The sequence below is a fragment of the Salvia splendens genome, chromosome 13 (genome assembly GCF_004379255.2).
Source record: "Salvia splendens isolate huo1 chromosome 13, SspV2, whole genome shotgun sequence".
Lineage (NCBI taxonomy): Eukaryota > Viridiplantae > Streptophyta > Magnoliopsida > Lamiales > Lamiaceae > Salvia > Salvia splendens.
The window spans coordinates 26658447-26719394 of NC_056044.1; the positions used below are offsets into that span (position 1 = coordinate 26658447).

Here is a 60948-nt window from a genome sequence, read left to right on the forward strand (position 1 = left end):
TTAAAGTTGCGTGGGGGTCATAGATGACCTATCAGCCATATTGAGTTGGGCCAAAAGGGCCCACAACGAGTTGTTCAGGGGTGGAGTGTCACGACCGACCATACTAGGGGTGTTACAAACGAGGCGATCGTGACCAAGGGACAAACATTAAGAATAACATTTAAGGATAACAGTTCATAAGAAATGCTCAATTAGCTTAAAAGAATAGTATAGCAGCGGAAATAAGGTTTCAAAGAGAGTCAAGGATGACGCCTATGTATGAAGACACAACGCATCCAAATTCCCTATGCCGACTCAACATCCACCGCAACATCCCGCTCAACCTGCACATATGGAAAACACATGCAGGGCTGAGTACTTGTTGTACTCAATGGGCTCATGCCAAAAACATTTTCATAAAAACAGTTATGTCATCCATACCAGTGATCTCGAGTTTTATGTAGTTAAGAAATATCACGAGAACACAAAAATATTTCAAAGTCTGGCCAGACAATCAATCTCCCCACTTTCTCATCAATCATTCAATCACATTCTCTTTCCATAGTGCGACGAAAGTGTGGCCACACTATTCGCCCACGAGACCGGCCGACTAGCAAGGACGGCTCACGATCCCACTTGTGTACACAGCCTGATAGGGTTTGCGGCCCTACTCAGACCCGAATTCGTTTCATTCATTCATTACAGCCATATAGCCTAACGGAGCAAGCTCAGACGAACTAGGCATCAGGCAACAATCTCATAAACAAAACATCATAGCATGACATAACACTTTAAACCACCCTTATTTCTCCATAATCATACTTTGAAAAAGCGTAAAAGAGTTTAGTAAAAGAAAGTCCACCTCGTTCTCTTAGCAATTCACACCCCAACTTAGCAACTCTCGATCCTCGAGTTCACGAGTACACAACACCCTTGTCAATGACAACACAAGTCAGCCTCACACAACATCATCTTACCATGCATGTCCTATCGCTTCTCTCTCATCGTTTTCCTCAATTTCCCAAACCCAACATACGTCACAAAGGTGTAAGACACGCGTAACACATTTCAACTGATCACAAGTGATTTCAACATTTAAACACGTTTCTTGGACATACATGCATCATATAACACTTTTAAATCTTGAAACTAGGTGTCATTTTAATAAGGCAGAAAACTGGCAGAATTGCGCGACCGTTTTGTAAAAATTACTATAAAATCACCCAACCTCAAAAGATGCTAAATTTTTGGTCACAATACAGAGGACACATTCACGTTCATCCATGAAAATTTTCATATCGAAATCACGCCATTTAGTCAGTCATTTCACATATTGAACTCTCTGGTCAGAACATATAATTTCTGACAGTATTGCGCAGTAAAATTCAAAATTTCACCAAAAATTCATCCTTCCTCATATGACGCTAAAATTTGGTCACAACACATTAGATACATTCAAGTTCACCCAGTTAAAATTTCACACTGAAATCATATCATTTGGTCAGTCAAAATATTTATGCAACTCTCTGATCGGAACATAAAATTCTAGCAGCACTGCGCAGTTTATTTGAAAAATTCACCGTAAATTCATACAATGTCTAATAAGGCTGAAATTTTCACAAGACTCAGAAGACACTTCAAATTTTCATCTAGTTCAAGAATCACATTGATCGGAGGTCATTTGGTCGGTCAAACAGATTTCGAAACATTCTGGCCGAGAACACATGTTACTGGCAGAATTTCGCAGTCAACTTCAAACATTTTTCAAAAATTCATTTTTCGACAAAAAGGGCTGAAATTTATACGAGACACAGAAAACAACTTGAAGTTTACTCAGTAAAAATTTCATAGACAAATTCGTTCGTTTGATGGGTCAAATACAGATCATAAGTCACTGGTCGTGCATCACAGATTTCTGGTTCAAGTTCGAAAATAGGGTTTTTAAAACTTCCACAACACAAACACCGATTTTTCATGCTCGATAACACATAATCATGCTTACACGTTCCTCATACACATATTTGCACATAAACTCATATTATTCACCAAATATTTCAATCCAACACACATGATTTCAATCAACAGCGCAAAATCAAACAAGTTCTTACGAAACACACTTTCCCTCCGTTAAACTTGCGATCTATCAAATCTACACCCTCTACATGCATGTAGGACTCAAGAACATGGTCAAAACGGGTAGGATGATAGAAAGTGAACAATATACCTTCTTGAATCAAGAAAAACGAACGGTAGAAACAAACGTTGACACGATTCGTCCCTCTCCCTTCACCGCTGCCACGAATCCGCCGTCGCGGATCCGCCGCCATCGGCTCCTCCTCTCTCTTCTCTCTCTCGGATTCTCGATTTCGAAAGAAATGAAATGAAATGAAAGGAGGTTGTATTTATAGAAAATATTTTCATAAAAGACAAAAATTCACGTCTTTTCGTTTCGATGTGACGCGTAATTAATGCAGCGTTGAAAAACGTGCCTGATGTGACGCGATTCTTATCCAATTGGAAAACGTGCCTGATGTGACGCGATTCTTATCCAACTTTTCGTCTCGATTTGTTGTCGAAAGTGTATTTGATACGTGGTTTATTCTTTCGTGTAGGTAACGATTTAACGGGTCGTTACATTCTACCCACCTTAACAGAAATTTCGTCCCGAAATTTGATCGTCTTACATAAACAACTCGGGGTACTTTTCTTTAATTCCATCTTCTAACTCCCACGTGGCTTCCTTGGAACCATGGTGTTTCCAACACTTTCACGAATGCTATCGACTTGTTTCGCAACTCTTGTATCTTCCGATCTAGGATTGCCTCTGACCTTTCCTCATAGCTCATGTCGGGGTTTAGGATCACTTTTTCTTGACGAATCACATGCTTGGGGTCAAACACGTACATTCCCAAACTGGGAGGTAACGCCAAACTGTACGCTACAGGACCTACTTCATCGATAAACTCGTACGGTCCTACAAAGCGCGATTTCAACTTGCCCTACATTCCAAACCTCACAACTTCTTTCGTCGGGGATACTTTTAAGAACACTTTGTCACCAACGTCGAATTTGATTTCCGTTCGACGCACGTCAGCATACGACTTTTGCCTATCTTGAGCTTCCTTGATCCTTGCGCGGATTTGATGCACAATTTCGGTCATTTCCTTTATAGCGTTGGGTCTTAACATCTTCCTCTCGCCAACTTCATCCCAATATAGTGGGGATTGACACTTCCTGCTATATAAAGCTTCATACGGAGCCATATCGATCGTCGCTTGGTAGCTATTGTTGTAGGCGAATTCAACCAACGGCAGAACAGTTTCCCAACTTTTCCCTCAATCTAAGACATCGGCTCGTAGCATATCTTCAAGCTTTTGAATCGTCCTCTCTGACTGTCCATCCGATTGCGGGTGATAAGCAGTTCTGAAGTTCAATTGCGTGCCCAAATCTCGTTGCAAACTCATCCAAAACTTTGTTGTGAACTTCGTATCGCGGTCGGACACAAAAGTCTTTGGCACTCCATGCAAACGTACAATCTCACTCACGTACATTTTAGCTAATTTTTCCGATCCATAGGAAATCTTTAATCGGTAAGAAGTGCGCGCTTTTAGTCAGTCGATCGATAATCACCCAAATCGCAGTGTTGCCCTTATGTGACTTTTGCAAACTCATCACGAAGTCCATGGCTATATGCTCCCACTTCCATTCGGGAATTTCGAGTGGTTGCAACTTCTCATATGGCCGCTGGTGTAAGGCATTCACTTGTTGGCACGCTAGACATCGTTCCACATGTGACGCTACGTCTCCTTTCATCCCATTCCACCAAAAACGTTGCTTCAAATCTCGATACATCTTCGTACTTCCTAGGTGAACAGTATAAGGCGTATCGTGCACTTCACTTATAATCTCATCTTTTAGCGCCTCATCGCTCGGCACACACAATCGTCCATCGTACGTCAAAACATTATCCGCCTCATCATGATAATGATCGAGCTTCTCGGCTCTCACCTTCACACGTAATTCTTCCAACTTCTCATCACGTCGTTGGGCTTCTATGAGCTTGGTTCTCAAATCTGACTCAATCACTAGCGTCGCTATTCTTTCTCCTACTGTCTTGGGCGCTTTTACTATTTCCAACTGCATCTTATCGAACTCACGGATAAATGCTTCCTCCTGAGTTAGCAACAAAGCCAATTGAGGCTGGTCCTTCTTACTCAAAGCATTTGCCACTACGTTCGCCATGCCCGGATGATAGTGAATACCACGTCATAGTCTTTCACGACTTCTAACCAACGTCATTGTCGCTTGTTTAGCTCCTTCTGCTCGAGTACTTGAGACTCTTATGATCCTTATAAATCTCACATCACACTCCATAGAGATGGTGTCTCCAAATTTTCAGTGCGTGCACTACTGCTGCTAGTTCCAAATCATGAGTCGGAAAATTCAGCTCATTCGGTCTCAACTGTCGGGAAGCATATGCTATCACCTTCCCATCTTGCAGTAACACGCATCCAAGTCCTACTTTTGATGTATCAGTAGAGACGGCGAAGTCCTTGTTGGCTGCCGGCACCGTTAGAACAAGTGTTGTGGTCAACTTTTATTTCAATCGTTGGAAACTCGCCTCGCATTCCGGCGTCCAAACCTCTTTGATTCCTTTCTTCAACAATTGTGTCATTGGTCTCGCGATTTTAGAGAATCCCTCGATGAAGCATCGGTAGTATCCCGCCAATCCCAAGAAACTGCGGATTTCACTCGGCGTTTTCTGCGATTTCAAATTTTGCATAGTCTAAACCTTTGCGGGGTCTACTTGAATCTCATTTGCCGTCACGATATGACCAAGAAAGTTCACTCGAGTCAACTAAAATTCATATTTACTAAACTTGCCATAAAGCTTCTCCCTTCGTAACGTTTCCAACACAGTTTGCAGATGCCCTCCATGTTCCTCCTCGTTCTTCGAGTATACTAAAACATCGTCGAAGAAGACTAACACGAACTTGTCAAGATACTCGTGGAAAACTCGGTTCATCAAGTCCATGAAGACGGCCGGGGCGTTGGTCAGCCTAAATGGCATCACTACGAATTCATAATGGCCATAACGAGTGCGAAAAGCAGTTTTAAGTACATCCTCTCGTCGGACCTTTAGTTGATGATATCCCGACCTCAAGTCCATTTTTTTTTTGAAAATATGCCCGCTCCTCGAAGTTGGTCAAACAAATAATCAATCCTCGGCAGTGGGTACTTATTCTTCAGGTCATCTTGTCGAGCTCACGGTAATCGATGCACATTCTCACCGTTTCATCCTTTTTTCTTTACGAACAACACCGGCGCTCCCCACGGTGTCACACTAGGTCGGATAAAACCTAAGTCTAACAATTTTGCAACTGAATCTTCAACTCTGCCAACTCTTTAGGGGCCATTCGGTATGACGCCTTCGATACTGGCGCAGGCCCTGGTTCCAAATCAATAGTGAACTCTAATTGTCTGTCGGTTGGCGGTCCAGACAAAGCTTCTGTAAAACACATCGAGAAAATCTAGTACTACTGCCACTTCTTCCACTCTCAATTCATTCCTTTCCTCTCCGTTCAAGTACACAAGATACGCCGGACGCCCTTTCCTTATCATCATGGTTGCTTGCAATGCGGAGATTATAGAGGTTTGTCGATTTAAAGAAATCCCTTACAAAAAAATAGTCGGCTCGTCGCCAGGGGTTTGAAAAGAAATTTGCCTCTGGCTGGTGCATCACTTTTACGCATGTCTGAGTATAGAAACTTATTCCCCCGTGTGCATTCGAAAAGCTCAACCCCTCCCTTTTCTCCAAGTCTAGTATCAAGAACTCGAAAATTGATCATGCAGTCTTACTTGGATATGAACTGAATTCAAAATTGTAGCAACACTGCTGAAGGTGTCTTAATCAGAAAGGTTGTAGAATTAATCAAGAAAACAAGAACAACACTTCTAGTTCGACTCTTTTAGATCTCATCACCAACTTGCAGAAATTGGTTTGAAAAAGTAAGGCAGGGTCTAAGTTTCATTGATCTTGATCATGTTCATTCTGGAAATTAAGGTTTCAAATAAACTCATAAAGGTTGAGACTTTACTTCTGACGAGAGCTCGAAAGAATATGAGATAGGCCTTGAAAACAGGATGAAACTGAATCAGGTCTCAAATTACATAGTAGGCTGCCAAATAAGATATTTCAATTGTCAAATCAAATTTGCAAAATCAATGAATGATGGTTCACACATGTCATGACACGAGATGATCAATCGTGGGAGGATTTAGAAGCATAGATAAATGTCATGAGGTAGCACTGATCATGGTTCGACGACATCATGTTATTGAATAATGATGCCACATCAATGGATTCACAGGGTTGCAACCAACGTGAAGTGAACTTTTTTTAGGAAGATCGGCTAGATCAACCACGTTAAGGAAAAAGAGACACAATAGCCTTAACTTGGTGTTGCAGAAAAAAAATCATTGAGCATGAAACAATATGTGTAGTGAAACTGAGCTAAAAAAAATTTCACTTCTGCAAGGAAGAACTTGCCGCATGCATAGTTACGAAATAAAAAGGTGTACAAAAGTTCCAAGAAGAATATTCCATCCTTTGAAGAAACATGTTTGGGAATGGGATCGTACTGAAAGTCATAACTGCAAACAACTTTAGAAATGAAGCTCAAAGGCGGAAGTTCATAAAGTCAAAATATTGTCCTTACAAAAGATGAATCAAAGAAGACTACTAATCAAGATGTCCAAAGTTACAAAGACAAGCACAAATTTTCAAGAACTGAAAAATGAGTCATGACATGACATAGGAAAAAGAAATAATGAGCATTACTTGCAAGGTTTGAGTCAAACAGAGTCTTAAATTGAACAGGGCTCCCCGTTAATCGAAAGAACGTAGAAAGAATTTCTTAGGATCCAAGTAAGTACTGCTGATTAAAATCATTCATTATAGCCACGAGGGTCACACTCTCTCGTTCATCTTTCTGAGGCCGAACATGGTAACATCGTTCTACGAAATTGCGGATTCCAAGTTGAGATTCATCGTGTCGTTACAACTAATAACAGTAGTCGAAAGCCATATCTTCATATATTCCTTGCGCGTGATAATCGTCATTTTCTTAAAACGTTGTAGTTATACTCGCGCTCTCAACATGCTATAACGGTCGTTTTCGCCGAATCGCCACTTTTGACCGAAGATCGGATTTATCTACTAGATCGCAGGTATGATCTCTACATCCGTTGTAGGATCATTTCGCATCTCTTCTTGCCTCGAACATTTTCTCGTTTGGAACATCTCTTCAATTTGCACTTCTTCTTTTCTTAAACTCTTTATCATATGCTACGTCCTTTCGCATTCTTCTTGTTCTCGTCATTCAGGGAAAAACGATTCTGAATTTGTAATCATTCGATAAAGTTCGAGTTCACACCACATATTTCCATTTGTCCTATCACTCGGAAAAGTGATATTGCAGTTGTCAACAACTAAATTCGATATTATTCAATCTAACATACTTCTTAGGCACTCTATGTTCGCATACAAAGTTCATAGCGTCATTCCAAGAAATAGAAAAATTTCATGGTCCACTGGTCTCCATCCTCTATCTCGATACTCTAGTCTCATATCTCGATAATTTGGAAATTTCGCCCCACTTTTCATTCTCGTTCGTTTTCATTGCTCGGGAAAACAATAGGTGAGTTTTCAAATTAGAACTACGGTCCGCGTGGTCAACTAGGTCTACATCTTCGGCACTCTAAGTTCACGACACATTTCATCATCTCGTAGATAGCAAAATATCACAACAAGTACTATAACACACGACATTTTCACATCTCAAAGCAAAACACTTTCACACTTCTCATTATTATTTAAAACTTTTGAAATAAAATTTTCTTCAGACTCTCACACTTTCATCAAAATTTTCACATCTCACTTTCAACTTTAGAGTAAAAGTTTTGACTCAAAACTCAAAACATACTTGAACATCCACTTTCATCACTCGTATAAAACACTCCATAGAATAACGCTTCATACTTCGCACCTCATAACATATATAACATCACACTTCCATAGCTAAATTTTCCAATCGAAAAGGAATTTTTTTTTATAATTTTTTTTTTTTTTCAAATTTTTTTTTTTATTTTTTATTTTTAACAACTTTCCATAACATAAACATTTTTTCCTCAATCAAACTCTACTAGACAACGAGTCATTAATATTACAAAACATCAACCACAAAATCCTTTTTCCATTTTTTTTTTCTACATATCAAACCATGCAAATCTTTCAAAACTTATAACACATTTGTATTCCAAACAAAACACTCATGCACTTCACATATATGTTTGAAACAACATTCTTAGATTACTCATTTATTTTCTAAAAATTTTAACATTCTCAAAACAACTCATCAACTTTCGTCATTCATGTAAAACACTCCATCATCCTATGTTGACATGCTCACGTCGTAGTACTTTCACACATATAAAACATACTTAGTCATCATACTAGTCTTGCTCATGCTCCATATAATCACATCATAACAATATCATGATCAACATACCACACGTGCTTAAATTTTCATGTCAATCGTACTCATATTCCACATAATCATATCATCAAAATTCAGCTTCACGTATAACATTCATTCACATGCGTACACTTGCCAAAACATCCTCATCATATCATCATCAATTTCATACATCTATCTCACATTCTTTCAACAACTTAAAACATACCTCACTTTCTTTGGTTGAGCGTGATGCTTTGGATGTTGAGCCTTCATGACACTCCAGTTTAAGGTTTACTATTCTAGACTTAAGGTGAAAGAAGACTCTCGGACCAGAGCGAAAGAACGAAGCTCTGATACCACTCTGTCACGACCGACCATACTAGGGGTGTTACAAACGAGGCGATCGTGACCAAGGGACAAACATTAAGAATAACATTTAAGGATAACAGTTCATAAGAAATGCTCAATTAGCTTAAAAGAATAGTATTTTAGTTCAAAAATATATATAGCAGCGGAAATAAGGTTTCAAAGAGAGTCAAGGATGACGCCTATGTATGAAGACACAACGCATCCAAATTCCCTATGCCGACTCAACATCCACCGTAACATCCCGCTCAACCTGCACATATGGAAAACACATGCAGGGCTGAGTACTTGTTGTACTCAATGGGCTCATGCCAAAAACATTTTCATAAAAACAGTTATGTCATCCATACCAGTGATCTCGAGTTTTATGTAGTTAAGAAATATCACGAGAACACAAAAATATTTCAAAGTCTGGCCAGACAATCAATCTCCCCACTTTCTCATCAATCATTCAATCACATTCTCTTTCCATAGTGCGACGAAAGTGTGGCCACACTATTCGCCCACGAGACCGGCCGACTAGCAAGGACGGCTCACGATCCCACTTGTGTACACAGCCTGATAGGGTTTGCGGCCCTACTCAGACCCGAATTCGTTTCATTCATTCATTACAGCCATATAGCCTAACGGAGCAAGCTCAGACGAACTAGGCATCAGGCAACAATCTCATAAACAAAACATCATAGCATGACATAACACTTTAAACCACCCTTATTTCTCCATAATCATACTTTGAAAAAGCGTAAAAGAGTTTAGTAAAAGAAAGTCCACCTCGTTCTCTTAGCAATTCACACCCCAACTTAGCAACTCTCGATCCTCGAGTTCACGAGTACACAACACCCTTGTCAATGACAACACAAGTCAGCCTCACACAACATCATCTTACCATGCATGTCCTATCGCTTCTCTCTCATCGTTTTCCTCAATTTCCCAAACCCAACATACGTCACAAAGGTGTAAGACACGCGTAACACATTTCAACTGATCACAAGTGATTTCAACATTTAAACACGTTTCTTGGACATACATGCATCATATAACACTTTTAAATCTTGAAACTAGGTGTCATTTTAATAAGGCAGAAAACTGGCAGAATTGCGCGACCGTTTTGTAAAAATTACTATAAAATCACCCAACCTCAAAAGATGCTAAATTTTTGGTCACAATACAGAGGACACATTCACGTTCATCCATGAAAATTTTCATATCGAAATCACGCCATTTAGTCAGTCATTTCACATATTGAACTCTCTGGTCAGAACATATAATTTCTGACAGTATTGCGCAGTAAACTTAAAAAATTCACCAAAAATTCATCCTTCCTCATATGACGCTAAAATTTGGTCACAACACATTAGATACATTCAAGTTCACCCAGTTAAAATTTCACACTGAAATCATATCATTTGGTCAGTCAAAATATTTATGCAACTCTCTGATCGGAACATAAAATTCTAGCAGCACTGCGCAGTTTATTTGAAAAATTCACCGTAAATTCATACGATGTCCAATAAGGCTGAAATTTTCACAAGACTCAGAAGACACTTCAAATTTTCATCTAGTTCAAGAATCACATCGATCGGAGGTCATTTGGTCGGTCAAACAGATTTCGAAACATTCTGGCCGAGAACACATGTTACTGGCAGAATTTCGCAGTCAACTTCAAACATTTTTCAAAAATTCATTTTTCGACAAAAAGTTCTGAAATTTATACGAGACACAGAAAACAACTTGAAGTTTACTCAGTAAAAATTTCATAGACAAATTCGTTCGTTTGATGGGTCAAATACAGATCATAAGTCACTGGTCGTGCATCACAGATTTCTGGTTCAAGTTCGAAAATAGGGTTTTTAAAACTTCCACAACACAAACACCGATTTTTCATGCTCGATAACACATAATCATGCTTACACGTTCCTCATACACATATTTGCACATAAACTCATATTATTCACCAAATATTTCAATCCAACACACATGATTTCAATCAACAGCGTAAAATCAAACAAGTTCTTACGAAACACACTTTCCCTCCGTTAAACTTGCGATCTATCAAACCTACACCCTCTACATGCATGTAGGACTCAAGAACATGGTCAAAACGGGTAGGATGATAGAAAGTGAACAATATACCTTCTTGAATCAAGAAAAACGAACGGTAGAAACAAACGTTGACACGATTCGTCCCTCTCCCTTCACCGCTGGCACGAATCCGCCGTCGCGGATCCGCCGCCATCGGCTCCTCCTCTCTCTTCTCTCTCTCGGATTCTCGATTTCGAAAGAAATGAAATGAAATGAAAGGAGGTTGTATTTATAGAAAATATTTTCATAAAAGACAAAAATTCACGTCTTTTCGTTTCGATGTGACGCGTAATTAATGCAGCGTTGAAAAACGTGCCTGATGTGACGCGATTCTTATCCAATTGGAAAACGTGCCTGATGTGACGCGATTCTTATCCAACTTTTCGTCTCGATTTGTTGTCGAAAGTGTATTTGATACGTGGTTTATTCTTTCGTGTAGGTAACGATTTAACGGGTCGTTACATGGAGGTAGCCACCCCGGAACGCCCGAATCTTGGGTGAGAGGAGGGGCCGAATAGTCCGTTTCCGGACTAGGAAACGGTTGTGAACCGAACCATTCGGAGTTCCAACCGTGGGAGCTGCTTGGGTTATCGTCGTGACCGGACATAGTGGTGTTGTAGGGTGTGAGAGAATGAAGATGAAAATGGATATGAGAGATTGAAGATGAGAATGGAGATGAGAGAATGATGATGAGAATTGTGTAGTTTGATGTGAATTTTTGGGAGTGAAATTGGGGGTATTTATAGATGAAAGTGTGTATTTTTGGGGTAAAAAAAATTAAAAAAAATTAAAAAGTGGGAAAAAACGGTTATAAACGGATATAATTTTTTTGGGAGGTGAAATTTTTTTTTTATTTTTTATCGATTTTTTAATTAAAAACCGATTTTTTTAAAAAAAATAATAATTTAAACACAACGGCTATGCCGTTGACGAATGAGGGCGTGCCACGTCAGCTGCTCGCTGGCAGGCGCTGCTCGATGCATCGAGCAGCGCCGTGCCAGCGGCGCGAGCGTAGCGGCGGCGGGTGGCGTCCGTGCCAGCGGCGCGGACCGCCGTGGCGACGGACGCCACCGTTGTGGATGCTCTAACCCTTTATGTCAATTGTTCTCTTTAGATCGAATATTGGTCACTTAATGTCAATTGTTCACTTTGGAGTAATTAATTGGGCAACTTAATGATATTAACCAAAATAAAATGCTACTAATAAATAGTTATAGGAAACAAAATCCGAGTAATAAATAATTTGAAAAAGTGAAGCAGCTCATAGCCTCATTCTAAAACAGCAGAATTATTTAAAGATAATAATAACCTTTTTGTTTGCAATTTACAAGAGGGTGTAATTATCTAAATAAGACAATAGGAACCATATTGTTCTTTTGTGCAAGGTTGAGAACAAATTGTCGGTTAAGAAATAATATTTTTTTAATAATTAATTCGATTGTTCGAACGGATTGTCAAAAAAATAATATATTATGACTTTCCTCACTTTCATATAAGTGAAAATTTTAAAGTCTTTATAATCAAATAAATTTAATGATGACACTCTTAATCACAAAATGAACTGATTATAGATGTTGTAAAGAATGATTAGCTTGTATAGACTGCATCGGTACTTAGTATTTAACAGACATATACTGTGTTATTAAAAGTTAAAATACAACTCTCTATATAGAAAAACTAAGAAATTGGTGCATCTAGTTCAATAGGTTTTTCTTAGAATATAAGACCCCTCTACATACTTCCCTTTTTTTTCTTCCCAATGATTTTCCATTGTTATAATTATTGAACTTCTTAACTAATTATACAAAACTTGTGTAATTATGAGTACAGAATATACTATAAAAGATCCCCAAATAAATTAAAAACAAGAACATATGCCCCCGTAACAAACATCATTTACCAATTTATAAATAAATGATTGATCAAACAACCACTCTTCTTTCATTGACTATACTCAACTCTCACTTTAAAAAACCAAATGTACATCATTAATATATAAATATATGATTAAAGTCTCCATACCTGTCGGTCATATTTGCTGAGATAGTTTTTTTTTTAAGAAAAAGGATTAATATATCCTCATAAATCGGATTTATTGCAGGAAAGAAAAATGTCTGACCAAGTACATTATTAGTTTAGAACACTTAATTAATTCTTATCAAATGTAACTTGATTAAGAACACTTTATTCGTATCAATTGTATTTTTTTTGCTTGCGTAGGTAAAATGCCTTCTATAATACAACCCAAATTAAAGTAGGATGATTTAAAAGTTGTAATGTGCGTGATGATGTCAAAAGATTTTCCAATTAGGAGAGAAGTCACTATTAAATGTGAATGTCGCACCAACCAAACGCATCTACTTACACGGACCAAAACACAGCAATAATTAGCATAGAAGTAAGAAACAATTATGCTCCTATCTTAGGACTTGTTATTGCAGAGATAAAATATTATGGTTATAGTTACAAGAACCTAATCACTTTTGTCTGTATATACATGTACACTCTTAATAAAATTGATTTTAAAAATAAAAACCCAAATAATATTGTATGTAGTTTACTTAACATACCAATAAATAAGTTATACTAGTACTCCATTAATTTCGTGACAATATTAGCAATTTGATTGGTAATATAAGCACAATAGACCAGTATCTTTTAGAGGTTTGACAAAACTCATGGAAATAAGATGATTCAAACTTTCATTTATGATATATTGATTGAAAACAAAACATCTTAGTAAGTGAGCTATACTTCTTTATGATCTGATCAGAGACGATCTGATCAGAGACGAACGCACATGTAGTATATTTTTTGTATTTATATAATATTATTGAATTTTCAGTTGTTTATAAAGATTTTGTACAAAAGCTCCTGTTAGAAAAATATACTATGTATTAAAATTATTGTTCGAAATTTAGAATATATAGCCCATACCAGTACAATAAGCTTTTACTTTTAATTCCACTACTATTATTAGATTCATATATTTTTTAAAAGAGGGAACATCATTTTAGGTACACGAACTTTGCCAAAGTATCATTTTAGGTCCGTGAACTTTGAAAATATCATTTTAGGTACACGAACTTTGAGTTAGTATCATTTGAGGTCCTTTTTACTATTTCCATATTTTTTTGGACGAAAATACTCTCAATACAATTCATTTATTCCTAATACAATTCATTTATACTCATTTTTCCTACTAAATGTTATTTTTTTGGCACCATTATTTTTTCTTTTCGTTCTTCTCACAATATATTTATAAATGTTATTCATTCATGAAGTATACTCAGTTATTTAATTGATCTCTATGTGTCAAATTTATATATTACAGTAAAAATTAATTAAGAACATCAATCATGCAATTAATATACAAAATGTTTTACAGAAAGGTATGCATAATTACGTTATGTGAGGTAGTAATTATGAAAATATAAGTACAATATTATACAGCAGTTTATTGCGTGGGAATTACAGAAAAATGAGTTTGTGACAAGTATGGAGTTTATGGATTAATATTACAGCAATTTATTGCGTGGAATTGCAGCAATTTATTTATATAAGCAGAAGATTCGTACACCGAAATATGTAGAAATTACACCATGAATTGACATATAGATTAATTTTGGTATTATCGAATTGTGATGAAGAAAATATACGGATTGTGAGGAAAAATGAGTATAAATGAATTGTATTAGGAATAAATGAATTGTATTGAGGGTATTTTCGTCCAAAAAAATTGGAAATAGTAAAAAGAACCTCAAATGATACTAACTCAAAGTTCGTGTACCTAAAATGATATTTTCAAAGTTCACGGACCTAAAATGATATTTTGGCAAAGTTCGTGTACCTAAAATGATGTTCCCTCTTTTTAAAAAATTGATAAATCCATTAAATATTGGTTGATTTAACCCAAAATAAATGGCTGGTAGTATGTCCAAATATATCAATTTGAATCCGTTGACATTTTACGTGATCATTAATTAATTAAAAGACCAAAGTTATACGCACTGCTGTTACTCTGTAGACGTAAATGAACATGTTTTATTCCTTTACCATTTAAACATGATATATTTTCGTCACTAGTAGTATAAATTAAGTTTTTCATTCCATCTCAAAACTTTGCGAATAAAACTAAAAAATATTTTCGCGAACTCAAATAATAATACGCATATAACTACTTAACATTTTGTACCAATGATCTACACTTCATATTTTAAAGGCGTTATTCATAAAATAAAATTTTATTGAAAATAATAAAATAATTGTATTGAATTAAAAAGAATATGACACAAATATTTAAGGTGAAGTAACGTATGAACTAAAGATAGTTGATTAAGTTTTCTATTTTAGGTTAATCTCTTTCAATGCCACTGAAAAAATAAAAAACAATTTTCTAGTATAGCAAAACAGAACATTTTAATTATTAAGTTGTCGTCAATTGCCTAAATTAGTTATTCTTTCCAAATACACTTATTATTCATTCCTTTCTATTTCCATGGAAAAATGGTGCACTTTTCTCTCAGTTCCTTATCAATTAAATAGCGTAAGTGAAACATCATAAGGGCATCCGTAATGGGGAGGACGATAGGCCGCCCGATGCCTCGGGCACGCCATCATCCGCCCACTGTGGGTGCTTGGCCGATGCCGGATGCATCGTCCGCGCCCTATAGATCGTCCGCGGACAATAGGGTATCGTCCGCCCATTGTGGGCGACGCGGACGATGCAACGCGTTTTCATTTTTTTTTCGAATTTTTGTCTATTTGAACCTCGTTTGTCATTCTATTTTTCATACGAACATTTCTCTCATCTCTCACATTCCATACGAATATTTCGATAATCTCTCACAAACAAAAATGAACCACGACGACGACTGGAGTACCTCGGAGGGCGTTAGTCGGACCTTGACGCAAGCCTTATTCGATGCCAATTTTAATTCGTATTGTAATGTATTAATTTTAAATGAAATGAAGGTTTTTTTTAAATTTTTGTAGTTATTTAAATATTCAAATAAAGAAAATGCTTAGGGCGGTCTTTAGGGTGGCTTATAGGGCGACCACTGCAGTTGGAATGGTAGGAGGATAAAATGCTGACATTGCGGTGCATAAGGCGGGCTTTAGGGCATCCCATAGGGCGACCCATTGCTAATGCTCTAAGAGAGGTTTTATATGTCAATTTTGCAATTATTTTCAACTTTGAAAACTGTTTCGCTCTCCCTTTCATAATACATCATGTTTTTTTTGTTTTGCATGACTTTCGTACCCAAAATAGTTGGTTTTTTACATTTTCATTATCAAATGTTGTTTAGTTTTTCCCTCAATTTATAATGAGTTAATTATACAGGTAACTCTTTACGCAAATCTTACATAAGTTTTCAATCATATTTAATTAAAACACCAATTTTCAATCTTTTGTACTCTTAACCTTAAATTTTAAACGCAAGACATATATGATTAGATATGTGATGTAATGCTTTATGCTTGGTAGAGGCGTAGAGCTAGCAAATCTTGTGGGTTAAAATATTACCGGATCAACTTAACCCAATAAATACAATTTTATACAAAGAATAAAAATAATCGGGTTCACTCTACCTAATTTTAAAGTATAAGTTGTAAAAAAAATAACTAAAATAATAAGTGACTTCACAATTAATCTCTGAAAAATGAGGTTTGTAACTTTAGGTTACTGAAGTAGGAAAAATCATGTTTTCGTAGCCACTTCATATGGGATTTTTCCCGTCCAGATCCCCGAAAAATTACATTTCACAAGCACTTTAAGGACCTAAAAGTTGCAAACCCTTTTTTCAGGGACTAATTATGAAGTTACTCTTTTTTTAATGGGTTACCTGATTCCAATTCAAAGTTATCGGATTCGTAACAGGTCGACTCGATAAGGTTAGAATCCAATATGACTTATACTCAACCCCACTAATTTAATCTCAACAAAAATTACTAGCTATCTGTTACTAAAAAAATCATAGAGTTCCTTGTCCTCATATCTAATCTTATCTTTTTTTTTGCTACAGTAACTATATAAGTTAATTATTCTCGACGTGTATCAATACTCCCATTTCGAATCTTGTAACAACACATGCATAAACCAGACAAAGTCAAAGGCAATCGGCATTTAAAAGGCCGTGGGATAATTAAACCAAAATGAATTTTGAACATTAATTCAACAGTAAAAATAACTACTACTATGAGTCAATTACTTTCAATCCATATGATTTTAAGCATTTAGCTATCCATACCAGATAAACTAAATCATTAAAAACAAAGTAAAACATGTTCAATCTAACAAAAATTAGAAAAATATCGCTGGATTTAATATTGGCTCTGCTTGATCTACATTGAATTCCCGCTAAATTGTTATTCTTCTCCAAATGTAAAAACACAAAACACAAACTATGTGTACAAAAATCACAAATACTTATATAGTGGGAGGAAGTTCAATACGATTTGGGCTTAGAAAAATCCTAAATTGGACCTAAGCATTACAATCCCATATTGGAGCACGAGACATTCGTTTGGAAGGTGGCCTTGTGGCTCGCAATAAAGTCCCAACCTTCTCTCGTTGGTTGTTTCCATATCACCACATGGCTAGTGTCGGAGGCGGGTGACATCATACGAGTCGCGCGGTCCTCGTCAATCCTCGATATCGCCAACACCACACGGGTTGGGCGGCACTGCTTTGCTCATGTGCGTGTTGTGCAATCCTCCTAATTTTCTATGAAGAATAGATTAGTTACTAGAGTCGCCCAAATTTTTGTTATGTTAAAAGTAGAGCTTTATTTTTTTCATCATCTTTACTTAAAGCTAAGAGCATCCACATCGGCGAGTAAGGACGCGTCCGTCAGTCCGTGCCAGCGGCATGGAGACGCTGTCCGCCGCTGCGCTCGCGCCGCTGGCACGGCGGTGCTCGATGCATCGAGCACGGCCGTGCCAGCGAGCAGACGACGTGGCGCATTCTGATTGGCCAACGGCATATCCATTGGAAAATTATTTTTTTAATTTTTTTAACTCGAAAATAATACAAAAAAATTTCACAATCCCAAAAAAATGGCCGTTTTTTGTCCATTTTTCTGTATTTTTTTTTTATTTTTTTTCCCCAAAATCATCTATAAATACACACATTCATCATCCGTTTTTCACATCAAATCATCTCTCATTCATATTTTTCATACAACTTATCTACACCTTCATCTCTCACTCAAAACCTCAAATGGATTTCACCCATCTCATTGCGGAAGAGGAGCGCGAAGAACAAGTATACTACGAACAACATCATGCCGCTTATGAAGCATATGTCGCAGCGAATACCCCTGCCCCTCCTCCTCAACCAACTATATCAACTCGCCGCTACATTCATCGTGACCGGGAGGGAGCCCACGAAAGGCTCATTGCCGACTATTTTTCCGACCAGCCACAGTTTCCGGAATATTACTTTAGGCGTCGTTTTCGCATGTCAAAGCGCTTGTTTATGCGTATTATCAACACATTGTCCGCCCGTGTTGAATACTTCCAAACAGGTCCAGATGCAGCCGGTCGGCAAAGTATCTCGGCGTTGTAGAAGTGTACGTGTGCCATCCGACAACTCGCTACTGGGCAAACGGTCGACCTCTTCGATGAGTATTTGCATGTCGGTGAGTCCACTGGAATCCTATGTCTTAAAATTTTTTGTGAGGGCGTTCGTTCAGCTTTCGGTGATAAATTCCTTCGGCACCACCGATGATTGCCAACGGTTGCTTCGTCTTCACGAAACAGTCCATGACTTTCCCGGTATGCTTGGCAGCATTGACTACATGCATTGGAGGTGGAAGAATTGTCCGACTGCTTGGAGGGGGCAACACTTAAGCGGCCACAAAGGCGGCGGTCCAACACTTATCTTGAAGCGGTCGCCGACTACCGCCTATGGATTTGGCATGCATATTTCGGTGTTGCCGGATCCAACAACGACTTGAACGTACTCTATTCTTCACCCCTCTCAATGATGTGTTGAATGGTGTAGCACCGGCGATCGACTTCACTGTGAACGGAAATGTATACCACATGGGTTACTATCTCACTGATGGTATCTACCCAAGGTGGTCGACTTTCGTGAAGACGCTCAGCAACCCGCAAGACCCGAGACAGGTTCTTTTTGCGCAGCATCAAGAGTCCGCGCGGAAAGACGTCGAAAGAGCCTTTGGGGTCCTTCAAGCCCGATTCAACATTGTGAAGGCCCCGTCTCGACTGTGGTACGTGAAAAATATCGCCGACATCATGTACACGTGTATTATCTTACACAATATGATTATAGCCGACGAGGATGAAGCCGAGGGCGGCTAGCTTTTACGACGATGATGAAGCCGGAAGCTCAAGCGCGAGGTCTCCCCCACGCCGAGGTGTGCATACGACGGTGGGTGAGAGGATCGAAACAAGGCACACAATGCGCGATACCCGAACCCACGTTGAGCTACAAGAAGACCTAATCAAACACATTTGGGCGAAATTCGGCCACGAGTAGTGGTTTTTTTAATTTTAGGAGTTGAATTATGTATTTTTTATTGATTAGGAGTTTAATTATGTAATTTTTATTTTTTATGATTTTAATTATGTATTTTTTATTTTTAGGATTTTAATTATGTAATTTTTAATTTTTAATGTATTTTGTAATATTATTCCGGGTATTTTTAATGTATTTTAATTTTGTGAAAATGTTTTTATTTAAATTGAATAATGGAATGATGGGACCCTTGTGTTCGTCCTTGCGGAAGAGCACGGATGTGGGTGTTGTGCTCTTGCCTAAGAACAGGCAAAAAAAGTGGGTCCGGGCCCACATCCGTGCTCGTTGGCAAGAGCACGGACGTGGATGCTCTAAATTAACAATAGTTCTAAATTTGAAGTTAGTAGTAGCTACGTAAATAAGTTTATGCTTAGACAAATTTTTAATAAGTAGGATATATTGTCGGATTTTGTTATTTGGCACTGTATACCCCTCCCGCCGTGTGGACCCTTCTCCAGCCTGTTGTTCATTTCCAACTTTGTACCTAAAAATTTACCAATGTTGGTTACACAATTAAAATTAAAATTAAAATTAAAATTAAAATTAAAATTAAAATTAAAATTAAAATTAAAATTAAAATTAAAATTAAAATTAAAATTAAAATTAAAATTAAAATTAAAATTAAAATTAAAATTAAAATTAAAATTAAAATTAAAATTAAAATTAAAATTAAAATTAAAATTAAAATTAAAATTAAAATTAAAATTAATAATAATAGTGTACATTATTCCATTTTTATCTGCTTTGTCAAGTTAATTTTACCTTTCGCTCTCAAGCACACTCTCCTACATCTTATTTTATCAATACAAATAAATATAGAAAATAGTAGTTAATGTGTATTACCCACTATAGTATTTTCTACCCTAAACCATTAACCAAAAATGCATCTTATTTTATCAATACAAATAATAATAGAAAATAGTAATTAATGTGTATTATCCTCTATAGTATTTTCTACCCTAAAACCATTAACCACAAATGTATTTGATATTACTATCACACTTTAATATTACAATCATGTTCGTTGGCATCAATAAATTACACATATTTAATAAATATTTGGAAAAGATTCGAAAATCGATTTGATATTTTTGATATAGAAAGCATAAGAAAAAAGATGGATATACTACTAATTTCCGAACTGTTTCCTTCGTTTCTTCTTAAGAGTATCCACAATGGCGGCGAGCGGACCGGCTAGCCGATTCCCGGCGCTGGCCGGTCCGCTCGCCGAACCATTGTAGTAAGCGAGCGCCAAATCGGCGAGAAAAACGGCGAGCGCACGCCGATTCCCGGGCGCTGGCCGATGTGCTCGCCGATCGGCTGACCGCCGTTGCAGGCTCCCCATCGGCGAGCGATCGGCCAACCGATTTTTTATTTTTTTAAATTTAATTTTTGAAACACTATATATACGCGATTTGCACGTCATTTTCATTCGCACCACTTGTTTTAACGAGTTTTCTCTCTATCTTAATTTCTGTACAAGAGCAACAACGCGAAATGGAGCACAACAACGAGTCTACTCCAGTGACGAGCGGGTCTCAAACTCCCACGGTACCCGTGGGAAGTGGATGGGGTCCGATGGCAGGGTACTACAACATGTAGCCTTGGCAGCAGATGATGCCCGGGATGGCATCCGGGGGTAGTATGCCGGGATGGCAGGGGATGCAGAGTGGACCGGCGATGCCGGGCGGGCAGGGGGTACCCAGGATGCAACCCGGGATGCAGATGATGCCGGGGTGGCAGCCGGGGATGCAGGGGACGCCGGGGGGGACAGCGTCTATCGCCCCAGTTTTGATTTTTTGACTGCTTCTTCGCACACATCGACCCCATCGGAGACGCTGTTCACTGGATGTGATACTTTCTCCTTAGAGGAGTTGGGGATAGATCTCGGGGATGCGGACACTCCCGTTCAAACGGTGGGAGTAGGGCGGGGTCGGGGCGCGCCAAAGAAGAAGAAGGGCAAGGGCAAGAGGGTGGTCGGCGAGTCATCGTAGCCGGCTGATGATGAGAGCCAGGCACGGAGGAAGTGGACGGATGCGAAGAACGTCGCGCTGTCCAAGGCGTGGGTGAGTGTTTGCGATGATCCCCTCGCCTCGAACAATCAGAGGATCGTCAACTTATGGGCTAAAATAGCAGCAGCCTACAAGACATTTTACCCAGAAGGGAGGCCACGCAGCGGGGAGGAGTGTCGGAAGGGGTGGGACCGAATCAGGGCTGCGGTCTCCCGATTTTCGGGCTTGTACACCAATGCCCTTCGCATGCAGACCAGTGGCCAAACTGACGAGGATTGCAGGAGGAAAGCGGAGAAAGCCTTCCCTATGCCCGGGCTTTATAAGGAGTTCACCTACTGGAACTGCTATGATGTGCTGATGGACTTCGAGAAGTTTCGGGCAGATGTCGATGCTAGCTGGCCGAAGAAGCAGCGACTGAACTATACCGGTGATTACAGCGGCGGCAGCAGTGACGGTTCCCACGACCTCCCCAAGGATGTTCAGGAGTTCCCGTCCCCTCCCGCGTTTACTCGCCGCACTCGCCCGGTTGATCAAAGGCAGGCGCAACGGGCTCGCCAGGGGTCCCAGGAGGTCCAGTCGGCATCCCTCCATGTTGGCAGGTCGACAACCGAGCTCGCCTTCTTTGCGCGTCAACAAACGCGGGCTCAGATGTACAAGATCTTAGCTGACTGGAAGACGACAACTGACCCCGAGGAGAAGAGTTTTTTTCACTCAATGCTCGTGAGTATGCGTGCCGATTTGAATGCCGCCGCAGCACAGTTGGGGGGCTCAGACGCGTGCTTAGATGCCGCAGATTTGGGGGTCCCGGATAGCGGCGACGGCGAGGAGTGAGGCGGTGGCGGGGGGGGCTTGTGTGTGGAGGAGGAGTTTTTTTAAAATTAATGTAAATTTTTTTAAATTAATGTAATTTTTTTAATTAATGTACTTTTTAAAATTTTAATATTATTATTGAATTTTCCCGTATCTGTGTCGTAAATTTAATTCCGTATTTTGTGTGATTGTTAATTATTTATTTTTTATAATTTTGTTTATTGTGGCTAGGCTATGGCTGACCTATTGCTTGTCCTGTTGCTTGTTATGATGATGTGACAGGAAGAATTTTTAGTGCTGATGACGTGGCAAGTGAGGTTTGTGGCTAGTCTATGTCTAAGCTATTAGAGATACTCTAATATTCCACCAAACAACATAGCACTATTAAGTAATTAACCAAACCTACGCTACATATTCTCTCTCACTGTTTTCTCCCAAACAAGAGAGAGAGAGAGAGAGAGCAACAGACTTTTACTTATTACTCTAGACCGACAAATCCCCAAACATGGATTCTCAGATCTATGGCCTCTCTCTCGCCTTCCTCGCTCTTCTCGCCACCACCGCCTCCGCATTGCCGGCCAAACCAGCAAACTCCGCCGCTCAGATCAATTCCAATTCAGTCCTCGTAGCTCTCCTCGATTCGCATTACACCGAGCTCTCGGAGCTCGTCGAGAAGGCGCTCCTGCTTCAAACGCTCGAAGACGCCGTCGCCAATCACAACATTTCCATATTCGCCCCCAGAAATGAGGCGTTGCAGCGGGATTTGGACCCCGAATTCAAGCAATTTCTGCTGGAGCCTCGGAATCTCAAGTCTCTCCAAAATCTCCTTCTCTTCCACATGATTCCCACCCGCATTCACTCCAATCACTGGAGGAAGAAGCCAGTTCACCACTCCAGCCTCTGCCGCGACGCCGCCGGCGAATTGATTCCAATCCACGAGAAAAACGGAGAGATAATCGTCGGCACGGCTAGGGTTATCAAATCCGACGACATCGTCCGCCCCGACGGAATCATCCACGGCATTGAGAAGCTCCTAATCCCCAAATCCGTCCAGCACGAGTTCAATTCGCGCCGCAGCCTCCGCGCAACCTCCGCCGTGATTCCGGAGGGAGCACCGGAGGTCGATCCGCGGACTCACCGCCTGAAGAAATCCGCACCGCCCGCCCCCGCCGGCGCCCCTCCCGCCCTCCCTATCTACGACGCCCTAGCTCCCGGCCCCTCCCTCGCCCCTGCCCCCGCTCCTGGACCCGGCGGCCCGCACCACCACTTCGACGGCGAGAGCCAGGTGAAGGACTTCATTCAAACCCTCCTGCATTACGGCGGCTACAACGAGATGGCGGATATCCTAGTCAATCTGACGTCGCTCGCCACCGAGATGGGGCGGCTGGTCTCAGAGGGGTACGTGCTGACGGTGCTGGCGCCGAACGATGAGGCAATGGCGAAGCTGACGACGGACCAGCTGAGCGAGCCGGGGGCGCCGGAGCAGATTATGTATTATCACCTGATTCCAGAGTACCAGACGGAGGAGAGTATGTACAACTCCGTGAGGAGATTTGGGAAGGTGAAATACGACACGTTGAGACTGCCGCATAAGGTGGTGGCGGAGGAGGCCGACGGCTCGGTGAAATTCGGCCACGGCGAGAGCTCCGCTTACCTCTTCGACCCCGATATTTACACCGATGGCAGAATCTCCGTTCAGGGCATCGACGGCGTTCTCTTCCCCGTGGAGGAGACCGTCGCCCCCAAAGCCGCTCCTCTCGCCAAGATTGTTTCCAAACCAAGAAGAGGTATGTTCATTTAATTTTTTTTTACTTCAAATTCGTTTATCCCTGAATTTAGAAATTGGTTTTGTCAAGAATTGATTGGTGAAATTAGAGGGTTATTACTACTACTATTAGATTGTTTTTCCAGTGGGAAAATTGAGGTGGGCTCCGGCGAATTTTAGTTGCTGAACTTGTACGCACGTTTATCCCTTTTTTCTCTTGATAATTAATCACAATTAATTTTACTCAACTGGTGGTTAATAATAGGTCACTGATATTCTACATTTTAATTAAATCAAGTCGAGACTAGGGCGTAAAACATCATAATTAAACAATTAACCTCTAATTCACGAGATTGGCATCATATGGTGTCCTATTAGGCAGGCTGTTACAATCACATTAGTGAGTGCTTCTCCATTAATTAAACAATTAACCTCTAACCCATATTTTAGTTCACTAGAATTGTAAGTAAGAATAAAATATTTTAGAGAATGTTACTACTACTAGCCTCGGGGTTAAAAGTAAATACTAACGAAATTAATTAGGTGGTGATATTTGTGGGTGGAAAATGGGGATGGGAAGTATCTAGTGGTGTCGGGAACACGGTGGAGCCTCATGAATGGGCAGTGATGAAATTGACCATCACCAAAGCACAGTGGATCATAGCTGTGGTTTTCTATATATAATTTTTTCCTTCATTCTAAAAAAGCTTTAATTGTAGAGTTGAGACCAGCCTGTAATTGACTAATAGTGCCACCTTTTTATTCATCGCCTGTCTTATTCGTTTTTCTTTTTGTGACATATTATAAATATTCACAATCACAGGTGTGATTATATATACTTCCCCTTCTTTCTCTATAGAAACACTCTGTATTTTAGTTGATTAGTCTGCTATATTCATTTATGTTAAGTCCACTATTTAATTAGCTGGAATGACAATATTGTTGTTATTCTCCAAAGAAAAATAATTGGAGACATGTGGTGTGATTTATTACAACTATTTGATTGTTGTAATATGGTTTCATAATTGGTTGAACTGCCTAACAGATGAAATAATAATGTGCAGGGAAGCTGCTAGAATTGGGATGCAGGATGCTTGGGTCTGTTGGGCAGAATCATCACTTCTCTACCTGTCATTAAATTTCATACTACTATCATAAAAAAATATATGGAAAATTAAAGGATAGAAATCCACAATGATGCAAAAAGGTGAGAGTTGCAGAAACTTTTAATAAAATTTAATTTATTTTCTTGTAATCTTTGTTAATAGGTAAGTAACATATTTTTTCATTATAATTACCAGGATGGTGAATGCACATGAGCAGAAGATAGAAATCCAGAGTGTGCTTGTTCATCAGAGAACCCCACACTTTCAATTTTTTTGCTTTCCTTTTTGGTTTTTGCCCTTGTAATTTTGGTATAATTACTGTAATTACATACCCATTTTTTTATTTGTATTTAAGTAAGCTTGGTCCGCCGACAGCAAGTGTATGCACAAATATATAGGAGTGGAGTATTTTTTTTTATAAAGAGGGGAGGGGGGTTGCCTCTGTTTAAAGAATGCCATGAAAATCTTGTGGTGAGACCAACTTTTACTTTCACTTTTAATAATGGACATTTTTTGTTGTCCTTTTGTGAATGGAAAGAACCTTCCCTTTCATAACTCACTTTATTTCTAGCACAAGCAATTTCGCTTTTCTTCAATGAATTTTGTGCTCCTACAATTTAATTTGGACTTTGAATGGAAATCATAATTTGTTGTAAAGCTGTAATCAATACTTGTTAAGGATGAAGTTCCTTAACTCGTAGATTTTGCGTCGAAAGTCGCGGGAGCTTTTGCCCGTCGATCAATCCGGCGTCAAAATTATGATTTTGTGCGTTTTGCACGTTTGAAAGGAAAGAGAGTAAGAGAAAATAAAATAGAAAGATAATTGATATTTCTTGAATGAATGGGAAGAATACAATGCCTCCTATTTATAAGACTATCCTGACTTAGAGAACAAGAAAATAAAGATCCTAATAATATATGGGAAATATATGCTAAATCAATATTAAACTAAATAAGAGAGATTTGGGGATATTCGTAGAGATATTCTCGTATCAACTCCCCCTCTGTTAAAATCCACCTTGTCCTCAAGGTGGAAACCACGACAAAACGAAGAGTGTCGTGACTAGAAGCTTTGGCGAGGTATCCCCACCCGGATCAAATGTATGCAAATCCTCAAGAATTGCACAAAGTTGATGAAGTGCAAGGACACCCACAGAAGTCCCGAGCTTAAGAACATACTTTTGTGGATGATAACACATCTGAATTGTTGTTGTTTCCCAGCCATCAAATGCTTCAATCTTTTTACAATCACGAGCAAAGTGTCGCGAAATACTCCCTCCTGGATCAAACGTACACGACCGTTGCTTTGCACTTACTCGACTAGGAGAAAGCGAAGCAATAATTCCTAGGGAAGTCTCGCCCACCTTTCGGCATTCAACAAACCCAATATCAATCCAAATATGATGATGCACCGCTAAAGCATTGATAGCACCTTCATCAACTCCGTGAATACCTACGATCACACGCATTCTCGGTCGTCGTGGACAATACATCACCATTGCCTTAACGCCATAACTACAGAACGTCTCACAGAAATCCAATCCCACCGAAATGCACTCTAGTGCTTCACGTTGAGCTTGGAAACAAAACTCCTGTATAGTCATACCCTGTGATGAAGCTTTTAGAAATCCATTCGTTTCCTCATGGTCTAACAAAACCCCTTCCACTCCAACTTGATCACATTTAGGTAGTCGATCAATTGTAGTATTTGGACAAGATTCTACTGCTTCATCATTATTAACGGCAATTAATTCCATTGAGGCATACCCGAAATTGGAGTCGCACGATAGAGATATTGAGGCTGGTGGAGGCGGGCTAGCAACGACAACAGGCAGCGAGCTTCTAGATGGAACGTGATGGAGATCGGCTGGGGCGGCGGTCGTCATCTGTGGTAGGGGACACGATACTGGCTCCGTGTCCATGACGCTGGGTGTAAGGTCTAGTGGAGGTCGTATCGCGGCGTGTGGATCACCCAGGAAACGTTCACGTGAATCCATCTGAGACCCCAATTCCCTGACAATAGCAGTCAAATGCTCGAGCTGTGAAGCCAAGTCAGCCACTGTTAGGCTCGGTTCAGACTCCGCCGTCACTGGATCACGTGGCATGTCGAGAGGCTCCATATGGCCGACATCATTAGTCGTTGGGAGACATTGCCAATCCGGTTGATCGGAAGGTTGCGGATATAACAACGACAGTTGATCATAGGTCGAAGAACTCTGCTGCGTGCGCACCCATGGCGGGTCCCAGCAAGTGGGCTGTCTGAGCGTGGTGTGGTGTGGCTGCTGAGGCGGTTGATAAGGCTGAGAGTATCCCTGCTGCGTGCACAACCTTGGCGGGTCCCAACAAGAGGGCGGTGGTGGCGAGTACGAATTTGGCTCGTAGGACGATGGTTGCCGATACGCAGTTTCCTGGCGCAGCCATGGCGGGTCCCAGGAAGTGGGTTGACGGGCATGGTAGGGATGGTGTTGTGGGTGGAGTCTCCCATCCTGTGGATATGGATATGATGGTTGTTGATCTAACGCTCTGTTCGGATGAAGCAGGGGTTGAGATACGGGCTGCCATGAGTGGTAATCCGCCTGCCGGAGTTGATATCTGGTGTAGCTGTACGACATGTAGACAACGATTCGGAGGAAGAGATCACGATGAAAGCACCAATTGTTAAGGATGAAGTTCCTTAACTCGTAGATTTTGCGTCGAAAGTCGCGGGAGCTTTTGCCCGTCGATCAATCCGGCGTCAAAATTATGATTTTGTGCGTTTTGCACGTTTGAAAGGAAAGAGAGTAAGAGAAAATAAAATAGAAAGATAATTGATATTTCTTGAATGAATGGGAAGAATACAATGCCTCCTATTTATAAGACTATCCTGACTTAGAGAACAAGAAAATAAAGATCCTAATAATATATGGGAAATATATGCTAAATCAATATTAAACTAAATAAGAGAGATTTGGGGATATTCGTAGAGATATTCTCGTATCAATACTCCTATATATTTTGGTGAACTATAACTATCAAGTGTAAGTGAAACATTGATAAGGTGAGATGCATTCACATCAGATCTTTGTGATCGGAAAATTGAAAATGTTTCTCCTTTTCACAATAAGTAGTAAGGATTTTCATTTGAACCCTTCCCTATTTTATTTTTGTTTGCATATTTTGATGGAGCTGTAATAACCAATGATTATACTAAACCTTTGGTGACGTTTACGATTAAGAATTATCCTATACGTCGATTAAAATTGTATCGGTTCATATGTTCTTACTCACTGTGAGCTGAATAATTGGAACTTTTAAAAATGTTATGCCCTTGAATATTTTGAACTAACTTACTTGAACAAATATGACACGATAAATATAAAAATACTCATTTAAGCATGTATCTAATAAATCATGAATATTAAACGCACTCTTAGTAATAATGCAATTGAGTTTATGGCATAAAACTAAAAACACAATCGAATCTCACTATGCAAAATTCCGCAATTACTGTACTCTAAAGTTAATCGTGATTTATTAAGACCGATCAATTAATAAAAAATCCAAAGTTGGAGTTGGCCTAAGATCATGGTCTCCCAACTCTTCTTCCACACCCTTCATTCTATATTTCCTAATAACTCGATCCGATCCGATCTGAATCACTACAAATTTTAATTACATCTATATTTATGCTACATTGACCTCACCATCTTCACCAATTCAATACTACTAACCTACATTTTATGTAACCTAAAACGCAATATAACTTATATATGTAAATATATGACTAAAGTCTCAAAATGGTCCTTAACATATTGCGTTTTTTTTTTATTTTGGTCCAAAACATTATCTTTTGAATTATTCGTTCCCTCACATTTGAAATCGGATCACATTTGGTCCATTTTGGACGGTTCCGTCAAATATTTGACGGTTTTAATTACCGGGTCACAAATCTGTCACTAATTGGGAGAAACTGGTCCGTCACAAAATCCTTCACTAATCCGTCACAAATCCGTCACTAAATTCTTTTAAATTGTTTTATCTCCTTATAAAATATTGTCTTTTGACAATATTCAAAACAATATTATTTCATCAAAATAAATATTTACTTTAGTGAAATCATATAAGTTAAAACGTAAAAGACGATATTTTAAATAAACAATTGGAATGGCTAATTAAGACGAATATAGTATGATGAGAATTACATATGAAATGTTGTCAAAAGACAATATTTTATAAGGAGATAAAACAATTTAAATGAATTAGTGACGGATTTGTGACGGGTTAGTGACGGATTTTGTGACGGATCAGTTTCTCCCGATTAGTGACGGATTTGTGACCCGGTAATTAAAACCGTCAAATATTTGACGGAACCGTCCAAAATGGACAAAATGTGATCCGATTTCAAATATGAGGGATCGAATAATTCAAAAAATAATGTTTTGGACCAAAATAAAAATTAAGGACCATTTTGGGACTTTAGTCGTAAATATATACATGCACTCAAATTAAGTGGGAAAGATATTACAAGTAACGCACAAGGCCACAGGTGGAATTTAAGTTACCATGGAACCTTCGCTAGAATAAATAGTGGTTGGTTGTTGCATTCATTAAAATAATAATGTTTCGTGTCTGAAAAAGACAGCTAAGTGGTAGATGCTTATAAGGTTTTCACAAAAGAGTAAGATGCTGCTGCGTCTTTGACAGATGGGAGGAGACATCATATCTAACTCATATGGTTGCATTTTTCAAATCCGTTTCTTTCAACAAACCCTCGTTGCCTTTCATTCAATTTTTCATAAGGATATTTACTACATAGCAAATTCAACCACTTTGGTCTTATCTCAACGTCAAGACTCAAGAGTTTAAATAGTTCATGTTTTCGAATTAATTCTATACGTGGATGAAAAAAAGTTATACTACTACTTTAATTGAGTGAGACTATAATTTCCATTTCCGACCAATACTTCCACTATAATTCTCTACTTATTCACAGTCTTCTTCTTCTTCAAACATCGGTCATGTTATCTTGTACTCCAACCAAAGCTCACCAAATTTGCATCTGTGGAAATTATTTTTTCCTTATCAATTATCAGCAAACACTTGATAAATAGAAATTCTTTACGCAAATTAATAATATAATATTATGATATACTAATGAAATCAAATGGACTATCACAGGATTAATCAAATTACGCTTGTGAACCCATGGGACTTTTCAAGTGAAAATGAGGCACGAGATGAGAGAGTTCCATGTAAATTTTTAGTACTCCATGTTTTTTTAACATGTGACTTAACGTGTCAAGATTTCTCGTTGCAGCTAATCAAATATTAACAAATTAATTGCAATGCCTGCGCTAATTCAAAGACTCCTATTACACTATTCAAATTAAATTATTTAAATATATTTTACACTTTCACTATCAACAAATTAACATGATTCATGATTTAGAGGAATAGAGTTTATTGACATGTAAGTTACACTAATGCTCTGAAAATGGTAGGATTGGAATTTTTCTAGCTATATTTGATAAAATAAATACTAACATTTATCATTAATATATGGAGTAGTAGTTTTAATTATTTATTGCTAGATTTTTTGAAAAATAAGTTATGGGCTATATATTAACTAAGAGTGGGCTTAAATGAAATAATGTGAGAAAATGAAAAGAGAAAGCCCAGATTGTAAAGCCCAAGAAAATTCTACATCTATAACATCGGACATCCCATTCCCATGTCGTTTGCACTCAATCTCAAACCCCTCCAATCCATAGCTGAAACACAAGCTAAACGATGATATTGAGGAATCTCTCTCCGTCAAAGCTCAGACAGCTTCTCTCTCCATTTTCTGTCACTGCTTATACACACACCAGACCTGTATCTAACTCCTCATTCAATTCATTAATCATCGACCCTTCGCCCTCTTTCCCGCTTCCCCAAAACCCTGCTAAAACCCCACCTTTTCTATTTTTTTCGAACCCATTTTCTTCACAATCCGGAAAGAACAAATCTTTCTCTAATTCACTACTAACCCGCGATGGAAATTACGAGGAAGCCACTGAACAAGCCTTCGCCATTTGCCCTGGCTGCGGTATCCAAATGCAGGATTTTGATCCCAAGCAACCTGGGCACTCCGTCAAGCCCTCTGCGAAGGGCCAAAACTATAAGAAATTTAAAAAAATGACTCCGATTTTGGACGAATCGGAAATATCGGACTCCCTTAAACGAGGAATCGCAAATGAGATACTGGAAGTTGATAGAATTGATAGTTTTGAAACAGCAGACAACGTGTTCGATGAAACGCCTGACAGAAGTGAGAAGGAAAGAGCTAGCCAGAAGCCTGTTGTTTGCTCTAGGTGCCACAGCTTGAGGCATTATCAGAAGGTGAAGGATCCTGGTGTGGAGAATTTGTTGCCAGAATTTGATTTTGATCACACCGTTGGTAGGAGGTTAATGTCGATTAGCGGGGCGAGAACTGTAGTTTTACTGGTGGTGGATGCTGCTGATTTTGATGGCTCGTTTCCAAGAAAAGTAGCAAATTTGGTGTCTAACACAATTGATGAGAATGCAAGATCTTGGAAGGAAGGGAAATCCGGCAATATACCGAGGATTGTATTAGTAGTGACCAAGATTGATCTTTTACCTAGCAGCATTTCCCCAACTAGGCTCGAGCATTGGGTTCGTACACAAGCAAGGGAAGGTGGGGCGGGAAGGCTCACGAGTGTGCATTTGGTGAGTGCTGTGAGGGATTGGGGGTTGAAGACTTTGGTTGATGATGTGGTTACCTTTGCTGGCCCAAGAGGGCACGTGTGGGCTGTGGGTGCTCAGAATGCTGGGAAGAGCACGTTGATTAACGCGATAGGGAAGTGTGTGGGGACGAAGGCGACTCATGTCACGGAGGCATCAGTGCCTGGGACTACCTTAGGGATTGTGAGGATTGAGGGAGTTCTTCCTGGGAAGGCCAGGTTGTTTGATACGCCTGGGCTTCTGCACCCTCATCAGATTTCGACCAGGTTGAATGCAGAGGAGCAGAAGCTTTGTCGTATAGACAAGGAGTTGAAGCCGAGGACATATAGGATCAAGGTTAGAAATGTTCCTTTGGGAGGGTGTTGAAGTTTATATTTCAATGTTGATTGCTCTGATTTATTCTGAATCTATATCTGTGTGTTTGTTCAATCTTTTTGAAAAATCTACTTTTTCTGAATTCTGGCTTTGTTTTGCTCTTTTGCCCTAATGTTTTGCTTGATTGTTGAATACTAGTAAATTGGAGATTGGAAAAAAAAGCCGTAACATTGCCATTTTGTATAAACTAGTGGTCAATGTTTAAGAATTATAATGATCCATGTGTATGTTAATAACTGGACTTTTTAGTATAAAAGATTAGAAAATGTTTCCAAAATTATTGTTTTTAAAAACATTCACTGTGACATGTTTATTCTTGAACTTCTCTTGGCTGATTTTGAAGAGGAAATAGTGCTCTTGTGTTGGAGTGTGGTCTTCTCATTATGATTTATTATTGATACTTATCCTGAAATGTTTCCTGAATTGTTTCAGGCAGGATATTCAATTCATATCGGTGGGCTGTTCAGGTTGGATGTCGAAGAAGCCTCAGCAGATTCAATCTATGTTACGGTATGGGCTTCATCTTTGATTCCTTTGCATATGGGGAGGACGGAGAATGTAAGCTCGATGTTGGAAGAACACTTTGGCCGTCAGTTGCAGGTATACTTACACGCTATAGCTTGTGATATAATCTTATGGGAACTGTAAAAGGTCTTCTTTTTTTGTGAATTACTGAATGCTTATGAATATCTATCAAGCAGTCCGTGTCTCCAGCATTTATCCAAATGCAATAATTGTTGTTAACTTTGTATCTATAAAATGTTGTTGTAACTTGTCCTTTTTCAGCCTCCGATTGGGGAGGGGAGAGTGGAGAAGCTCGGAAAATGGGTGAAAAAGGAAATCCAAGTCTGTGGGGAGAGCTGGGATTCGAGTTCCGTTGACATTGCTGCTGCTGGCCTTGGTTGGTTTGCTGTTGGGCTCAAGGGAGAAGCGGCATTGGCCGTGTGGACATACGATGGGGTTGAAGTGACAGCGAGAAATGCTTTGCTTCCTCAAAGGGCAAAGAATTTTGAAGTTGCAGGATTCACAGTGTCGGAGATTGTGTCCGAAGCTGATCGAGCTAGGAGTAAGCAAAGCCCGAAGAAGAAGAAGAAGAGCAGCAGCCTGAAAAACGCAGCTTCAACGGCTTCCTCTGTGTCGGATGATGGTGAAGATTCAAGTTCATATTCGTCGTCGTCTTCTGGTGAAGATCTGAATTCAGATGATTCAGCTGCAGTTTCCAAGTCTAGATGTTGAATGGGATATAAACTATACAAGGAAAAAGTTCTCATAAACAGAGGGAGGCTAGAGATTATTCAGTAAACTATATTTTCAAGCTTTTTCATAATATAGTTTGAGAAAAAACTAGAATGGTTATAAATATAAACGTTTAATACAAATAAAGACATACTCCTACATTACAAAACATGCAAAGATGAGCTCATAAGTATATGATCACCATATCAGATTGATAATCAACAGAGGACTGAGTGTGGTGTAGAATGAGCAAGTTGTAGATATAAAAATTGTGATAATAAAGTGTATCCAACTGATATTTGTAACTCAAACTTTGAACATCCAACAAAGTGCCAGTATTCACAACAAAATGTACTTCCACCATAAACAAAAAAAAAGGAAGAAACAATAACATATGGAGTGGTATAATGGAAGTAAGTATACATGAGATGAGAGTGAATGTTGATATGTTCAACCTTCAACCTGCAGTTGAGCAGGCATTATCGCCCTCGACAACAAACTCTTCGACAAAGGACTCTTTTCCACCTTATCTTTACTCGCCAAGGGCGACCTCGGTGATCTGCACGGACTACCACACTCACTCCCACTCCCACTCCCCTTCTGCCTCCCCAGCTTCGGAGACTTTGGCCGTGTAGTCGGTATCTGCACAAACATAATCAATAATTAACCACTTCTCATACCAAATTACAAAACATGTCACTAAATATATGTATACCTTCTTGAGCTCCACTTTAGGTGGAGGCTCTTTGTAGAAACTTGGCATTGGAGTAGCTCTGAATGTCAGGCTCTTCCTCAGTTGCTTTATCTCCGCCTCTTGATTTTCCTGCTCATCGTCCAATCATACATGAAACTCAGTCACTCACTACACAGATCAATATATATATATATATATATATATATCACTACCTTGGATTTTGCTTGCATATCATTCTTCTCCACTTCCATTGCTTGAACTTTCTGTTCTATCTTGGAGAAAAACTGATGATCACAATAAAAAATAAAAAAAAGTGAACATCCAATCTTTACTCAACCATAAATAATATATTGGATTAATTTCAACCTCTTTTCTTCTCTCAGCACGCTCTTCCGATCTGAAGGAGAATGTCAGATTCCTAAATACACAACAAACACAGAGTCAGAATCTAATTTGATCGAAAACAAGCAAGCCATCATCTTACTCATCAGAAACAGAGTGGCGAGACAGCTTGACTCCCGGGAAGGGCTTCTTCGGGAGAGAGTTGGTCCTTGTACGCGTAGACGAAGCCTGGGAAACTCGGGACTCCACCTTGGAGCTATTCTTCTGAGACAGCCTAACATCGGAGTCAGTGGGGTAAATCTCTATACTCCTTTTCATTATGTCTGAGTGGCGGCTCGGGAACGTCAGGCTCTGGCTCAAGCTCGCCTTTCCCAGCGCCGCAGATACTCTCGATGAAGAGCCCCATTCCTTCTTCGTTAATGGCTCCTTCTTCTCAACTCGGTTGTTTCTACTCCTCATCTCTTTCGGTTTCCTCGTCTCAGCGCTTGATCCTATGCTCTCGCGCTTCTCGATCCTGTCATCTTCAACTCCAGCGCCGTTGCCGGACTCCATTTCTGAGGGGGGCTGAATTTTACAAGCAAGTTTGGAAATTTACAAGTGTGGGATTGGAGAAGATTTATTAACCATTTAAGGGTGTGATGACAGAATATTACCTGTTTTGGGGTTTTGGTGGGACGGATTTCGAGCTGTGATTTCTTGTCTGAAGTCGAAAATTTAAGAATGTGGATCTGTATCAACCGGAAACGGTTTCACAGTATTTTTTGAGGAGAATTTGTGTGCATTGATGGAGGAGTTGAATTTTCTTAAGAAAATTGATGGGATGCAAAAGGACTAAACTGCCACCAGATTAACTAATTTTTAACTACCTTCCTTTCAAAGAATCAAACTTTACCTCTTCCAATTCTTTAAATAGCAGCAGGGCTGTACTGTACTTCTAAAAACTCTTTTTAAAATAATATCAGCCGTTGGATTCTTTAATCGCACCATTCAAAATTAGGCTTTTAATTTAATAAATTTTCGCATATAAGAATAAAGGTGTAACATGCAATTTTTGTTTACATTGAATAATTGCGTCACGACAATGTATCATCTCTATTACACATAAACTCATATACTATTTCATTATATTTGCAAAACTTCAGCTTACATGCTACGTATTCAGTTATTTATAGATCCTATTTTTCACTACTAAATTTATTTGCATTTAATTTATGCATATAAACATTATACAATTTGTACGAATTTGCATCAAGGATATAATAAGTCTGCCTCATATACACATTTAATTATAATTTTTGCATTATTATTACTACTTAATATGTGCATTATATGTTGTGCATAGTTGTATCACACAAATCTATAAACTGGCTCCTTAATAATCAGAAATAAAGTGTTCAATTTTGAACATATAATACTCTGACTAATATACCCCTCCAATGCAAATTCATAAACATAAAGATGCAACCCAGGGTTAAGAAATTTGGACAATACAGAAGAGTGATGATATTTGCTCCCCATAAGTAATATACACAAATTGCTAAATTTAATTACATAAAACAGAAATTGTGGAATAAAAGTGTGAATTTTGAAATGTCGATATTTTATGAGAAAATAATCTACTAGCCTATCTATGATTAACTTGAAGTCTGCTCTTGGCTGATTTGATCCTTATCCTATTTATTACTCTATGTGTTTCAAAATTACTTCCACTCTGACCACAGTATAGTGACTTAATCAATTTTAAATTATATTTTATATGTTATTCAAATATGTTGATGGGCACTGTTGAAATAAATTACACAAGAAAAAGAGATATTCTAAAATACATGTGGAGCACACAGAGACAATATTTTTAATCTAACTTCAGCCAGCAAATATTGGAATGATTAAACAATTTCCCAAGCATGATTAGAAAACTTGGACTTTTTCGAATGAAAATTATTCTCCACTGTGTGTGATTTTAAGTGTATATTGGACTTTTCTAATCAAAATTATTCTCCCTGATCTCAATGAGTGTATTTTTTGTTGTATTGTATATATATCTTGTGTGAGATAGTCAAATGGTATCAAAATTTTAATCATTTAAAATACTAAGTTTGTTATGTTTTTCCACATTCATTAATGTAATGACATTACTAATTGGAATCCTACTTATTGACAGATATACAAATGATGGAGACTTTACACTATTTGGGATAGAAATCAACTTAATTAAGAAACCAATTTGAAAATTGCAAGTCACAACTTTGGCTTTGGGTTGCGTAAATTCTTCCAAAAATCCAATCAAGCAACATTTTCTTATTAATTATCTCGCTGTATACAATTAATTAGTTCGATCGTGAATTGACGTTTGATACTATTTGTGTCACTACATATCTAATAGGATAAATATCTTGTTTAATCAGTATTTATTTGTTTATTCAATTTATTCGGGTTGTCTTTGTTGTCATTCAAAACATTAAACATGGTTTTTGACATGTTGCATATTGTATTCTTTCTTCAATAACTATTTCAGTCTATATATTACATATATTTTTTTGTTGCTTATTGTTAAACAAATATTTGTATTGAATTTATGAGAGAAGGTGCCAAAAACGGAGTTGACTAGGCAACGGCGATGGGGAAAGGTTATGTTGGGATTGGAACAACAGAATGTGTGTGTTGTAGTGACGTCTTGGTATCTTTGCACATGTCTTTGAAACGAGATATATCTTCCATATCTCCCATAATTTAGCAATTAATATCTTTATCTTCCATATCTCCCATAATTTAGTAATTAATATCTTTATAGTATATTTTGCTTAGTTGGTTAAGATTAGATTAGATTTATTTGTTGAGGATTCCACATTATAAATATGTGGGAATATGTCATAATCATCATTCATGAAATAGAATATTATTCACGCAGCTTTTCTCGTCTTCTTCAATATCAAACCCTAGTTCTTGTCATTATTGATCGTCGGGCAAAGATTCCCGCGACTTCACGCAGGAACCCTAATTCTTATCGTGTACAATCGACGGGCAAACGATTCCCGCGACCTCACGGAGGAGTTAATCCGATGTTAAGGAGATTATCCTTAACAACTGGCGTTTTCATTGATGAACTCAAAATTGCATGGCGAATCGGGCTGGATATCGATCGGAGCCGCTCGGCGGTTCGATCGCAGGAGCCACCCGCAGGCTGGAGGCATCTTCGTCGTCGACCGGAGCATTAGATCCGACAGCCTTGGCCTTCGAGCAAGTACTAGCATCACTGGCCCGCGTCGAAGTGAGGCTAGACGCGGCTGAGAGGCACCTAATCCAGATTGGCCTGGAGGGACACCGGATCCGCCGCGGCATCGACCGATCAGGAATGCAGCGACAACTGTTGCTCATCAACACCAATTATGGTTTGGTGGCCAACATTCCCGTGGCCACCATCGATCACCCCTACCGGATAATCTGGCGTGGGAGCGTTACGGCAGCGGCGGAGAAGGGAGTCGTGGTCGACTGCCGACTGCGTGGGACCGCTACGGGGTCAGCGCGGGGATGACTCACGGCAGACAGACGACGGCGTTGGACAATCCCGCACATAGATGGGACAATCGGGCCTGGAGACACGTGCCGCCGTCGGAGAATGAATGGGGCTGGCGAGAAGGGGAACCCTATTCTGATATGCAGCGTTTTGATCAGCGGCGTCAGGATCAGCCACCGCCACCGACAAGGCCCGATCCGCAGCCGCCCTATTCTGATTGGGCGAGGGAGAGGACCGCGTGGGATAATCCCGACCACAGACATGAAATTCACGCTGGGCGACAATCGACGACGTGGGGCAGCCCTTGGGCACGCCACGACGGTGGGGGTTATTCCGAACCGCACCGTTACGACCATTATCGTTCAGACAGACCACGTTACGAGAAGATGATACCCCCGTGCTTCGACGGGTCTGATGCAGTCAATTGGATATCGCGCGTGCCGGTGGTGGTTGGCGGCAATCCCCCAAATCGGGTTGTTTCAGACGATGAGAGATCGGATCCTGGTAGATACAGGAGGATTGGATTTTTTGGTGATAAAATTGGTGGGTGTGATAAGAAGGAGTTTGAGATGGCATTGCAGGATCGTATTATGGAAGAAACTAAAGATAAAAAGAATGCTGTAGAAGCTTACGTTTATGACATGCGAAACAAGCTTCATGACAAATATCACGAGTTCGTGACAGAATCAGATAGAGAGCAGCTTATTTCTAGACTCCAGGAGGTGGAAGATTGGTTGTATGAGGATGGCGAGGACGAAACAAAAGGAGTTTATATTGCTAAGCTGGATGAGCTCAAGAAGCAAGTTGATCCCATCGAGGAGCGCTTCAAGGAGCATTCCGAGAGAGGAACTGTGATCAACCAGCTTATTTATTGCATCAACAGTTACAGGATGCAGCAAGGTCGAACGATTCCAAGTGTGATCACACTGACCTGGCCGAGAAACAAAAGGTTTTGAGTGATTGTGTTGAAGCTGAAGCTTGGCTTAGAGAGAAGCAGCAGCACCAGGATACACTCCCAAAGTACACGACTCCCGTTCTCTTGTCTGCTGAAGTTAGGAAGAAGGCTGAGTCTCTTGACAGGTCGTGTAGGCCGATCATGATGAAGCCAAAGCCAGCGGCAAAACCATTCACTCCCGAGCCAGTGCCGACAGAGAGGGGAATGGAAGTGGTTAGTGATGAAGAAGACGATGAGGATAAGATATGGGAGGAAGAGCAAGTTAGGAAAGGGTTGGGGAAGTGGCCGGATGATGGTGTTGGAATTCAAGGAGCAGGTTCTCCTGTGGGCGGTTTAAGTAGGTTGCCACCTAGTGGAATGCATCACCCTACCCAAAATGTGGATGGTAGAAGTTGCTATAACAATGTTGGAGGGGTAAGTTTTGACATGTTTGGCCAAGATGTGAATCTGCGGAAATGGATGGATATTACTAGAAGATCAGAAGCTCGGCGAGTCAAAGCTGATTCAAAGAGGAAATTGGCCATGGAACGTGCTAGTTCTCGTTGTTGCGTAGCGATTTCCACCTTGAGGACAAGGTGGATTTCAACCGTGGGGGAGTTGATACGAGACATATCTTCCATATCTCCCATAATTTAGTAATTAATATCTTTATCTTCCATATCTCCCATAATTTAGTAATTAATATCTTTATCTTCCATATCTCCCATAATTTAGTAATTAATATCTTTATAGTATATTTTGCTTAGTTGGTTAAGATTAGATTAGATTTATTTGTTGAGGATTCCACATTATAAATATGTGGGAATATGTCATAATCATCATTCATGAAATAGAATTTTATTCACGCAGCTTTTCTCGTCTTCTTCAATATCAAACCCTAGTTCTTGTCGTTGTTGATCGTCGGGCAAAGATTCCCGCGACTTCACGGAGGAACCCTAATTCTTATCGTGTGCGATCGACGGGCAAACGATTCCCGCGACCTCACGGAGGAGTTAATCCGACGTTAAGGAGATTATCCTTAACATGCCCATATCCAAAACACACAATTTGTTGCCCTCCATCATTGTTTTTGTGTCTTGCACTTTTAATAATAATCATAATTATAACTTTTTTTTGTAGTATGTAATATATGGTCGGATGATTAGTGAGTTACGTTAAGATTACAATGCTAATACTATTGAATATGAGCTTCTTAAACAAATTCATAACCCGTTTCATCTTCTAGTGTAATGATCCGATATACGTAACCGTGCTCTTAAACAGATTGATTGTCATTTTCTATAATATGAATATCTTAATAATTCATTCTATGTTCCACTTACAAAGCTAACAATCATACAATCTTGAGCCTCAATGGAACGTGACCGTGAATTCTATGCTGCATTATTTTGCTCACAAACTATGTTATTAAATAAAAAGTTATTTTATAATTCAATAATATATCATTATGCACAAATAGTATTATGTACTCCCTCCCCTCCGTCCCTTAAATTTTGTCACACTTTAACTGGGCACGGATTTTAAGAAATGTAATGAAAAGTGAGTTGAAAAAGCTAGTGCAGAGTGAATCCTACTTTTAAATATTAGTAGTTTTATAATAAAATGTGAGCTAGAATGAGTTAGTGGAATATGGGTCCACTCCAAAAATAGTAAAAGGTAAAATGTAACAAATTTTATGTGACGGATGTAAATAAAAAATTGTGACAAAATTTAAGGTACGGAAGGAGTAAAATTTATAACAATTGACCGTCATGGGCTTAAGAACACAATTATGGGCTAAAGGTAAGTGAAAAATAATATGGAGTACTACTAATTTTCCCAACCACACCTTTTTAAGTTTTAGAACATAAAAGTAGTCTCCTCTTAAGATTTTAGCTTATTTATGTTGAAATTTTAAACATATGCTTCCTTCTTTCGTCCTTATTTGTCACTAGTGAATCTGAATCAATTTTAAGATATGTAAATAAAAAATGTAGTGGAATGTGCAACTTTTATTTTTATATCCTTATATATTAGTTGGAATAATAAAATATAAATAAAATGAATTAGTGTAAAATAACATTTAATATTAAAAAAATAATAATAAATAAATGTTATAAATATTGATAGACCTATCAAAAAGAAAATCCACGATAAGTATTGACGGACTGAGAGAGTAATTCATAAAACTCATACTACTCCTTATAGTAGACGACACTACCTAAAGGTAGGGTAGTAACTGATCCAACTCTACTCTCTACATGTAATAAAATATGGCTTCGAACAAAAATTCATAGTTTTATGACTCATAAATCAATTTGAATTGTGAATACTATTACTCCCTCTCCCTCCGTCCCTGAAAATTTGTCACTTATTTTCATTTTCGTCCGCCACTCAAAATTTGTCACCTTCCACTTTTACCATTTTTGATAGTGGACCTCATATTTCATTAACTCATTCTCAATCACATTTTATTATAAAACTAATATATAAAAATAGGATCCATGTGCCATTAATTTTTTCAACCCACTTTCTATTATATTTCTTAAAACCTCTGTCGGATCAAATGTTGACAAATTAGGGAAAACGGAGAGAGTAATTAAATACCTACAATCGCAAATATACATATACAAACGTGGTTGACGTGGCGTTTAGGAGCAGCTTGATTGGTCGGTTTCTAGATGGTGTTATTGACCATCCTCGTTAAATGCAAAGAAACAGCGGACACGGATTGGTGATATTTGAGCTAACAATTTGATAGTCACATCAATTTCAACATTTAGGATGGATGGCTCCACAATCCACATCAACAAACAGGTTGTGTGGTTGTGATCGTGATGTGATACATTTTACTCCTATTAAATACTCCCTCCGTGTGCATCCACAATGGGGCGCCCTATAGTCCACCCTATAAGGCGTCCTATGCTCTGCAATATCAACATTTCATCCTTCTATCCTTCTACATGCAGTGAGATGTTCTATAGTCCGTCCTATAGTCCGCCCTAAGCATTTTATTTATTTGAATATTTAAAACACTACAAAAATTGGAAAAAAAAACTTAATTTCATTTTCAAACATTACACTACGAAATAAAAAACTACAAATTCTCAACGGCGGTTACGGTCTCAAACTTCTTCAATCATGTCGTTCATGAGCTGAGCATGGTCTTGTTGGTTGCACATTGAGTCGTGTCTAGATAGAACCTCATTGAAACCATCGGTAATCCTCGAACGTGGGGTGGGGCCGTTGTGCTGGAGCTAGATCCACCTTCATCATCGCCCCAATCGGTGACTCTTCCACCTTCGTGTTCGACTATCATGTTATGCAAGATGATGCACGCATACATGATATTGGAGATGACGTCATTGTACCAGAATCGTGTCGGACCCTTCACTATTGCCCATCGTGCTTGGAGCACACCAAATGCCCGCTTCACATCCTTCCGCGCAGCCTCCTGCTTTTGCGCGATTAAAACTCTCTTCTCACCCATTGGACAGCTGATCGTCTTCAAAAAAACAGGCCACATCGGGTATATGCCATCGGCTAAGTAGTACCCCATATGATATGGGCGCCCGTTAGCAGTGAAGTCGATGGCTGGGTCGTTGCCATTGCATTGCTCGGTGAAGAGGTTGGATGAGTTGAGGACGTTGATGTCGTTGTTCGACCCCGCTACACCGAAGTAAGCATGCCAGATCCAGAGCCGATGGTCAGCGGCGGCTTCGAGGATCATCGTCGGGCGACTGCCCTTGTATCCACTGGTAAATTGGCCTCTCCACGCCGTCGGGCAATTATTCCACTCCCAGTGCATACAATCAATGCTCCCTAGCATTCTAGGAAAGCCGTGTGCTGTCTCGTGCATCTTCATCATGGCCTGGCAATCCTCAGCAGTCGGCTTTCGCAAATAGGTGTTGCTATAAGCCTCCACAACTCCCCTACAAAAATTCTTCAGGCACTTGCGGCTAGTTGTCTCCCCGACGAGTAGGTACTCGTCGAACATGTCCGTCGTGGTGCCGTAGGCCAACTGCCGGAGCGCAACCGTGCACTTCTGCAACGGCATAAGTCCGGGTCTGCCGATGCCATCTTCCCGATACTGGAAGTATTCATCACGTGCCTCCAACATTTGGACAATGCTGAGAAAAAGATCTCGTCGCATTCTAAAACGGCGGTGAAAAACCGTCGGGCCCCGCCGTGGTTGCTCGTCAAAATAGTCTGCGAACAGACGTTGATGAGCTACGTCGTGCTCGCGGCGGACAAACGTCCGACGTCGAATCGGACGTGGGATCTGCACCGCCTGGGCCTGCTCCGCCGCTTCGCGCTCCATTTCGGTCAAGCATTCCACCTCAGCCTCATGAACGCAATCGAATAAGGCCCGAGTAATGCCCTCCGAGGTACTCCAGTCGTCGTCGGGTCTAATTTTTTTTAGTGAGAAAGATTGGGAGTGAAATATTGGTGTGTGGGAAAAGTGAGAGATGAGAGAGAATTATTGGTGTGGGAAATGGAAGAGAAATGGGGGTTTAAATAGATAAAAATTTCAAATTTTTTTTATAAAAAATAGGAAAACGTGTTGCATCGTCCGCGGTATCGTCCGCATGACTCATAGTCGGGCGGACGATACCGCGGACGATGCGTGTTCCGACGCCATCGTCCGCATGGCTACAGTGGCGGACGATAGCCCGCCCGATGCATCGGGCGGACTATCGTCCGCCCCACTGTGGATGCTCTAAGAGTCCGATTTTGCTATTTCCGTCCGCCCCAATTTAAGAGTCCCATTTAGAATTTACCATATTTGGACATAAAATTTAACTTCATTGTTGATGAAACTTACACTCAAATGTCATTACTTTGATAAAAATAAAACAAAGTAAAATACTAAACATACAAAACGGTCTCACTTTCCACTACCTCACTTTAATTATTAAACACTCCAACAACCACTACCTCACTTCAATTATTACACACTCTAACAATTTCTTGAAACTCGTGCCCTAACTAAATTGTTGTCCTAAATTGGGACTGATGGAGTATTACACTTTGATTCAATACAAATTTTAAGAAATAGAGTAAAATAAAAGTTGGTTGAAAAAATTAGTAAAATAGGAATCATACTTTTATATACTACTAATTTTATAATAAAATATGAGTTAGAATGAATTAGTAGAGTAAATGGTCCATTTCCAAAAGTAGTAAAAAGTAAGTGTGATAAGTATTAATGGTTAGATAAAAAAGAAACTAGTGACAAGTAATAACGAACGAAAACAATATTAGGCTTGCCATTTGCATTTTTATTCTCTCTTCGTTCTACTTTCATATTTATATGAAACACTATCATCACTCACTCTTGTACGATATTATGATTATCTAATTTTCTCCATAATCTTTTATAAATCTAGAATATATTGTTTAATTTTATATTTTTTTTTATAGATGATTAGGATTTGAATGATAAATAATAAAATTCCAAAAATTCTCAATTATCACACTTAGACCATTTTTATTTTATTTTATTTCATTTATGTACGTATAATTTAGTTAAGCTTCCTAGGCGCAAAACAATATGGCTTAGGCATTCAAGTCATCACATTTATGTTATAATGTATGATTATGTCGTAATGCATTGACAAATCAAATTTTACACGTGTGCAACAATTTAGTATCGTATTTTCCTGAAAAAATCATAAGATAGTTAAATTTTTTTGAAGTTTTGTGATTTGCCATTCAAATTTACAAATTTAAAAATATAAGGAATAAAATAGAATTTGACCAAATTTCATAATTTACATACAAATAACTCTTGATTATACTTAAAATTATGATCTTTAATTATAACTTATACATACCCTACACTCAAGTACTATAGGTTAGTTGAAAATAAAACGTCAAATCAATTGAGTTGCATTTTGTCGCTAAAATTATTGCTACTATCATTCCATACATAACTAGATCACTAGATTGAGGGGTCAATTAAAATATCTTACAAAATGGACGTATGATATTTGCGATAAGGTTAGAGCCATATCAAATTCGCGATGGGATGTTTGAAGAGTTATGTGTGTGAGAGAGAGAATAGAGGGGAATGCATGTGTAACATGAGAACAAATCCACGAAATTCAATAATTATAGAGAGGGAAGTTGGTTATGATAAAATATATGTCGCTTGCGAAGACTATGGCTTAATTCGATTAGGAGAAGCACATGTAATGTTATTTAACATCCAAATAGATATTTGTCTTGTTGCTCTTCAAAGAGTATCCTAGGCAATCACAAACATTTGTTGTCTTTTCTCTTTGTATTTCTCTCACTTGAATATTTCATTGGATTTTGATCCATGCTCTATCGTAGTCAACTTTGTTTAGTGCATAGCCAACCTATCTCTTCTTATCAATCACAAAAATAGAACTCAAAATGTGGCTTCTCACATTGTAATCAGTTTTGGGCCCAAAAAAGCCCACCACTTATCCATATTCTACTAAGATGATGACTTAATTCCTAGGGTCTACTCGTTGCATAGTTTTTTTGTCATTTTTATTGTAAAATACTATGCTAATAATTGTAAAAACATTTAACACGTCAACTTTTAATTGTTTGATTTTTTTCCCATAAACTGAAATCGCTTCAAAATCGATTGTCACCTATATAAATAAAAAATGACATGGCAAAAAATTGTACTAATATTTTTTTTATAAAAATGATCCTATTTAAGATATTCAACTAATAATCTCAACATAAGATCAATAATACAGTTCAATGGGTGTATAGACCAGTAGATCAGAGTTAGCTCGGACTCATATCTCCACTTTCATTTATATAAATTACTTAACTCTTTGCTGGTCTATTCATTAATTGCTAGCTAGCTTCATACTCTATTTCGCTTAAATACTTTTTTTTTCTGAATGTGGACTAAAATTTGGATGTTGAGGGAATTTGAGTTGACATTATTTAAGCATTGTCGAGAAGGGAAGATTGCAGAGAAAGTACGTCCTAGATCTATTGGCAGAGACTGGTCTACTTGAGTGTAAATCGGCAGAAACCCCAATTATACTGAACCATGCATTGAAGATTGAAGAGGGAGGAAGTTGACTGATCGGGGAAAGTACCAACGCTTGGTTGGTAAGTTGATCTACCTTGCACATACTAGGACAGACATAGCCTATGCGGTTGGGGTGGTAAGCCAATTCATGCACCAACCCCAAGAAAGTCGCATGGAGACAACATTGATGATTGTGTGTTATTTGAAGGGCACAATCGGATATGGGATATTCCTTGAGAAAAAAGAACATTTAGAGATTGATGGATACACAGATGCTGATTGGGCAAGCAATCCAAATAATAGAAGATCTATAGCAGGATACTTTACTTTTCTTGGAAGAAACCTAGTGACGTGGAGAAGTAAAAAATAGAAGGTGGTAGCTTTGTCAAGTGTCGAGACTGAATTTCGTGGAGTAAAAAGTGGCATAACGGAAATCTTATGGCTATGAAGGTTACTTTCATATATGAGTTTTTAACCTACCCAAAGCAGACGACTGTACTGCGACAACAAGACAACAATCAGTATCTCCGGAAATCCAGTTCAACATGATCGAACCAAGCATGTTGAGGTCGATCGTCACTTCATCAAGGAGAAACTAGATGAGGGAGTTATTGAGCTCCCATTCGTCAAGTCCGAACAACAACTGGCAGACATCTTGACCATGGCAGTCAATACCAAATTCTTCAAGGAAGTTCTGGGCGTGTTGAACATCGGAGATGTCGTTGCTCAACTTGAGGGGAGTGTCAAGAAGGGAAGATTGCATAGAATAATTTAAGCCGGGAAAGTATCACAATTAACATATAATTGATATGTAATTGATCCAATTAGGAATAAACAGGCTTCAATATTAACTTTCTGCTGATGAAAACAGGGAAACCATATCTTGAGCATCAAGATCAATGTCCTCATCCTTACTCTCTGTATCTATAACATCACTTTCTCTTAGACACAACAACAACCACACATCAATGTATATAACTAACTGCATGTGAAGTTCTAAGCGAAGAAACATGTCAAGCATGAAACAGCAACAACTCAGAAGGGATAAAAACAAAATGCAAAACTAGTCACTTGGCTTCAAAAAAGCATCGACAGTCCATAATCGATGGTCTTCAAAGGCGGATCCTTGTACTCATTAACAAACAGGAAGTTCTTAGGCTTGTGATCTCGATTCATCACACCCAGAGAATGACAGATCCAAAGATCTATGAACTGAATCCTATTTATCTCCCATATTTTTAGTTAGAGTATTTCACATTCTAGCTCAATCAAATTGCTGAAAATTGACTTGATGCTTGTCATTACAGCATGATTCACAAATTCGAGAGAAGATACTGGACTTTTTCATATTTAAAAAAAAATTAAGTAGGGATTTCTAATGTATGTGCAGGTTAATAGAGAATTTTTTTTATAGTAATTTCCAATATGAACACTGCGTCCAACATGGAACTTGTGATTGGCTGGAAAACACCCTTTTTGTTGTTGCGATATTCTATTTTCATAGATTTCTTGAAATGCTTTCGTACGAAGTTTTGTTAAAGTATCTATAACTACTTCTGGTTTTTTATAATGTTCCCCTCTTGAGAGCCAGCTATTCTTCGCAATCTATGCATTGATGTTGGACTTGTTTCCCATCTGTTTGATCAATTCTTTTGATGCATGTTAACGAAATGATCAAGTGATGATTTGTTTAACAACATACAAAACTTACTGAAATGAAGAAAACGATTGGGAAAAATAGTTGAGAGGTGTTAGTATATGATCAAAAGATTTGAAACTGCAAGATTTATTGTATAACATAAACTACCAAATGCCTAGTTTGATGTATCAGTTTCACACATCTCTTGCCAAGCCGGAAAGATCAACTTCTCCATTGGGAATAGCTTCTTTTGGAGGGGAATTCTCAATAGGAATACTGTGTCTCTCAGATGGGGGAAACTCTTTATCGAATCCGCCTGGGATACCAATTGAACTGAAGAAATCATTTTTCACCTCTTCAGCAGCTTCAAAAAATCTGTTCATGCTACCAAATAAGCTGCGTTCAATAGCCTCAATGTCACTGCGTAGCCCAGGGAAAGGAATCGATTCAGGTTCTATGGACTTGAATGAAAATGAACCTTTAACCATTTGGTCTGTGACATCTTCCTCAGTGTACTCTTTGTTAGACTCTACCATCTCTGTGGGCCTGTGCAAAAGCACCAAATGCAATCAGCCAACAACTGAATGGCAGTAGGAAGTGTAACCCATACCTCTACAGATATCATATATCATCGTCGATGTAATTAGGTGAAAAATATACATAAAATGTGATGTGAGCTTCAACAGTTCAATTGAGCATCATACTTAACCAAATCTTAACATAAAAACTATCCAAGTTGCAATGCAACAAATGCAACTTTGAGATATCTTAATAGAATAATGATTAATCTACCAATTGTAAGAAAATCAATCAATCACTCTTTGGAGAAATTGTTACTTTTTTAATAAAATGAGTTCTCTTTACTCTTGGCACTAGAGCTAGAGAAATCTGTGAAAAGGTAATTTAAAATTTGAACCTTAGATCTGAATCAGAACACTATATTGCAAAAGGAATGCTATGGGACAAGAATCAATCTCCAAAAGCTTGTCAGTTTTCTCCCTTTTTCCCTATGATTTTCTGTTACTCTGCTGCTAATATGGACATAGTGTACTATGAGATCTAATCAGTGTTGTCAAAATGTCGTTCGGGTCGCTCGGGTCGCTCGGGTCGCCTGGGTCGATACCATCACCGCCCCAACATGGGTGGGTTGATCGAGATACTGGGTCGCCTGGGTCGAGTGGGTCGCCTGGGTCGAGTGAGTCGCCTGGGTCGCCCTAAACACATGCTATCTCTGATTTCTCAAATCTCTAACATGTTTTCTGACTCTCTCAATCACAATTCTCTATATATATGCATGCACCACATCAAACTTTTCAAACCTAGTTTCTACACTTTAGAATTCGGCCTCTTCACTCCTAAACAATAAACAATTCAAAGATCTTTTGCTGCCACCCTTCATATATTCCTTTGTTTTGATATTTTCAGACAATGGTTTCAATTATTTATTGTGTTATGACTTATTAATTGTTTTGATATTTTGATAATTTCTATTGTCCATTTTATCTCTATTCACATGAATTGCGTCTACATTTATATTATTTGATATATTATAAACTTTAGAGCAATATATTTATTTTATTTAATATTAAAAGGCAAAAAAATTAACCTAGCTTTGTGGGTCTCTCGACCCCGTCGACTCGTCGACCCGCGACCCGAATTTTCACCTCATCGACCCGGTGCGCCCCTCGACCCTAACAACACTGGATCTAATTCCATTGTCTAAGACTCTAAATTTATAGAGTTTGATTTTAAAGGAATCATTTCTAACATTGTTATGATCTTTGATTACCATTTTCCACTTGCTTACCTCCCAACCCCTGCCATCACATCCTCCTCATCCTTGCACAATGACTTCAAATTTTCAATATTTGTTTACACTTTGAACCAACCCTACAGAAGTTCTCTTAGGTAATTGTAACTACTCAATCATGAAGTAATTTTTATTGACAATGCTCATGAAAAACACTGTACTGCCCCATCAAGCATATATTACCTCAGAAATAAAACTCTGGCCAAACTCAAGAGTCCTTCTTCTCTAAGGTTCAGCGCAGTGCAGTAAATCTAACACCAGTTCTTCTCTATTATTCAAATTCTATGGAGACTTTTTCAATCTTTCAGAGTAGCAAACCTTAATGAGTGACCTCATAAGTTCCTATAATCATGCTTACGAACATGGATAAACATACAATATTTCAAGCTGCCAAGGGATAATATACAGAAATTTAACACCCTAGTTTTTGAAAAAAAGGAATTAACAACCTAGAACAGTTTGCACAAAATCGAATCCGCGATTAGCTGAAATTAATTACCTTCCAACGCAGTCCTTGAAAATCTGTTCGGTCTTCTCGCATTTGCGCACGAATTTTCCAGGCTCGATTTCCTCGGTGCGGCACTGCGATCTCACCACCTTCCGCGTGGCGCAGCGGTCGCTATCATCACCGCCGCCAGAGGAGCGGTGGAACTGGCTGACGTCGCCGGAGGAAGAGGAATTGTAGCCGAAATCGCCGTTCTTCGATAGCCAACCCATCGTTGATGATTGCCTAAATTGTTGCAGGTTGCGAGGGTTTTTCACTTTTTTTGTGATAGCGTGATCTACAAAAAATGATTTCAATTTTGTTTGTGGACATCACATCTGTTTGCAAAGGCGGTCGTGTGATTATTTTAATACTTTTCTCTATTTTTTTACATGTTGAAAAAAGTCGGTATTTTTTTAAATGAATAAATTCTAATTAACCATATTTAAGTTTAGTTAATTAAGTACTCCCTCCGTGCCGGCATTAGTAATCAATATGTTGGATATCACGTTTAACGGAATTCTCAAATTTATACATTTTTTGGTTATTAAATAACACATCAACTATTTAATCGATTAAATATAAACTTTGTTACTTGAAGTGATGTAATACATGTAAAAATCATAAAGATGAAAGATTGACAATCTCAAAGGGAATAATCCAATTTTTATTCTGATAAACACTTGAATTTAGAAAATGGGAAGCAAAAAAAGAAAGATGTTTTCATTTTGATTGATCTATTTCCTCCATATATACATCATCTGATTCTGAGTAATGGTAAATGAAGGGCAAAGCAGCAAAATCTATGTTTTTCATTTTTAGTTACATTTTCAAGATTGTGATTCATGGATGGTTGCAATTGCAAAGCGCGGTTCTTAGAATTAGATATCTCTACTTTGCTCTCACTTGTCTCCCTTCTCAACCTGAAAATAATTTCAAAAAAATGCTCATAAAAAGTTTAATCATTTATTGATAGAAAATGATTATGATTATGATACCTGGAAGCATGATTCTCCAAAATGATGGTTGGTTCAACTGAAGTGGAGCTTCCACTGATTTGATCATTCTCTAAATTAGTTTCACTTCTCTGCTGCTTGTTGAATATGGCAATCACATTTTCTAATGTTAGCAGAGCCTTCGCTACCTCCCCACTGATACGAACCTCCTTCCTCGTTTCGTCTCTACAACCTTCTGTTGTTTCGTCTTTACAGCCTTCTTCCTCGCCACCACTGCAGTAACCATCACTTGTGCAATATGCTGATTTCAAGCTGCAATCATCCATCATTTCGCCTCCTTCGGATTTTTCAACCTCGTTTCTCTTTGCTTCTGAGTCCACGGCATTGTCATCTTCTTCTCTACTTTGCATACCAAATGTGCTCTTCTTCTCATCTCCTGCAACTGCTGAGTTATAAGGATCAAGAGCCTGACGGATACGAGCATAAAGTGGATCCTTCAAAGCCTCGCAGAACTTCTGATCGCCTTTAGAAACTGAAGCAACTTCCTGTGATGTCTCAATAAAGCAAGTGTAAGATGGTTGGGCATTCTTGCATAATCCAAAATGCTCTACCTTTTTGTAGAGATTGAAACCACTGCCTGCAAGCTGCCTTGAGACGAAGTTGAGGAACGAGGGAGGAACAAAGTCTAGTTTGATATCCATGTTTGCTATCGTCCTGTACCAATGCGACAACTTCAGATTTTGTCGAACTAGAAGCTTACTTATAAAAGTCACTCCAAACATTAGGTATAAACATACCGGAAGTAACTCCTCTCTGCAGTCACCTTCTGCAATGCAAACCCTCCCACCACATCTATCCTCACCAATTCCTCTGCATTAGGTATCCCATCTCTCGTGAATCCATGACTATGTCTGTTTATTGTCTCTGAGTCGGAGATCTGCTTAATAGATTCACATTATCTTTATCATCTCGGGTAGTTAAGGTAGCTTTGGGTCAATGGAAAATACAACAAGATTTCATGGTTTACCGAGTTGAGGAGCACCACCATTAGATCGTCCTGGAAGTACTCGAACGCAAAATAATGAATCACGGCCTCTCTGCTTGATAGTGGCCATGAAACCTTCATCCTTTCTTCCACGTAAACAAGTTAATATATAGGCTTGCAGTCGGATCAAGCAGTAAGGAAGTTCGTGTGAGCATTGTTACCTCACTAGTGATATCTGTTCGCCAGGTCCAACTCTCTGCAGACAACGCGAGGAAATGACTTTGAAACTCGGAATGGCAGTTTGAGGCCACCTTGCAGAGCGGAAAAATAAAATGCTAGTTTAGTTCTACATTCTATCGTTTATACATACATGCATAAATAGTCGAATGCATTAAGTTACCATTTGCTGTAGAGGCCAGACTCCCATGAAATACACATACCTGTTACAAATGGAAAACTTGGTCAAAAAATAGCTACAATGAATAAAACAGAATCAGATATCCAAGAAATGGAACATATGAAACTTCTCACAAACATCAAGTGGCCCATCCACGTAGCCCTCGACAAGCAGTGTGTGAAGTGGAGTTCCTTCAGGTCCTTCCCGATACATGACCCTAAATTCTTCAGTGTCATGTTTTACCTACAAAGTGAAGAGAAGAATCAGTGCCTAACATAATAAACTTCACAAAACGAGGCAAAATTGGATGATGGCAGTTGAAGCATATTGGTAGCAAGCTTACTTTCCAGGAAGAATTCGATCTGTCAGAATCAGCAGTACTCCTCAACATGCCAAGAAAATTGGACAACTCATTGCTTCTCCTCTCAATCACATTCTCAATGCATCCTGCAAAGCGCGTTTTTACTCTCCATGCTAAGTAGTACTAGAATGTTAGATACATTCAAGGAAACTGCAAAAATAGGTAACCTTCAAGCTGGAGATCTGAATATTGCAAGATTTGATTCCTCACTAGAGTTTGAAGCTTTTCGTGGTTTGTCAAATCGGGCGAGGCTAGTGTTGTGTCCATCTTGCTTCTGTAATCTGATATAGTACCTTTCCCATCCATATTAGCATTCCAAGAAATGAAAGATTATTTTATATGGAGTGAAACGCGGTGGAGGCTGGAATGAAGGCTGCCGCTGGAGAATGATCAGCAAACAAGCAGAAAACAGTATTGAGACTGAAGAAAACAAAAGGAAAGAACAGACTAAGCCTCAAAGAACAGCTATAGATAAGTATTGACAATTATCCTAATTAATCCACAGATGATAGTATCATTTTTCCTCTAAATCTTTTGGACCAGTGTCATTCATCATTTTTCCTCTTAATCTTTTGGACCAATGCCATTCAACTGATGTAATAGTAACACAGACACAAATATATATGGTGATGTAGAGTGCAATATGAGACAATTCCATGGAAGCTTTTGTGAAAACACACAATTTGCATACAGATTTTGAGGTGTGTGTGCATTGTTACAAAAGTACATTTCTTCTACGGATCAAATCATCCAAGCTGTGTGAATGTTGCCAAAAATTACATCTTTATAACAAAAATTCACACAGAAACTTAGCCCACAATCTCAAATGCACTCTTATTACAACTTCACCCACAAACACACACACGAATCAAAACCAAATGCATCAGGAAATGGTCTTACATTTCTGTAGCTTGAAACAAAACCCAGTTGGTATTTGGAGTTCAACAAAATCTAGGATTTGATTTTGACAGAAAAGAGTTGCAGATCTCAAAACAAAAAGGGAGGAGACAACTTCAGCTGATTGGGGCCCTTTTTCTTGAACGTAACGAAATTCAACAATGCTGCATTTTTTCACTCCTCCAAAATCCAAGAAATAAAACAAAGCCAAACATATAAAAATATTCAGCCGTGTGTGTGGTGTGTGCGTGTCATTCTGTTTAGCCATATATAAGAAAGAAATTAATTAGTTGGTGAGGATGTAGAATTACCGGCCCCAAATCATAATCACTAATCAAGTCGTCGCACTTAGCAATAAATGCATTCATTGTTTTAGTCCCATATATTCTTCATGGCTAACCACTTCAGAGTTGAAGTTGTAATTGCATAATTAAGACATTCCGACTTGGTTAAAGCATGTCGACTGCTCTTCTTTTTTAATTCAAGGTCAACTTAATCCCAGTATTGTTCCAGCTGTTTAGAGAAAGGAACAAAATTGTTGTACTTGTAGCAATGCTGATAGCTCTTTTTATCTTTCTTGTTTTTCTTTTTATGTGCATAAACAGTGACTAATAAATATCCATATGTGGGCTACGTCAGTTGTAAATGTAGCAAAGCCAACCGACCCTCTAAAATGATATCATCACGAATACGCAAAGTAGGGAAGGAAGGTTATCATCGATCTCGATCGGGCCAACCCCAACAGGTTCGAACTAGTCCGAAGTTGTCGGGTCATTCAGGTTATAATTTTGCAGATTGTAAATTTTCACCCTAACTTTATAAAGGTTAATTGCCTAAAAAATCACAATGTTTGGTCAAGTTCTGGTTTGTCCTATGATTTTCCAGCCAAATTCGACGCTGAATTGGTGCACACATGTAAAATGTTGGTGATGCCAATGAATAGTGATTTAAATAAGTACTATTATGTATAATTTTGTCAAGCTAATTGAGTCAATTGAATTGATATTTCTAATCGCAAGCATATTAATTGGTTCTTATATTATAAACTGGAGCTTAATTTCATGGCAACATTTTAGTTCAATTTAACAAATATTATATATATCGCTTGTAATTGTCTCCATTATTCACTCAATAGTTCGAGTAAAAAGTATCGATGAACTAAAATTGCAGTGTAGTACCAAAGCTGATTTAGTATTAAAGGATTGAATGAATGAAGCTAGCTAATGTATTTATTGAGAAGAAATTATAAGTGTTGTTAAATTAGCTTTAAACTAAAATTTTCACCTACAATTAGTTAAGAATTTGACTTCAGCTACTAAGTAAAGTCGCCATGATATTCAAAATTTAGGCTATATTATTTAACAACCACCCTTAAATGGTTAGGCGTCGTATTAGGTCTGGTTCCATTTTTAAAAAGGAAAATAACTAACAATAACAATACTGGGTATTTGTCACAATAATATATCCACATAATGATGTATTTTACCCTATGATAGTGGCGTATTAGGTCTAGTTCCATTTTCAAATAGACAAATAACTACTAATAACAATACTGGGTATATGTCACAATAATGTATCCACATAATAATGTATTTTACCCTATGATAGTATATTCATTTATGGTGACCATAAATCATACACAAATAAATACTCCTATGTTGATTCAAAATTCCTTAAGGGTGATAGTTTTTCTATTGATCCTTATTCCTTTTTAAAAAACAAATACTCGCCTAAAACAGTTACTACTACTACTACTTACTAGTACTTTTTAATTAAACTTTGTTTTGTTGTAGACAATTTCTTCCACATACTTGTGTAAATATTCAATACATACCAAAAGTAGGTGAAGCAATACAAAAAGTGGATTTAAAAACTATTTAGAAAAAAACAGTTGAAATAGTTGTGGCAGAATTGGACAGCTCACTCATTTCATATTTGAAAGCACATTAAAAACAAGCATCTCACCTCATCCAAAAAAATTCAACCATTTGCTGCGTCTAGTTGTATTCTAGTATGACATTATTAGCCACCACCTGTCTTCAAATTTTGATTGCAGAAAAATGCAGCAGCAGAAAGCAGATGATCAACTTGAATTTGGAGCAGTTTGACTTGTGAACTAATATTCAGCTGATTCTTGGCTTCGGGATCTGTTCTTGCGATCCCAAACGGGAGTGGTCTCGATGAGTGTATGAGGAACGAGGCGCTTCTCTCTTTTAGTAAGCTTGCGGAAGTTGTGCACCTTCAACTTAGCTATCTCCGCCTCCTCGTCTGCAGTTATCTCCCTTACCACCACGGTCAGCCGACACCTTGCTCTCTCTCTTATGCCAGATCTACCCTTAGCATGGTATGATACCCTCTTCAGATGGGTTCCCTTGCCAACAAATGCCTCCGCTGCATAATGAGCAAATAAGAAGCAGTGCGGTGGAGTGAAGAACTTGAAACACAAGAGAAAACATGAATATTACCAACAAGAAGGCGGTCAGCATCAAGTCCGTGATTGTGTGTTGCATTGGCGCGAACTGAATGTATAACCTGGTATACAGTTTTAGCCGCTCTCTTCACCGTCACTTGCAACTGCAACAGCGCGTCTTCAACACGCATTCCACGGACCAATGCAGCCACCAAATTTAACTTCTTAGGACTCTGAAACACACCAACATGAACATAAGGTAAAGATCCACAAAATTGCATTTAAAAACGGAAACATCACTTCAATACCTATACAGGTTCCTTGTCTACAATTCCTAGATTCCCACTTATGGCTAGGTCAATAACTCCATATGAAAAAAAAATTATAAACAACTTTATTTATTAAAAAAAGGCATCCAGTTAGCAAGAATGCTGTAAGCTAACATAGCTTGATGCTCGTTATTTGTCAACAAAACAGTTATATTAGTTAGCTTTAGTTCCAAGCAGTTGACAATTTAATCTACGACCTGGAAGTTACAAGGGACTGTTAACACCTGAATTCCGAAGAATAAATCAAGTAATTAAACTGCAAGGCAGTATAGTACAGTGCAAGAATCCATGTTCAAATTAGAATCAAAATCTTCAGTTCACATATAAGAACTTTGGAATGAAAAATAGCTAGCCTCTATATGACTCAATACTAAATTTTCAAACACTAATTAAAGGCAAAACTTATTAACACCTCCGAAAATGAAAATCAAACCAAAGAGTAATAGCTAATTTATTTACCAATTTAGATAAACAAATAACCATTTCATACTGATACTACTCTAAATGTAAACAAAGTCCAGGAAATTAATCAAAAAATTTGAAATCCAAAACAATATGGTCCAGGATTTCTATGATCTAGGTTTGCAATTGCTCGGAAACAGGTGGAGGAGGAGGCTTTACCATCTTTATTCCCTTCAAAACTGCTTGAACCTTTTCTGCTTTAGAAATGGCCCTTTGAGTTTCAGTATTTCCAGTTCCAGTACTTGATGGTAGAGCTGGTATTAAGGGTGAAGATGTAGGAGTTCCTTCGGCAGCGAGCAAGCTCCTTGAACTACTGAATCCCTGTTAAAAGGAAGTCAAGTTACCAACAAGGATAAAGTAAGTATAGAGTGGTGGATTGCTAACTAGCCATTTGAAGAATACGAACCAAGAAACATATTAAAAACAGTTACATTACAAGTTAATAATCAATTTAGGACCCATTCACTTCAGGATTTCGAGGGATATATCATCAGTTCATCACAGTTATGAGTGGGATGAATAGTCCAAATGCCTTCCCAAAACTGTTAAATTTATGGTCTTTACAATTTTAACTAAAGATACTTATTACGTAGCACTAAATTATTCACATAAAGTAAGGATGGGATCATTCATATAAGATAATTCAACAATATACATGTCATCCCATTCCCACCCCATCCCATCCAAAAAAGAGTGTGTATCTTAAAAGATACCGGAAAACAAATGGAGTAATATGACTACTTGGTTTTATAAGATTCCTTCAAGTAAAACGAAAGTGTTCTTAAAAATGTTATCAATTCTCTAATAAACACTGAAACTTGTTAAACAATAGAATGTAGAATTCTCTTACAGAAACATTTAGAACAAAAAGCAGGCATTGTAAGTTACCAATTTCTGGGTATATAGAGACGGTGATGTTGAGACAGGTGAAAACAATGAGTTCCGGAGGCTAGTCAAGGAGGGAAGTGCACCTGAGAAGGTTAGATATGAAGAAATTTAATAAACTTAATGGACAGCTTAGAAGATTATTTTTGTTAAATTAAACCGCTACTATCACGCTGCAATTGAATTCATCAATAGGTGTGTGTGGATGCCTATTACCAGACACACGTGAATCCTTTGCTTGACTGAAAGTGCTGAATGAAGCACCGCGGCTGCATTCATATCTCTTTGCAACCTGACGTACTAGCGACTGCAGATGCCGCTGCCAACCCGCCATAATCTAGGTAAACAGACTCTCTACAATCAAGACTTCCCCACTAGAAATATCAAATTACCTACAAAATAAAGATTTACAACAAATGTCAAAAAAACCCTAAATCAGAATCAAAAGCAGTTAACTAAGAACTATCAGAACATGAAATCAATTTCAACTATCAACGAAGAAAGTAACAAGCATTCCACAATGGATAACCTATCTACGAGAAGTATCATTTTCCAATAAAATGGACAAATAGCATTTCATCGAACACCTTGCAACATTTTAAAGCGAAATGGATAAGTGATGAAAACCGAGAAATTAGAGAAATAGAGGAATACAGCTAAACCATTACTGTGAATTAAAATTTGAGAAGAGAGATCGATGAGGAATTTGAAAAGAAAAAAAAAAAGAGCAGAACCTGTACGTGCCGGAGAGAAATGTGGAGAAGACGATACGAAAAGTTTCTGGTTAATCTGTAGTGTTTTGAGAGTTGGGCCTCCAAAATGAATTGGGCCTTTAGAATTCAGTTTCAGAAAATTTGCATAATCATTAAACAAGTATTTATAGTTTTAACATTCGTTTGAATTTATGATCATTTTATTTTTTATTTTGCCATTTTCAAATTTTGATGTCACGAAATTCTATCTATCACATAGTCATCAAAACATGCACTACAAGATACTATTGAATATCAATTTGATAGTACTTATATTTGTTGCAGTTAAAGTTTTTTTTTGTTTCTATTGAGACATGTATATTTTATGGGCTAAGTCTTTTAGTATAATTTTATAGTAAGTCAAAAAATAAAATCACTAAATTGCATAACACAAAATATTATACTACATGTTTTAAGAAATGTGAAAAAAATAATCACACAAAATGATAATGTGTGGGTGACAGTATTTATCGGATAAAGTTGTGACAAAATATGATGTGTATTGTAATCTTACTCTCTGTGTGGAATAACAAATAAAATTATATGGTATAGGAAAAGGATTAACAAAAGTATAATAGTAATAATAAAAATTTACATATCATATATACACATTAAGTATTAAAAATCCAACCACATGCTCGACAACTAAATCATATGATGAAAGTTGTGTGACGTGTTCCTTATACTTTAAAGATATGAGTATTTTTATTCCTAATAAAAGATAGGGTTACATAAATTATAATGCATTTTGTCAAATAAATACCTAAATATTAGTATATACTATTTTTTAAATAATTATTATTTAAAAATATTATTTATATTGTTAATTATTCAGTGTGTCCAACTCCATGAGCTATAATCATGGATCTGTCATTGTAACTTGTCACGACCGCACTTTGCTAAGGATAGCAAAGTCGGGAGACCGTGACTAGGGATGGGGAATAAGAGGAGGGGAGTAGAAAGGGGATAATAATGACTGAATATTCACTCAGAAATAAAGGGAAACAACTTCAAATTAACTCTTAATCACTAAAATTTGAATGGAAATCTTACTTTTCAAAATGTAAAACCTTAGTCATCAATAGATATTTATCAGAGTATGGAAGACCAGTCGATGCAATACAGCGAAATGAACACGGTCACATCTATGGAGACATGCACCTCAGAGAGCCTCTACTTAAAATAAAAAGAAGATCATAACTCTGCTGCTCAGCATTCTCCACCATCACTGCTCAACCTGCACATTTAGAAATATATGCAGGGGTGAGTACAAAGATACTCAGAGAACACATTGCCGAAATATACACATATACGTTGAAAATATTGTCATGCCATCAGAGTAACACTCGAGATTTTTCTCTTAAAAGGCCCGAGCTTACTGAATTCTTTGTGAGCTAAAGTTCGACTGATCAGTCTAAGTTCTTTCTGTACTTCTGTCATATCTGAACACCAAGTGCCGTGGAAATGGTGCTCTCCCACGATCACCATCTTTCCAACCGGGGAGGTGGAGGATAGCTACGTGGCTTGAGGGGGAAGGAGAGTAATCAAGCAGGAAGAAGGTGGAGGAAAGCTATCGCAACATATGTAAAGAGGGACCACCTTTAGGCTCCAAGAAGAAATTATTTTTGTGATTTGGGTTTTCCAAGAATGGGCTCCAAAATGATATAATTTTTCTTTTTAATTTAGGCCAGCGAGAAATAAATTCTTTTATTTCTATTATGCTTTATTTCTTGAATTTAAATTCATTACATTAAATTTACAATTAGTACTTTAGTGGCATGCTAAGTACTAAACATAAATTAGACTCCTCTCGATCGATTGCAAACATCTAATACTCCTTTAATTTTCAAAAGGAATGAAGATTAAACAAAAATAATAATAATTCGGATACACATTTGACGTCTTTTCAAGATCAACTAAAAAGATAGAAAAGACTCGGTATGTTACATAACTAGAAGTCATTCATGCAAACCCACTAGGGTTATTGGACTATTCGGGTTACAAATTTTCAGCTCTGCCCTTACTTTATCCCTCTTTTATTTTATTCTCTCTACTTTTCTCTCTTTCCTACTTTATTATCTTTTCACTTAATATATTTAATATCTCTTTCTTAATCTTTGTATCAAAATGAAGTGACTCTACTATTATGGAACAGATGGGTGTATTACCAAAACAGCAAAACAATCACAAAATAGTGAAAAAGTTCTTTCAATGATATTACATCAAAAGTCATAGTCGCGTGGAGATATTTTTATACAATATACTAGTAAAATAGACTTTCAATGATATTACATCAAATGTTAATTAGACCCACTTAAAAATATTTTTAAAGAGTAAAGAACGCATTTGATAATATTTAGAGACTAAATTTGTAGTAATGGAGAATTAATAAGTCAATTGGATTTGGGAATAAAATTGGGTGACAATCACGCGAAACATTGCCGACCAGGGTGCGCTCAACAACTATCACGAGAGCATAATCCTATCTATATTTCCTTTCATCTTTACTTTCTCCAAAACGGTGAATATTTGTTACTGAAAAACCAAAAAAG

At 38.2% G+C, this 60948-nt stretch overlaps 6 protein-coding genes across 14 annotated transcripts; 2 read left to right on the forward strand and 4 right to left on the reverse strand.

Moving 5' to 3' along the window:
* Positions 1–22701: 22701 nt before the first annotated feature.
* LOC121762899 (fasciclin-like arabinogalactan protein 15) lies at positions 22702–25743 on the forward strand. The gene is made up of 3 exons (XM_042158919.1): positions 22702–24100; positions 25143–25285; positions 25380–25743. The coding sequence occupies exons 1-2, from the start codon at positions 22819–22821 to the stop codon at positions 25214–25216; spliced, it is 1356 nt and encodes a 451-aa protein (XP_042014853.1). The 5' UTR covers positions 22702–22818; the 3' UTR covers positions 25217–25285; positions 25380–25743.
* Positions 25744–30912: 5169 nt separating this feature from the next.
* Positions 30913–33609, forward strand: LOC121762578 (GTP-binding protein BRASSINAZOLE INSENSITIVE PALE GREEN 2, chloroplastic-like). Its single transcript, XM_042158495.1, has 3 exons — positions 30913–32243; positions 32715–32882; positions 33069–33609. The coding sequence occupies exons 1-3, from the start codon at positions 30954–30956 to the stop codon at positions 33516–33518; spliced, it is 1908 nt and encodes a 635-aa protein (XP_042014429.1). The 5' UTR covers positions 30913–30953; the 3' UTR covers positions 33519–33609.
* Positions 33610–33787: 178 nt separating this feature from the next.
* LOC121762579 (protein WVD2-like 4) lies at positions 33788–35424 on the reverse strand. Its single transcript, XM_042158496.1, has 6 exons — positions 35208–35424; positions 34697–35118; positions 34579–34630; positions 34425–34496; positions 34234–34341; positions 33788–34160 (listed from the first exon to the last, which is right to left on the reverse strand). The coding sequence occupies exons 2-6, from the start codon at positions 35104–35106 to the stop codon at positions 33969–33971; spliced, it is 834 nt and encodes a 277-aa protein (XP_042014430.1). The 5' UTR covers positions 35107–35118; positions 35208–35424; the 3' UTR covers positions 33788–33968.
* A 12312-nt stretch (positions 35425–47736) lies between these two features.
* LOC121762778 (fra a 1-associated protein-like) lies at positions 47737–50301 on the reverse strand. 2 transcript variants are annotated; one of them, XM_042158769.1, is made up of 3 exons: positions 49978–50301; positions 48147–48214; positions 47924–48064 (listed from the first exon to the last, which is right to left on the reverse strand). In XM_042158769.1, exons 1-3 carry the CDS (start codon positions 50193–50195, stop codon positions 48048–48050), a joined length of 303 nt encoding a protein of 100 aa, XP_042014703.1. In that variant the 5' UTR covers positions 50196–50301; the 3' UTR covers positions 47924–48047. The 2 variants fall into 2 exon arrangements, with proteins under 2 accessions (XP_042014702.1, XP_042014703.1); XM_042158768.1 differs by having other exon boundaries at positions 47737–48214.
* A 349-nt stretch (positions 50302–50650) lies between these two features.
* Positions 50651–53945, reverse strand: LOC121762938. 5 transcript variants are annotated; one of them, XM_042158966.1, is made up of 11 exons: positions 53562–53945; positions 53029–53040; positions 52829–52989; positions 52644–52747; positions 52435–52543; positions 52304–52343; positions 52125–52214; positions 51946–52045; positions 51716–51855; positions 50961–51632; positions 50651–50885 (listed from the first exon to the last, which is right to left on the reverse strand). In XM_042158966.1, exons 3-11 carry the CDS (start codon positions 52965–52967, stop codon positions 50720–50722), a joined length of 1560 nt encoding a protein of 519 aa, XP_042014900.1. In that variant the 5' UTR covers positions 52968–52989; positions 53029–53040; positions 53562–53945; the 3' UTR covers positions 50651–50719. The 5 variants fall into 5 exon arrangements, with proteins under 5 accessions (XP_042014900.1, XP_042014902.1, XP_042014899.1 ...); XM_042158968.1 differs by having other exon boundaries at positions 50961–51463; positions 51530–51632; positions 52829–53040; positions 53562–53929; XM_042158965.1 differs by having other exon boundaries at positions 52829–53040.
* Positions 53946–55323: 1378 nt separating this feature from the next.
* On the reverse strand, positions 55324–58470 carry LOC121763065 (50S ribosomal protein L22, chloroplastic-like). Of its 4 annotated transcripts, none has more exons than XM_042159126.1 (6): positions 58379–58470; positions 57861–58036; positions 57648–57730; positions 56919–57080; positions 56024–56201; positions 55324–55949 (listed from the first exon to the last, which is right to left on the reverse strand). In XM_042159126.1, exons 2-6 carry the CDS (start codon positions 57976–57978, stop codon positions 55675–55677), a joined length of 816 nt encoding a protein of 271 aa, XP_042015060.1. In that variant the 5' UTR covers positions 57979–58036; positions 58379–58470; the 3' UTR covers positions 55324–55674. The 4 variants fall into 4 exon arrangements, with proteins under 4 accessions (XP_042015060.1, XP_042015059.1, XP_042015061.1 ...); XM_042159125.1 differs by lacking the exon at positions 58379–58470 and adding an exon at positions 58232–58353; XM_042159127.1 differs by lacking the exon at positions 58379–58470 and adding an exon at positions 58313–58334.
* Between the last annotated feature and the right edge of the window lie 2478 nt (positions 58471–60948).

Bases quoted from the DNA above. Each gene is read 5' to 3' on its own strand.
- LOC121762778 (XM_042158768.1), bottom strand. From the start codon at position 50,195: ATGGGTTGGCTATCGAAGAACGGCGATTTCGGCTACAATTCCTCTTCC. The intron at 48,215-49,977 runs GTAATTAATTTC...GCTTTTGCACAG, and splicing joins TTCAAGGACTGCGTTGGAAG to GCCCACAGAGATGGTAGAGT.
- LOC121762899 (XM_042158919.1), top strand. From the start codon at position 22,819: ATGGATTCTCAGATCTATGGCCTCTCTCTCGCCTTCCTCGCTCTTCTC. The intron at 24,101-25,142 runs GTATGTTCATTT...AATAATGTGCAG, and splicing joins TGTTTCCAAACCAAGAAGAG to GGAAGCTGCTAGAATTGGGA.
- LOC121762578 (XM_042158495.1), top strand. From the start codon at position 30,954: ATGATATTGAGGAATCTCTCTCCGTCAAAGCTCAGACAGCTTCTCTCT. The intron at 32,244-32,714 runs GTTAGAAATGTT...GAATTGTTTCAG, and splicing joins CGAGGACATATAGGATCAAG to GCAGGATATTCAATTCATAT. The intron at 32,883-33,068 runs GTATACTTACAC...GTCCTTTTTCAG, and splicing joins ACTTTGGCCGTCAGTTGCAG to CCTCCGATTGGGGAGGGGAG.
- LOC121763065 (XM_042159126.1), bottom strand. From the start codon at position 57,978: ATGGCGGGTTGGCAGCGGCATCTGCAGTCGCTAGTACGTCAGGTTGCA. The intron at 57,081-57,647 runs GTAACTTACAAT...TCCTTTTAACAG, and splicing joins CTCTATATACCCAGAAATTG to GGATTCAGTAGTTCAAGGAG. The intron at 55,950-56,023 runs GTAATATTCATG...CTCATTATGCAG, and splicing joins TGCTGACCGCCTTCTTGTTG to CGGAGGCATTTGTTGGCAAG.
- LOC121762938 (XM_042158966.1), bottom strand. From the start codon at position 52,967: ATGGATGGGAAAGGTACTATATCAGATTACAGAAGCAAGATGGACACA. The intron at 52,344-52,434 runs GTGAGAAGTTTC...CATTTGTAACAG, and splicing joins GGATGGGCCACTTGATGTTT to GTATGTGTATTTCATGGGAG. The intron at 51,856-51,945 runs GTAAACCATGAA...TCTATTAAGCAG, and splicing joins TGGTGGTGCTCCTCAACTCG to ATCTCCGACTCAGAGACAAT.
- LOC121762579 (XM_042158496.1), bottom strand. From the start codon at position 35,106: ATGGAGTCCGGCAACGGCGCTGGAGTTGAAGATGACAGGATCGAGAAG. The intron at 34,497-34,578 runs GTTGAAATTAAT...TGTGATCATCAG, and splicing joins GTGCTGAGAGAAGAAAAGAG to TTTTTCTCCAAGATAGAACA. The intron at 34,342-34,424 runs GTAGTGATATAT...GACGATGAGCAG, and splicing joins ATATGCAAGCAAAATCCAAG to GAAAATCAAGAGGCGGAGAT.